The 72089-nt window shown below is 45.2% G+C and overlaps 1 long non-coding RNA gene across 1 annotated transcript; it reads left to right on the top strand.

The window, feature by feature from the left end:
- The first annotated feature begins 20766 nt into the window (after positions 1-20766).
- LOC119395990 (uncharacterized) lies at positions 20767-64784 on the top strand. The gene is made up of 3 exons (XR_005184369.1): positions 20767-20950; positions 48881-49002; positions 64671-64784. It is a non-coding gene; the product is annotated as an uncharacterized LOC119395990 (long non-coding RNA).
- The last annotated feature ends 7305 nt before the right edge of the window (positions 64785-72089 follow it).

Genomic DNA, 72089 nt, shown 5'->3' with positions numbered 1-72089 from the left:
ATCTTGGAGCACAATTATATAGTGTATATTCGCTTCTGTGTCACAATGTTCTTAAAAGTAGAGTTTACAATTTATGCTCCTTTATTTATCTGTCTGAAACTCATTAAAGTATGCTGGCTTGCATATTTAGGCGCGAAGCTTTTAATTAGAATAATGAAAGCATTTAAGTGCAAAAGGCTTGCCTCTTCGGTGATAATGGCCAAGGGAAGCCACTGTTCTCCGTGGTAAACGCGGTGCCTAGAAGAACTTTCTCGCAGAAAAGCCGGGTTATAAAGTTTTGGTAGCAGTAACCATTTATCGTTTTCTTTTATTTTGCCGTTTAGGTGATCTTACAGAAATGTGCACAGCGAAATATGACGACAAGGAGAGAAAGAGCTTGCCCTTAGGTGCATTACTAAAGCCTGTTTTAGCATAACTGAGTAAGAGAAAATGATGTAAACGACACATGAGGGACAGGACAGGCTGAAGAACATAAAACGAAGCGCTCCTGAAGAATGTGAAGTAAGGCCCGGTTCTTTTGAAAAGTGAGGTTAGTTTACACCACCGTAACCACACACAATGAATATTTTAGCATAAATCCGTAATTTATGAGCGTTTATTTTAACTCCTCGATCATGTTACCACGCACTTCGTACTAACCGATAAAAAAAAGAAAAGTTTTTCTTCGCGCCTTGGTGTAATGGAATGGGAGAATGGTGAGAAAAATATATCGTACCTAGTGCCAAGAATGTCTGAAGAAATACAAAACTGGCGTTCACAAAGACAACAACAGAAGCTATTGTCATAAATACAGGAATACAAAAGGTAAAACAACATCGTGCGAATGGATCAAGGCCTCGCGACGTGCGCACGCCTCGGCGAAGCAGACTCTCTGAACAATCCATCAGTCTCTATTCTCTAAGTACTGGTATCAGCAGCACCCCAGGATCTCGTGTTTCGTCACTCTCTCTGAGTGCAGTCGCCAGAACAGGCCAGAGTGCAGTACCATCACGAAGCTTGCGGCAAGGAAATCGCCATCTTGCTCAAAGCTGTCTATGGAAACCTTCAAGTACGTTTTGTTTTGGTGCGTTTAATTCGTGCTTTCCTTGGGTTTGCATAATAATAATATCTGGGGTTTAACGTCCCAAAACCACGATATGATTATGAGAGACGCCGTAGTGGAGGGCTCCGGAAATTTCGACCACCTGGGGTTCTTTATCGTGCACCTAAATCTAAGCACACGGGCCTCAAACATTTTCGCCTCCACCGAAAATGCAGCCGCCGCGGCCGGGATTCGATCCCGCGACCTTCGGGTCAGCAGTCGAGCGCCATAACCACTAGACCACCGTGGCGGGGCTTTCCTTGGGTTTGCAATTCTCGGTGGCGTGACCATGGTTGCTTTCACACCATGCTTTCATTAATAACAACCACCAGAGACAGGATTTTCATGTTATTCATGCCATGACCCGACAGTCATAATCGTCAAATCCCCTTAACCCCCAATGCCAATTTTGGTCTACACCAAGTTGAGAAGGTGATTATGAGAGCACCCAGACGTAGGCGGCTAGATAGATAGATAGATAGATAGATAGATAGATAGATAGATAGATAGATAGATAGATAGATAGATAGATAGATAGATAGATAGATAGATAGATAGATAGATAGATAGATAGATAGATAGATAGATAGATAGATAGATAGATAGATAGAAACGCTAAAAGTGCCAAAGGTTCGCTAAGAAATGCTTCGCATTTAAAACCTTTCAACACTTCTCGGAAGACGCTAACGTAGGTGATGAGTACTGAGTCGAGTCGATTACATCGTCTATGTGTGTCCCATGTATGTGCCGTCGGTTTATTTTGCGGCGAAAGCATTATATATCTCCCGAGTCAAGAGACTGCGATATTTGGCGGTACCTCAGGATACTACGCGAGTCTTCACGAATGGTTGAAAAAGAACTAAAAAATGAAAGACGGTCAATAGTCGCGTGATACTACAATGAATGTACGTGTGCCTTCACATGAACTCAATAGCACATGACGTCATCAGTAATGTAATGCTGGGATTTCGTGACGACGTTCCTTGGCTGCGCTAACATACAGCCCTTTGTACACCAACATATTAGTGTCATTTCGGTATGCAACGCGTGTGAAGCCATATCTAAACGTTCGGAAGTTGGTGTTTCTTTTTCAAGATTTGCGCAACCAACATTGCTCGCTAGACCAGATATTCTGATCGAGAAGCTCATCAATTTCAACATGATGTAAAGAAAATGAAAGCATAATCAATTTATTACATCTTAGCACACAGCCATCTTACGTTTTTAAAAATTGGATACCACATGACATGGTGAAATACTACTGCGCAGCACAAATACGCATTAAAAAGAAAATTCAGTTAATATAAGCGGGCACACTTACGTTGATCCCATAAACCTGCATGAAAGCAGCACCTACACAACGTTTTTTCAGCCAAAATAATTTTGCTGCAATAAGGTACTCCCAGTTTCTCCAGCCTTCACAGGGAACTTTCTAGACGTCACCTTATTGCTACGAAATAGTATCATTGCGGCATATCACCCGTAAGGTAATAAATTCAAGACAAGTGAATTGTTTCTACATTGCCCAAGTGTTATGTCGGCGATATTACGCCAAAAATATTTCATTACATTGTCGGAGCTTGATATAGAAAAGTGTCTTCCCACAAGAAAGGCATAAAAATTAGACATTATAATGTCAAAGCTGGAGTGGGAGCTCTATCGTCTGGATATGAGCAGCGAGCTCAGCGATGGAACGTAATATCCGCACGTGACATAGCTGTTAACACGCTGCTTAAATGCAGCTCGTCAGAAGATTCTAGGGTCACTCCACACCACTTGGCACGAGTACGGCTATACTGCTGTTGCATGCTACAAGTCCTGAACTTTCCGTGGAGACCCGGAAACTGTTCGTGGTCTTCTGGGCATTGCTTTCACTACCCCTGACAACAGATTTGTCTTCCTTACGACGGTGGTGGTAAGAGAAGCACCACCGTCTGTTCTGCAAGAAGTTATAGGGCGGTGTTCCGCAGTGCGGAAAAAATTGCATTTGTTCTTTCCATTCTTTTCTCACTCACTGGTGTGCTTGTTTCTGTTCTGTTGTCAGATTTAGTTAGGCCGTCTATCATAGGTGACCTTTACTGGCACGACTGATCTGGGGAGGTTAGCTTGTGTTTCTTTCGCTGTCTTGAACAGTAACCAAATGATTGAAAGCCGTTAACGACCTTAGAGGGCCACGTGTGGGAAGGAAGGAGGGAAAAGTAGAGAGACAAAGACAGGGCTTTTAATCTGTATAAAACATCTGGTATGCTACCGTAAGCTGGGGAAGGATTAGGGAAGTTTGAAAGTGTTACATAGGAGAGAGAAAGAAATGAGAGAGGGAGGCATACACACGAAGTCACAGTTATGCTAATGCGAGGGTTGCTCGCGGCGAGCCCTAACCGTCTGCACAGTCAAGACATCACTGTTCGCCTAGAACCACCTGTGCAGATATGTTGCCTTCACAGGTTTTAAGAGTGCCTTCGTCGCCTTCATCCGCGATGACATCTCAGTTGTGGAAAATTGTAAGACTGCCGATAACGTGAGGTGGGCCATGTAGTTTTGCTCTCCAATACGTCTAGAGAAAAAAACCTTATCAAAAATTGAAGACAAACAGTTGACACTTTCCATTCTCTTACATGCTCACCGATAAGATGCATCACCACATGCAAGTAGTCTTTCTTACAAAACTTAAGCAAGTAGGTGAAAAATATAAACACATTCGCGTATGAAGCTTACAGACTTTTTGAAAAACACATCCGCTGGAAAGCAATTTAGGCATTGAACTTGTGAACTCTAGTCACAATAATTATTGGAGATTGTGTGCTATTTACAGGCAACGAAACTAGCATTTGGCAACTGCCATTTCAGAAAGGGTTGTATTGCCCTTCCTCTGTGTACAGCGTTGCTCTTACATTTCTTTATTTTCATGTGACGCTCTTTGTCCACACCTGGTCCTTGCACGACTAAACACCACGCAGAATTATCATCCATATTTTTCCGTGTGCGTACGTGCCGTGAAATTACCTGCATTACATCTCACACTTCGCGTTAGATTTCGCTCTATAGCCTAGATAAAGAACAGGAGTTCATTATTAGCAACCAGCCTTGAGAATTTGTACAAGTTTATTCACATTCAGTTACTTTCGTGGGTGCACTCATAAAAAGAATATTCAACGAAGGATTCTAAGGTGGCCGAGTTGGTTCATGCACACTGTGGCAGAATAGCGCAGAAGCGCACAGTATTCTTTAACCTATGAGAGAAGTCGTGGATCTAGGAAACGACAGCCAAGGAGACGCTAAATAGGGAATGTGAATGTAGGGAACGACTGTAGGCAGAGTAGGCCTACGAGTTATGTGTTCCGCCCAAAACGATCTGGCCTCCCTGTGCAGGCAGGTGAAAAGCGATGAAACAGTCACCACTTGCTGTGACAACAAGCATAGAAGTCGTTTCACTGAACGCTCGAAAAACGTGGCGTACGACATTTCCTTATCAAGCGGTGAATCATATGGAGGACAAACCGCACGGTCCGAAAATGACATAATGCGTGAGTGTGCTAATTCCCCCAAAACCACAACATGATATAACATGGCTATTCATTGCGCGTCATGCGACTGCTCCCCTTTGCTCCGCAATGTGCAAGTTGTAAAAAAATATCGGGATGAAAAATATCGGGATGAACTTTGGTTCTTAGTTTGTGTTGATAATTGAATGTCCGATTTCAGCTGTTTGAATCACTTTTGACCAATCGCCAAGTCCTGGACTTTTTCGCCGTTCTTTTGCTAGTATTTACCATTTCATGAAATCTGATTTTGCCTGCATCATGTAAAGGTTTATCGAAATTAATTGTCAGTCACTCGATAGCGTTGCGCCATTTTTTTTTTGGTCTTCGTTTGTCATTGTCCGCCTGCCGATGTATTCTCGGCGCTTCCATTATAGAAACCACTTGATCTCGGCGCTGTGTCCTGGGCGCTCTTCGTCCGGTTTTCTGCGCTGTTCTGCCTCAGTGTTCAACGAAGAATGGGCTGAGGCCCATACGGCAGTGACTTCCAAACCATTAGAGGCCATTCAGTGCTGTTTCTCAAACAAAAACTGGATAATTAACGATCATTGAAAGTACAAACATAGGGATCTGGGACCTTGAGGAGAACATAAAAATGCTATTTAAATAATGACGACGCAGCGTGCAGTCGAACGGAAAATAGATATAACATCAATACATTTGAAGATGGCAGAATTGGCCAGAGTACAAACAGCACAAACATACCTTCGACTTAGCATTAAGCGAAAATCGAACCTCATCTGCCCACGTCATGTGTAAAACACACAACGGGCGGTCAATGAAAGCCACGGAATGGACCCCAACTTATAGGAAGCGCAGCTGACGAAGGCAGAGAGTTTGGTTTGGCGATAAAATTAAGAAGTTGGCAGGCATGACATGGAATCGGGTCACACAAGGTAGAGTAAATTAATCATCCCTAGGAGAAGGCTTCGCCCATCCGTAGACCTAGTATGCGCTCAGGACGACGGTGATAATTCATCCATCCTTTTCTCATGTGCAGGGTAGAGAACCGATTATGCTAAACTGGTTAACATCCCTGTCTTTCCACTCCCTCTCATGTTTCCCTTCTGCTGTGACACGTATTGTTCTTGATATTTCTTTCTAGTTTTTTTTCTGAGTGTTCTGTTTTCTGTGAAGTTCACTCCACGAAGAATCGGCGTATGTCTTGTTTGCCTTGCCCCTCTACAATGCTGTATGAGCCTTAATGTAACAATACCAATAAAAAATAAATAAATTACAGCCTCATACTACTTCTGCTTACGCCGGTGCCTGACTTTGTAGCTGAACATATATCTAGACATTGCCATGCATGCTCCTTTTTCTTTTTTTTATGTAACCGGCCCGTTAGACGTGTAACCACTACCTTGAGCAAAGCACCCCCGAATGTCTGGGAACGTTCCACATTATTTTAGAATTTTCCAATAAGAATGCGCGACCAACGCGGGCCAAAAATTTTTTTCTAGAACTAGCCCGGCCACCAACGATAATGCGGAATATTCGATGCGACTTCTATAAATGCCGACGCGCTTTGGTGCTGATCAGATTATTCCACAACCAACGACCGTGTGCGCCGATATCGTTGAACTTTAAGTGTCATTCTCTTCTGGGTACAAGTTCACCCAGTAAAGAGTTTGATCCTTACCGACTGCGATCGCTTTCTTCACCGTCATAACCACGTGACAATATATACAAAAGCCATGTTTTGAGATTATGCAAAGCAAGATAAAGGAAATCTATGCAGCAATAAAGTTACGTTTCGCGTTATACTATATTCAATTATGTATCATGCTGCCTGCAGAAGACAGTCAAGTGAATAGATTTTTCATTGAGTAAGGGAAGGTTGTAGCGTGGAAACACATGCATTCATGATCCTGGAATTCATGCTCAATCGATAAAATTCCCGCCTGCCTGACGTATCCGCCAGGCTCTCTCTCGAACTCTGCGATCTAGGAAGGCTCCTTCGAGAGACCTGCATCCGTACGTCTTTGCAAAGTATTTTGGCCCCATGCGATCAGCCAAACGTTAATGGAATATTCTCGTCCTTAGTGCTCCTCGGCGGAAGCTAGGAGTCGGATATTTCGTGTTTTGTATACAGCCATATGACGTTGATAGATAGACTTCGTTCACGTCCCGTAGCAAACTTCAGACTTTCTTTTTTTTTCGCTACTTTGAGAGATTAAGCAGGTGCTCATAAGTCGGAATTCTCTAGACGAACGCTAGCACACCTGAGAGTGTGCGAGAAATTGCTGCCTGATAGGATAGTTAGACAAACACAACTAAAATCTTTTTCCCAGGCGGATGTATTGGCAATTAAAGTTTTCATCAACAACCGATGACCAGTGAAAGGATTAGGTCTAAGTCTGAACAGCAGCTTCTGAACAGCAGCGTCTGGAGACTAGCCATGGCTCGTTGAATCCTGATATTAGGTGGCCCGCTCTTAGAGCTTCAAGGGCATCAGTGGATACACGTGAAGCTACAGTGTCTCAGATGAGTGATATTTAATATTTCGTGCCGTCGTCTTAGTGACGTTGAGAAGCCGCAGCTCAAACAGGCTAACTGATCGAGGCAAAAACCTGATGTGATTCCTACGTGTATATTGGCGTTTGCTGGCGCCGGCACTGGCTACATTCGAGCGCCCTCTTTCTTGCTGCAGCGTATCCTCGCCCGTCGCATTTTAATGGCACCTCGTAGATTACCATTAGGCCTCGTCAGAAGCAGGAACTGTTTTCGCACGCCGACGCAGCACCCGGGGCGCGCGCGCTCATATGGAAACTCACGCCAACTGTAATAGAGATGAATGGGACGCGTATAGCGCAAGTTATGGCGCGTAAAGCTCGCCGGAGCAGTATAGTTCCCGGAAGCGTTTACATGAGCGTGCAAATGCCCGCGCAACGTGCAGTGCAGCGAGCCAGCGAGCCTTACACTCGCTGTTATCTTTTTTTTTCTTGGTCCCGTTTTGCACCTTTCGCCGTCACGTTTCGGATTCTCGGCAAGAATAAAAATATTCAGGAACGAACGCAAGAACGCAGCATCTTTCTCAGCGATAGCATTTCACCGCCGCCTGCGAGCTGGTAGCTCTACGGAAAACACGCTGACGTTATTTCTACTGCGTTGCAGTGCAGTAAAATAGAACTAACTATAAAAAGTACCTTGGGCATAAATCTACCGCAGTTTTCGTTCGTTTTGGAAGCGGTGTCGTTCCATTGTCGAGGTGTTTGTTTACATACACAGAATTTTCTAGTGTGGCAGCTTTATCGCGAAAGCGCTACTTGCCTAGGTTGGCAAAAGTGCGAACGCGCCGGGCGTCCGCAGTCTGTATCCGCAAATCGCGCGACCTCTCCCTCCGGAAATGATCGACGCTGGGTCCAACTGCCGCAAGAACTTGCAGCCTCAGAATTGTAGAAAGGGATCCCCGCAGCAGAAGGTGAAGTACGGACTCTACGAGAGTCCGCTCTATCAATGTGCCTCGAACTTCTCTGCAGTCAGTGTCGCAGCATCATGCATAGCTACAGTGATTCTGATAAGGATGTCACAGGGGACGACCCTGAACTGAAACGGCTCTGCTCTATAACCAAGCCACGAAATATGAGAAGTCCTGGGAAAGGCATGCACGGCAAACCAACCTGTTCGCAAATGCCACAGAGCGAGGACAAGTGTTCAAAAGGGTCATGGATTAAATCTCAAAAATTTTCGTGACTTCTCCTAGAAACCGGGCCTTCTGTTTGGTCTTGAGGTTGAGCCTTCGCTAATGACCCTGGGCTGGGCGACTAATCGTGTTTCACGCTGCTGAGGACCTTCTAAGCTATACGCTTTCTTGTGTAATACACTCGCCTTCTGGCGAGCAGTCAGGCAAGTTACTCGAGAGCTCCTCTTTTCTTTTTCATTTCCTGAAGTACCCCCGAGCGTTTATTGCATAAGAGGTGGGTTAATGCCAAATTAATAATGTTGTCACCATGATCAATGCCAAGCTACATCTGATATGCTCTGCATGAAGCTTGATGGGTAGCTGATTGTGGCGACATCGAGGGAAAGGCTGCTCCATTTGTTTGGTGATATGGGCAAAAAAGAAGCAGGAAATGTATGTTTTTGTACGGGGACGTGAGCGAAAAGCTTGCAGTGAATAACCAGTGCGGTGTGATATCGGAGCTGCAAGGAAAATGTAAGGAGAGGAATTAAGGGGTGAGTGAAAAAACATGTGAAATGATGAAACGGTGGCAATGCGTCGGCGACAAGACAAAGGCGATAAGTTACACTCAGCGTTGAGGGATGGAACGCTGATGTCATATGAATAGGAAGCACCAATGAATCTAGCAGCCGGTTTTGTACTTCAAGCGAGTTCCAGATGGGATATGCATACTCTAACGTTGAACTGTGTAAAGATTTGTATGCAAGGCGTTTTAAGTGACTCGGAGGGTTGCGTAAATGCCCTTCTTGGGAGGAAGCCCAGCCTTACGATAGGTAATGGCGTGATTTTAGCATTCTGCGTGCTAGAGCCCAACTTTTACATAAGGTAACGCCAAAGTATTTATGATTAGTAATTCGACAAGGACGCTAGCTATGTGGAAAGTAGGGCACCGTGTTTTCGAATAAGTCAGAAAAAAAATCTGATCAACACACGCCGGTAAAATTTTCGACAATTCGGATTTATCCGATAAACTCCGATTTTAGCGGCCACTATAAACATCTTCCTTTCTTTATCGAAAGCACATATTTTAAGCGGTTATTGATACATCGGCCGATTTGGCCGATATAAAATTTGCCTCGCGCACCAGTTTTCCGTGCAATTTCTCATGCTGGGATTCTACTGCACCAAGCTGATGGACTTCTTGGCAGCCTCCTTCGAAGCTAATGTCCGGCGCGGTGCCAGGTGGAGATCAACTATTTCGGAAATACCTACACGAGGTCAGTGCCATAGACATTACGACGATAAGATATTCGATAAAAGACTGCCCCAATTCCACAACCATCGAAGATTCGCCAGAATTCCGTGGACGCGCCCGCAACCCTCTACGACAACGATCTTCTTGGGCGTAAGACCCACATGATAGACTTGCAAGTAGTTAGGGCTGTGTAACGCAGTGTCAGCTGGCATGTTGATACAAACCACTCTCGAAAAGGCCGTAAAGGTCTTAGCCGAGATAGCTGTGTTCTGCTCCGTTTCAAAGCTGAGAATTATTAATCGAAAGGAGCCTGCTTCCATCAGTGACGGCAACCTCGTGAAACATCTTAGCAGAACTTGTTGCTGAACCAGTTGGTACATAAGTTTGAAAAAAACCAGGACGCCTCAGCACCCCCACTCTTCTCTTCTGCTTCTTTTTTTCTGCTGATGGTGGTGCTTAGGCGTCTAGTGTTTTCTCACACCTAGTAAAGTAGGCTTCCCTCTGTTACCACAAGCTTTAACGTAAGAATACGCACAAAAGGAGGCGTTTTGTATTCAAGTATTTTTGCTCGTGTGTTTATGTGTTTGCGTGTACAAAGCTTTCAGACAACTCCGAATATCGAAGAATTGGGGATTCACGAGAAATCAGTTTCGATAAATGCCGAATTTCTCGAAAAAATAAACTCCGAAAAACGTCCTCTGAATATCAAGAAAAATATCTCCGAAAACACGAAGCCTTACTTATAAGGGAAGCGAAGATGATTTAGACGCCGAGTGAAGGAGATGAGTGTGCATTTAGTCGAGTTTAAGGACATATGCCAGTTACCACAGCATTGTAGGATGTGGTCGAGGTCTCGTAGTATAATATGGTCGGAGGTGATAGTAACGGTTCGGTAAATAGCACAGTCATAGCAAATAGCAAACGTGCGGACCTTGGCAGATACATGCAAAGGTAGGTCGTTAATTCAGATTAAAAATGGAAAAGGGCCAAGGACAGAGCCCTGAGGCACAGCGGATGACACCGGAAAAGGGGGATACAGATTATCATTGGTAAACACTAATTGTGGGCTGTCTGTAAAGAACTTATTTACCCAATGTAGTACATACGGTTGTAATCTTGAGGAGGATAATCTTAATATTAAGCATGTGTGGTGTACCCTACAAAAGGCTTTCGCCTAGTCAAGAAATATGGACACATGTTTGTTAGTGTCAAGGCTAGCATGAAGGTCATGATCAAATATGGAGAGCTGCGTTTCACGAGAAAGGCCCCTACGAAGCCCATGTTGAAAGAGGTGAAAAAAGTTCTGGGATTCGAGAAAATGCCTGGGCATGGGAAACCCGCCTTCCCTAGCCCGGAGCTCGGGGTCCGCTTGCCGATGTTTGCGTTGAGCTTCGGCGCGTCGAGCCTTCCGCTGCTTCACCCGCTGCTCCGCGATCTCGACAGGCGTTAAGGTATTACTGCAACTGGCGCCGACGCTGACGTTGGAACTCATGACACTGGCGGAACCGGTACAGTGACTGAACGTGTACACGACCTAATGCGAGCCTTTTATCTTTTAATGCCAGCCTTTTTAGAGCTTGTCGTGTTGTCTCTTCCTCGTCCGTATGTGTTAGCGCTATGCCCCATTCTGAACCTTTTATCTAAACAAGGAGGGGGAGTGAGAGTGGAGAGGGGGAGGAAGAGAGGAGGATTGGATAGGGGGAGTGGGGGAGAGGAGCGGAAAGGTGCTGAGGATAGGGAAGAGGGGGAGTGGGAAAGGGTGAGGGGGAGTGGAGAGGAGATGTGTGGAGAGGGTTTGCGCATGTGCATTAAGGGTGGTCACGCCGCACTCCACCGGACTGAACTCCGCCATAAGATGCCTTGCATCTAAAATAGTGGATCCACTGTTCCATGATCCCAGCATCGGAAAATGAAATGTTTGGTGTTATCTCCAAAGTCTGCCACACTGAGCTCGCCGCATTAACTCACATGCTCTGGGACTGTTACAAAAACCCGAAAGGTGCAAGTCCGGAACCCTACCGCCGCGGTGCGCCGCTGCCTTGCGCAGCGCCAGCCTCTTCGACCAACTTTGGGCTGCCCAGCAGGCCCGCGAGGCGGCGTTGAGGCAAGGCCTCGACGTCCCCACGTGGGACACTTAAGGCCCGGTCAGCGAAAGCTCTGCAGGACTATCAATAAAGTTGTTACAAACCAAATCGAGTGATATGTGTTCGTGTTTGCTTGTGTGATCAGACAAAGTGGTTGTTAATGCAATTAGTGAAAGAATATTCTCTTTTGCCAACCCGTGCAGTTGTTCTTCGCTGACGAGGGCCCCCTCCGCGACGCTTCGTCTTTTTCCTTCTCTGGTTTAATAATGTTACCGGGTGTTTTACGTCCCAAAACCACGGTATGGTTATGAGGGACGCCGTAGTGGAGGGCTCCGGAAATTTAGATCATCTGGAGTCCTTTAATGTGCACTGACATCGCACAGTACACGAGCTTCTACCATTTCGCCTCCACCGAACTGCCACCGCCGCGGTCGCGATTAAACCCGCGACCTTTCGGTCAGCAGCCGAAGACCGTAGCCAGTGATCTACCGTGGCGGACTCCTCTGTTTCCCATCGAAGTGGCGCTGCTTGAGCGGAGACAATCCACAAAGCGAATTTGACAAATGTGATATGCAAGCTTGCGCGCAATACAGTAGCAGTACGATAGACTACGCTAATGTTTTGCATCGTTAGGCAATGACAAAACCAGCTTATCGGGCTCCACTAGCAGCGTGCAGAACATCACAAGAGTGTTACTTCCATCTAATAGCTAAATGAGCAAAATCCAATCACACGGCATTGTTATGGGAACAGTTCTATACCGAAGTCGCAGAGATCGAAATTCGAGGAGTGCCCTCCGGACCGGAAAGCTAAAACCTCAGTGTCAATGCTTTCGGCAGTAACACTCCTAGGTAATCGCTTTTCGTTATAACCTCGCATACTTCCCTATTGTCGTTGCTTCTTTATAACAGAAACCCGGAGGCCAACGCCAACGTCGGAGATTTCGTTAACCAACCGTAATTTTTCGAATTCCTTCCGTTTTAACTTTCACTAATTTTATTTCTTTCTGCAAGGTCGTTTTAGGTGCGTAGACTGCGTAGAACTAAGTTGCAGTAGAACTGATAGCTGGGTGAGTTGGTATGAATTCGTGTTTAAAAATTTTGTAGCGCGCAGAAAAGACGGGGACAGAGAAAGAAGGTGCAAACGAGCGCTTACTCACAACTGATATATTTTTCAAATGGACAAAACATATAAGCCCATAAGTCTTTTTTGCGCGTTACAAAAACTTTAAACATGAAGAACTAAGTTGTTCGGGGGGAGGACGAATGCATAACAAGGAAAAAGTTACAATAGAAAACTTGGGAAGAAAAAAGACGCAAACAAACAACAAATAACGAAAAAGATACGCAAAGATAGTGTCAGCGATAGGTCTTCGCGGTGGCCCATAACGAACTATTTTGCAGTCCACTCTGGCGGAATGACAGCCTCCGGTCTACTGCAAGGGCATTCGCAAATTGGATTCCTGTCATAGCTGTAGGCGAACGGAGCAACATAACTGGATTACGGGCTTCCAGGATGGTGAGGACAGCACGACCTTCCGATATAGAAGCGCTATTTGTACAGACATTCAATGGCGTAAATAGATGTAGGAGGACGTTTCATTCGAAATAGGTGTATTCAGCGCGAAATCAGGTTTTATATACGACGATAAATGGTAACGAGCAATCTGATTCCACCCTCCTTGGGTCTTACAACACGGTTCATGTCCTCATGAGAGCTTCGAAGGCGAAGTGTATTTCATTAAGGGCGTTTCTTTGAGAAGAAATATTTTGTTTGAGTGAAAGTAATATTATACAAGTATTTTCAGTGTTCGATTTTTCGCGCTTGCACGGTTTATAAAATACGCAGAGAAACAGGCACATTAGCGCAAACAAAACTTATTTAGTTTCTAAATGGTTGACACCACTCGGGTTCATATCACTTTCGCGTTAGTATTTACTTTTCACTTTATATCACGTGTCGTACTTAAGACGCGTACCCAGCTATTGACACACATCAATTGTGGGATTTTACCAGTAGCTAAATCTCGGCTACAAAAGCATAACAGCTTTAAAAAAGCAGCAAAGACCGACAGCAAGCGCCGTTTTATGTTTCGCCTTGTGTTGTCGCGCTCGCTGAAGGTCGCCAGCAAATACAGAATGCCAATAGCACTTTCGGTCTTAAAGAAGTTGTCCGTGCCGTGCTGCCGCATTGGCACAAAAGAGAGCTTCTCCTTGCGACAACAAGCATGACAGGCGCTTAGTTAAGTGAGTCGTCGGCGTGGTATACCGAGTACCACTTACCTGCTGAAACCTCAACATATGCCAAACTTAGCGTACCATTAACGTTGGAACGAGGGAACAACTGCAGAACATAAACAAGAACGAAAAGGTCACTTTAGCAGCTGGTTGTGATGCGTGCACGTGTGAACCCATACTTAACGAAATTAAGATTATGAGTAGAAGTTCCAGTACGATCGCACATTCGGTACTATAATAGCTTGAATAATGTCAAAACAATGCAAGTTAACGCTTTAGCGACAGTTTAACGAGCCTATGAAATCAGAGAATGTTTTCGAATGACACACAAATGCAGCTACAGCGTTTTGTGTTGTCTTCCCACATGGGCTGTTTATGCCCTGTTTTAAATGCGAAGCATTTCTCAGCGAACCTCAGGCACTTTGGCCGTTTCTATCTATCTATCTGTCTATCTATCTATCTATCTAGCCGCCTACGTCTGGGCGCTCTCCAGGTCGACTCCGAATTTGGCATAGCAGGGGATCAATGTACGACGAACACGATCCACCGGTCATGACATGAATGGTGCAAAATACATGTCGCGTAAGTCATGAAACCCTTTCTCTCAGTCACGTGTGACACATACCCGCATAAAAGAGTTCATGTTTTGCGGGTATGTGCCACAGGTGATACAGTCTCAGCCAACACAGTAATCGCGAACACACACACACACATTAACATACAAGGAAACTGATAATAATAATTGTTGGGTTTTTATGTCCCTAAACCATGATATGTTTATGAGAGATGCCGTAGCGATGGGCTCCGGAAATTTTGACCATCTGGTATTTTATCATGTACAGAGATCGCACAATACACGGGCATCTAGCATTGTACCTCCATCGAAATTCGACCGCCGCAGCCGGGATCGAACCCGTGACCTTTGGGTCGGCAGCCTAGCACCGTAACCGCTACACCACCGCGGCTGTCGCAAGGAAAGTGAGGAAGCCGAAGACAGAACAGCCCTGGAAGACGGTCAACTACCATCCACTCGTCCAGGTGGTCCGCAATGTGGACCGCGTGGTTTACGAAAAAACCGGGAGAACCACACCTCTCATCATTACCGGTGACTTCAACATTGCTTTATCAAGACCCAACAACATCTGGTCATTATACTGTGTGAAAGATGCCTTGGACGTGAACAGGGCATCAGAAGACCTCGCTGCCACGTCCAGGACAGGAGGCATCGTAGATCATTTCATCGTAAGAGGCATCCGCGATTTCCACCAGCTGCACTATACCTCGCACTTCACTGCATTTAGACTCCTCATAGCCAACATCATGAAGCGATCCCAAACAAGTCCGGTCCAGCTGCTGGGGCTCACTGATCGCGGTCATGATGAACTTGTTCAAGAACTGTCACGAACCCCTTCCACACATGCACATGGCTTCGTGCGTGCATGCGTTCTCCGTCACAACGGACAAGTATAAGCATAACAACTGTAACAACTTGAACTGTGATTTTAACGTACGTGCAGTGCACCTGCGCGTGTCACTCGGCTGTGTATATAACTAGGAAAACTTTCCTGAATGAAGCTTAGTTGCGCGTAACGCCTGTCCTGCGCATCTGTGTTATTTCTTTGTGTTGTTCGGATTCGCGCTATCCAGCAGTGAATAATATAAGCACTACATATCAGCTTAGCGCGTCTAGTGTTGGGAACACCCATGTTGCTGTTGGCATCCTTACGTAACTGTAAACAACTGGTTTTATAATTGTTACAGGCGGCAATCTAGCGTCGCCAGCGCGAAGTCGGCCACGGGAATGGCAGCAAGTTAGGTTAGTCTGTACGTAAGCAGAGGCAGTGAAGAGATCAGAGACGTGTGAAAACAAAGCAAACAACCTTACTCTAGTGACATTGCAGCACAAGGAACGGTAATATAACACTTAATACAACTAACAAAATACATATAAAATCAATAAACCAGCTTACGGGAGAGAAGTATTACAAACCACACAAAACTAACAAACAACAGAACTACTGATGAGAAAGTTCGAAGATATAAACAGATGAAGGCATGCGTGTGATGACCGGCAGCGTTGAGTCCACGACGATCGGATGCGAGAAGTCGTCAGAGTTCTGGCACAACTACAATGTCGGTGGTGTTGCAACACTGGTGTTTCCGGGAGGCTAGTGCTTGAAGGCTATCTCGGGCAGGTTGAGCTAACCTGAGAGGAAATCCCGATGTCTACGATGCAGACGTTAATTTCTCGTGACAACTAGACGGACGGCAAAGTTTAGGTGGCCAGCCGATACAGAGCCACACTAAAAACCTCCAGAAGGGATACTTGTTGATCTGCATCTACACCATGTTGGTCAGCGACTAGACTGCTTAGCAGGGCAAAATCCTGCGCTTAAATCATCCTCCGTGTCCCCTCATTCTCTTCCCGGGGGAAAAGGGGACCTTTACATGGGTCCAATCATGCGCGTTTCATTGTTAGAAACTCCACCATGAAAATATATTAACCACACCCCTTTTTAATAAGGAGAGGGTCCTCAACGGAGCGAGAGTGACAACCTGTTGAGGTGCTTTCATACGGCTTGTCCACCAAAAGTTTTTCCCGTGGGAATGGTCAGTTTGTTTGGCTCTCAGCGGTGCGTCTTGTAGTCAAAAGTTTGTTCTGAGTACATCGCGGCCTTCCAAGATCCTGCCGACGCCGCCGTAGGTACAAAGGATCAAACGACCGCGGCGACGTTCGAAGAAGGACACCCCATTTAGCACTTCCTGGCTCCTTTCGTGGCCAAGCGGTAGCTCCCGCCGGTCAGCGGGGAGTACGGCGCCCGTTAATTAGCCGTGACGCCGGGTCGCAAAAATGGCAGCCCGTGACAATAATACATATGCAACTATTCAACACATGAGTGTCCGTATACCACTGCCACATTTCTCTAGCGTCATTCCGTAAGGTTTCGCTCAATGTGAAAAAATACGCCACAGTCACCCTCCCGCGCATGCTTCGCATAACATCGATTCCAACGGTGCGTGGGATCTGCCGAATTTTTTTCTATGCATTCAGGGGCTATGGGGAGGAATAAACATTGCAAAATTGCGATTGTCCTACACGTGCCCTGTCTTGTGAACGGGTCTATTTCTTCGCGCAACCTTTAGTACCAAGAAATGTGATTGCCGTGAACGAAAAACAAATCCTCGGCCTCGCGCTAATATTGAAACGCTTTAAGGGGTGGTGCCATCAAATTTCGAGGCTATAACAAGCCTGTTGTGGGTTTTCTCTGTATGCAAGGACACTCCACACATAGGGTCGGACACTGCAAACGTTTAGAATATATTTTAATTCACTTCCAAAGTGTGCCTAAATGCCCATTCTCCCGATTGAGACCCATCGCTAGCGCGCCAACACTGACGTAGCTCTGTAGGATGGGCAACGAAAGTTGTAGTGACGTCTTACCAAATCTGCTGTAGTAACGTGAGTGACCTCCGGACCTCCGCCACTTCCACAACGTACGTACCGACTGTAGTGAACTAGAATATATTCTAGTTCACTATAGTACCGGCAAAGCATCGGTTGCTACATCACTCGGCAAGTTTCAATCGCTTCCTGGCTAAGTGCGTCACAGCCTTGTGTGGTCATGTGACCACGCCTCCTATACTTCTACGTCACTGCCCAACCTCGGCGCCCAGAAACCGGAACCGAAAGTTGTCCACATCGAAAGGCGCTAATAAATTATTTAGCCAGAATACATAAATCTTGGTGCGTGCATCATGCTTCCTGGAGCTATAGAAAACGTTTACAGCAAAGAACGCGCAAGCCACAAATTTGGTGGCACCACCCCTTTAGCGACTGGTGCACCACATGACGTCGTAATTCCTCAAAGTCACGCTCTCAAATTATCGAAATCACGGAATCAGGAAGGTACTGTAGGTCATGTCTCGACCGCGACAGCGCGCCTCGAGATTGTGCCAAATCAGAGAGGTAGGGAAGCCACCGGACTGCGCTACGCTGGTGTAGATAGACATATATAAACAAGTGGCTGCAAATGATTCATGCTAGCGAGAGAAATGGCAATGTAAAAAAAGAAACCACACAAATGAAGTTAAGACTACGAGACCTTGACTCTGCGACAATATCGGCCTGGTTATCGATCCAATCTCTGCCGAGGCAAGCACAGGCGATTCTTCAATGTTTTTGATGCAATCTGTCCAGAATTCTGCTCACGCTCGTCGAGCGGTCATTTTGGGTGTTGTCTGTGTCACCAGTGGAGATCACCAGATGAGAACGAAAAAGAAGCATCTGAAAGAAAGTAGGGAGCGTGCGAAGAAAACGAAAGAGGCGAGCTTCATCACTGGTGAGTTTAAGGAATTCAAGGAAGATTTTATATAACAGAGAATGGAAAAAAAAATCCATCGGATTGTGTTGGGCGATTAAGGGGATGCCAGTATTTCCTAAAATAATCCGTACTATTTCACTAGATAAAGCTTTACGAAGTTTGCGAGAGCAGAACTGAAGAGGTCGCTGTTTAGCGTGAAAGGCGAAACAGTAAGAGCGACTGCGAATGATATACTAAAAACTATATGAACCGACTATGCAGCTTTATCGATTTTGTAAAGGGCATTCACCTCACTCTTACAAATTAAAGAAGCACCATGCAACAAGCGCACAGGCAAACATTGCAACAGTGACACGAGTGCGCTTCTGTGCATGCGTGCGCGCACGTGTGTGTGTGCGCGCGCGCGCGCGCGCGTTTTTGTGTGTGTGTGTGTGTGTGTGTGTGTGTGTGTGTGTGTGTGTGTGTGTGTGTGTGTGTGTGTGCGCGCGCGTGTGTGTACGCGCTCGCGAGATAGATTCGTACCATACTTGGACATGATACAGAACTGCATGGCGATGCCCAAAGCCACCGCGCAGGCTCAATTCACCCGTAGTGTCCATATTAGTGTTATCTCAATGAAACTTTCTCACTGCATATTCTTGTTTTTTTTTATTGGGACATACACTTGTCCTTCAGGCATAATATTTTTGTGTATATATGTATTAAATGTGCGCCGTTAGGCCGGCGTTGTGTATGACGTGAAGCAGTGTGTTGTGGTATCTGTTATCACGTATCCAGCGGTCGTAACTGGTTGTGTCACTGTAGCGAAGGCCGGCTTGCAGGAAATGTCGGGAGCGTTCCGACAGTAACCCTTGGCATGTACATATAAAACGATATGCATCTGCTTGCATCACTGGAGTAGAACAGTACAGACACGTAGCACCCGCTGGTACATGCGATCAGTTCCACGTTGAGATAACAGCCGGTGTAAGGGCCACACCTGCCCGATGCCTCCTACGCACGACTTAAAGTGAAGTAAGGTGAAGGGGGAGGGAGCACACACACGGTGGGATAAGAGCGCGTGTATCCTGCCGGAGGACATTTTAACGGTCGCGGAGTGAGTTCAGGGGTTGATATTCCGACAATTCTTGGGCTATCTATGTTGCTAGATGGTCTGTGGATGCACAGCAGTGGCTTGCACGCATTGCACTCTAGAGGTCAGGAACTGAGCTTCTTCATAGCAAAAGTGAGCTTGAGAACTTTATCCTATCTTTGCTTCAGACAAGTTCAAACATACACGTTGCACTTGCGCAGTTTAAGCTTGACAATCTTTGCGACAAGCAACCTGACCATGATTAACAACCCCAATATTTCTTAAACTCTAAGTGCGTTTTAAAATATCAGTCAAGCAATCAAGTAATAAACAAACGCATAGCATGTATGTGAACCTCTTTGTTAGCGCTCGATACGATCGAAATAGTAATTATAATATCGGGGCTTTTACGTGCCAAAACCCCGATATCATTACGAGGCACGCCGTAGTGCAAGACTCCGGACTAATTTCGGCCACCTCGGCTTCTTTAACGCCCACCTGAATTGAAGAACATCGATGTTCTTTGCATTTCGCCCCCAGCAAAATGTGGTCGACGTGGCCGTAAATCGAACCCTCGCCCTACAACGCATGAACTGTATGTTCTATTCTGCGTTTTCAAGCATAATCTCAACAGTGGCCAAGATAAAACTCGAGGAGTGCGAACACCAAGGCAATGCTGTCCGCGACAATGACGCGTGTCTGCCGTCCAGTCCAATGCGCGTTTAACGCAATACCAGCTTCCTGCTTCGAGAATTCTGGCTTGCAGACTTTCTCCAGTGCAGTGCAGCAGTGCAGCATTTGTCAATGCTGCCTCGAGAACTGCAGTATGGAATGAAAGGCGCACTGCTGAAATATCTCGGACTTCGGGGTCGCTGGACAAGTCTGACAGCGAGATCGAGATAGAGAGCGAGTGAATGGAAGAGAATGCCTTGCTTAGAAGACAAACTGTCTGTCTGGTCGCATGGCGCACGCCTGTCGTCTACTGTGACTGGAGGTCCCGAGGATGAGAGGTTGTGCTGCCACGACCATTCGCGCACCGATGTCGTCGTTCTAACAAATAATAATAATAATAATAAGAGCAGCGAACAATGTACTTGGCATCTAGTTTTCCGTTGAATCTCTCCCCTTTGTATCACGTCTTCGGACAAACTAATGACGGAAGAACAGGATAACGCGACTGGAGTCTGTATCGCACTAATTAAAGACGACGTTCCTTAGTTAGAACGATATAACAGAGCGATAAGAATGTCAACTGTGATGACAGCTTCATTAACAGTATGAAAACAATTTGACAGGCAGAGTGTTCGAATGACGGCCTCATGAATGCTTCGCACTGAAGATTTGAATCTAGTGTAACCTTTTCAAAAAAGCATGTGCTTTTGATAAATGTGCTTTCATAGTTGAAGGTTAATTCACAGTGCCGCTGACTTTTCAAACTAATAATACAGTTAACTTCGAAGGTTTCGGAGATTATGACTGGACGAGAAAATACAGCCGCAGTACTGAAGACACCTGACAGCACGGTTTAAGGCACCTGTCTACTTTCCACATACTTTGTAGTAGTTCTGTATAGTTTACGTGTGGTTCTTACAGGAATTATACGGAAATATATACAACTTTACACCGAATTCACTTACTTCCTCACAGAATTATACTGAAGCCTGATGAACTTATTGAGCTGGGCATAGGAAGCGCTTTAGCGAGGGTTTCTGAAATGTTTGAATTATGGAAACAGGTAAGCTCTTATTGTTTCCCTGAGAAAACTCGTGTTCAGTTTCGTAAATGCGCAGCTAAATATTCTGTGAACGTCTGTGAAATTGGGGCGCATACGCTGCCTTGGTAAAATAGTGGAGCGTTTTAAAATTATTTGTTAGTCTTATGCTGCAAGCATATTCTTTTCTACTCCTACACTCAAGATCGTTCAACATCACTGCGTATAGACGCCTTCGCATATAAAAAGTGTGTACTTGCAGTATATGTGCTATAATTCAGTCGTAAGTAACTACAGTTGTGGTACATTAAAAGCCAGAATGTCATCTTCTAACCACACAGTACATATTTTTTACTTGCTTCGCATGCTTGATCAGCAGTTCTCGTGAACATTTTATAGCGCGTGTTGCTGAGCCAGTCGTTGGACACAGTAACACGCGAAACCGACCCTACGTACGCGTGGCGCTAATAAAAATTAAAATACTCGAAGGAATTCTTAGCAAGCTGTGAACACCCTGCCTGTTAGAAACGTGCCACCGCTCCCCGTATGACTGCAGGGGATATTTTTTCAGCTATACAGAGGATTACATGCTGGAGAAGTTCATGTTTTATCGATAAAAATAAGGCCATCATTTAAAAAGTATGAACTTGTCAATTGTTAATTGAAAACAACATAAATACATATCTTATTCTCCTGGACATTTGCTGTTAAAAACGAGAAAAGAGAAACATGCACTCATTAACATGATTGGCGGTGCCAGAATAAAAAAAAAATAATACTTTCATATTTTGGCATTGTAATGTATATAAATGCGTTTCTTACGTATTAGAACAAGCACTAATAGCATTGGTGCGCAAGATATTTCCTTGGCTGTTAAGCGGCCGCCGCAGGCTAGATTTAGTACGCATCGCTTGGCTTTCGATAAAGCGTCGGGCATTTGCCTCTACTGGACTCCTAATTACTCGCGTACTACTCAGCATGCATGCGATTATTCTACTTGCGAACACTGGGCTCATCAAACCATGAGCTTGGTTCGTTGTATAGAACCGTTCGACCATTAATTTCAGGATACACGTGCGCTCGCTGTAATCGGGCGTTTTTTTCTCCGCTTCGGGTAAGGGGTCGCTTTATTCATTTTCCCACAGAAAAATGGTTCAAACTAAGCGTGTTCTAACATACAAAACATTTCGTTCACTTGCCTCTTTGATTCAATTCACTTTACGCTTCTTTGTGTCATTGTTCATGGTTCACCATGAAAATCATGGGGTATTCATAGAGTCTTCTATCCAGTATAGTTGGCGAACAAGACAGGAAGTGTTTTTTTTTTAAATTTACTTGCAAAGCCAAGAAAGCCTGGCAACAGAAATCTGTTCTTTACTGTAAGGGGAACAATATACGGATCGAATATTTGCAATTCATAGATCAATAATTACATAAAACCAACAACAATGAGTGCATGGTGAAACGTCAGCAGACAAATTCTTTTTACCACGCCCATCCTCGTATTTTCCGCGTCGCTCGGTCTTCCTTTGTGCTGCACCTCTCCCTCATTATCAAAAAGAACTAGCCCAAGTCACTAGCCTTATTTTTACTGTCACGTAATTCTAAGCGATTATGACGTTGCGTCCTTGAACTGAGGCTTTACATCGGGGTAATCTTGATATTATTCTTCTTCCATGAACAGTTTTCTTCTGCATTGCGTAGGGGCAGTTTGCTAATTGCCCTCTGGAAATTTCGACCATGTGGGGTTCACTCTAGCGAAATGGGGGAATGAGGATCTCTTTCATCTAACGTCTATGTCACAGATTTTAAACATTCTAAACCTTCCTTTACCATGCCCTGTGTTCTTACTCACCGATACAGACGTTACTAGCAGGCGCTAAAAAGTGTATGAGTGCGGTTTATGTAATACGACGAATCTTTTCATATACGCAGCCAATGTGTGTATACATCGCGCTTTGAAGGTGTAAAGCCCCAAACTGTAGGCATCCGTTAAGGTTTAGGTGCATGTGTGCGTTTATCGTTTGCTTCGAGGACGCTGTATTCGCTTTAACCCAATCACATGTCTGGGCAGCTGAATTAACATTTGCCAAATACATCTTTTGTTCTAACAGCTCGCCTATAAACTGTCTTTTAACGCTTGCGTAATACATCACATTTTCGAGGTCACTGCTTTAAAGTATCAACGTGAAATAAGGATGTGCCGACGATCACAATCATTAAATTTGGCCGGCGAGAAATTAAATAGAAAAGCAAGCCATCCCGATGCATATTAACTGGTGCTGTAATGTGTAGGTCATTTTTCAACTGTAGCTCGAACTGGAGAGCTCGGTGCATTGCGGCAGGGCCAGTGGAGCAGAATCACTTAGAGACGAAGCGCTGCAAGCGGGATGCTGATTCAGAGAGCCATTCGCTTTGTGAATAAATATGCTTCAGGCACAAATGCGCGTTTTAAAGTGGCGCAATGATTTGTACTTTCTCGTTTGGGACATTTTCAGTAATGCTGCCCGTAATCCGAGCCTTCAAATGCCGACGGAGACCTTCCAATCTAGTGACCTGTGCTTGCAGAATTTCTATATATATGCGTTTAAGCCATTCGAAGAGACGTCACAACTGCGAGCTGCTTCAGCGTTGATTGCATATAAAGGATATTGATCTGTAGGCCCCAATTTTAGTCCGCCATTTAAATATTTATCCTTATTGCTACGTGATTTCGAAGACGATGCACGTAGCTATGTATTGAGATATAAGCAGTAGAGTATCGGGGGGAACTGAAGGCAACTTTGCACCTTGTTTTATTCCGCCTTGGCTTTCATCATGGTCAGTGCTAAGTATAGGCCTTGTAAATAGTTTACAGTTTATATTTTTTGAAGTAACACTACTGACGCCCTCCTCACCTGGACATCTGCACATCTTGCGTTAGCTTTCACAATTATGATTCCGAAATAGTGCATACTTCTGATGCAATGTCAAAGCGATACTTGCACCTGTCGTAAGGAAAAGCAGCCATGCATCTACGATGCCTTGTAGAGTGCCGATACACTCCATTTGTGGTTGGGTGATTAGTGCCACATGGTTCGTGTATGTACATGACATACAGAAGCATGAACTTAGCTTGCATTAGCTTGGTACATGCGAGAAGTAGACAGGACACACAAAAAAGAGGCAGGTAAGCGCTAAACTTCCAACAAGGAGTTGAAAGTTTAGCGCCTGCCTGCCTCTTTTTTTTGTGTGTCGTGTCTACGTCTCGTATGTACCGCGCTAATACAAGCTAAGTTCATGGATGACCAACTCGCCCGAGCCAAAACACTTCCAATACAGAAGTACTTCGCGAGATCAAACGCCCGTGAGAGCGTTATCACGTGTAGGAATGAAGGGTGAGGAGTCAGTGTTTCTGTCAGCGCCAAGTATGTACCCAGATCACCAAGCTGCCAATGAAAGAAACAAGAAGGTCGAAGTGGAAGCAAACCAAGCTGGTAGGTGTTTTATTATTATTATTATTATTGTGGTGAGCACTAGCCTGAAAGCTTGTTGTGTACCGTCACGTAAATGGCTGCCTCAACTTTCGAGGATCCTAAAAGCGAGTGAATGCGAGCCATTTGGTAAGAATCCATGGTTAAAAAATTCGGCAGATCCCAAGTACCGTGGGAGTCGATGTTATGCGAAGCATGCGGCGGGTAGGTGACTGTGGCGTAACTTTTTTTACTGAACGACAAGTTACAAAATGACGCTAAAGATTTGTATAAATTTTATACGCACACATATATATGTTGAAGAGCCGCATATGTGTTACATAAGCAGTTGTTTACGGTTGGGTAACGCTGCGAATAGCAACGTGGGTATTACCTACACCAGAAGCAGTAAGCTGATACGTAGTGCTTATAAGTGTCCCGAGAACGCACACACGTTTAACGAACCCGTGTACATGTGTGCAGGAAGTTCTTGACAGTTCTTGAACAAGGGCATCATCACCGTGATCAGTGAGCACCAGCAGCTGGTAATTAGTTGTTATAGGATCCGGTCGTAATCGTGATGACGAGGAGTCCATGTGTAGTGAAGTATGTGGTATAGTAAAGCTGTTGGAATTCGTGGATGCCTCGGTCATTTTGTCGACAAATTGTCTGTCGACAGAGCCGGCGACATGTCGGAATCTGAAGCCACCCTTCGCGTTCGTGAGGTATAGGCCGTCGAGGCTGGTAGGCCTGGATAGTGCTACGTAGACCAACATCAGTGGATGGTGTTTGTCGTATTCGTAGACTACCTGGGCGCATATGGCCTAAGTAGCCTAGTGTACAAAGCGGTTGTCAATCAATCTGGCATCATACTCGGTCAGCATGAGGCCATCGCCTAGCCTCGTAAGAAATGAAGAGGACACAGCGTCGTTCTGGTGGACGAAGTGCACTTTACGGTGCGGTGATGTGGATATCATATGTAACCTTCGTTAATGTATTCCTCCGGGGTCGAGCAATGCTTCAATATAGCTTGCTGAATCATAGGAATACAAACGTAATGTTTATTAGACTGCTATAGAAGCGGAGCCAACACTGGAACTACAGACACTAATCTGATATGACACCTGCATCGTAGGAGTACACATCGTAGGAGTATCATGTAGCGTTTATTGCTTTCTTACAAAATTACATAGCCAGCACCACAACCACAATTGGCGTTGCACTGATATTACGCCTGCGTAGGCTGCTTTTTCAAACCAGTTTACAGACCTGGCGTGGCTCAGTGGTAGAATACCTGATTGCCACGCAGAATGCTTGGGTTCGATTCCTGCTGGGATCCTAATTTTCATTCTTTCCATTCGTTGAGTCAGTGCTGCCGATGTTGGTTTTCCTTAACGCTCTAACATTTAAGTTAACACTGTCTGTTCTCGCCGTTGCTGGGTAGATATAAACTGTCAATCACCTGTGGCGCATACCCGTACACCGCAGCCCGTGGTAAACGGGTATGTGCCACACGTGTCTAGTGGAAAGGGTTTGACGACGTACGCGACAATTTTTAACGTTATTCATATCATGACCCGGCAATCATATTCGTCAAATACTCTTACCTTCCTATGCAAATTTTGGTCTACACCAAGTTAAGGAGGCGATCATGAGAGCACCCAGACGTAGGCGGCTAGATAGATAGATAGACAGATAGATAGATACGTAGATAGAAACGCTCAAAGTGCCAGAGGTTCGCTAAGAAATGCTTCGCATTTAAAACAGCGCGAAGAAGACGCGGACAAGCAATAACACAGGAATAGCGCTGGTCCTAGCGCTGGACCAGCGCTAGTCCTGCGTTCTTGCTTGCCCGCGTCTACTTCGCGCTGTTTTTAACAATGGATTCGAGGATCACGTAGTGTATAATATGCCACCATATAATACGATGCTGTGGTACATTGCGTTTTTAGTACTGAAACCCGCATAGTAAGACTTACCTCAGCCCGCTTCTTTTGCTCAAAAATAACAAACCCACGCGCCTACCAACATGGCCTTCCGATTCGCACTGCCACGTTTGATGCTTTCGCTTTGTGTAGATATAACTGACTTTCTTTAGCTCATTGTAAGGTCCGCAGGTCCATTGAAGTTTTCGTGCCATCCTTGAAGTGTTTAGCTCATCAGATCGACTAACTGCCACTTCTCATCTTACAATGTACCAGAAAGTCTGCTTGAAGCCTTGAGAATTCGCGCTGTAAAATATTTATACCAGGAGGAACTTTCATTCCTTGCGCTATCTTTTTCCATTATTTGGAACATGTATTATATTACACCAAAGAACTGATGAGCGCATTATTTAACAGCTGCATTATTGAAAACGCAAGGTTCTATGCGGATTCCTTTATAAAACATGAGCCACATTTGTGTTGCAATCAGGCGAATAAATGCACACAAAGTATATATCGATTTCACTAGCGTAAGGGCTGAATAAATGAACAGATCCGGCGTATGTAGCACGCACAAGTTGTTGCCACAGTTCCGTATGAAGATTCGGGAAACATTTTTTTTAATTGCAGGAACATGCCGCTTTCGAACGTTTGTTTCCCGCTCCATATTTTTTCACGGACAGTTATGTGACGGAAGACTCGAGTTCCGTATAAAATGCACATACTTTCAGAGCATGAACCCTTACTCATACTTACACGTATGAATTAAGCTTAGATGTAAACGCGGCTTCCTTACTTCCTAATTAAGACCCTACATACCATAGCATGCAATGCTCTCAATCGAATCGATTAAAGTCGAGTTTGCTTGGGGATGCCATGAATGTCTGCCAAAAAGCAATTGCGTCCGTAATTTGGGTGACTGAGCTCCGACGCATTTATTCTTTATCTCCTTATGTATTCAATCCGACCATTTCAAGCTGATTGCCCCCTCAGCAGTATGGAATTTGAAGCTCTGATTTAGAGAAATTGCACTGCGAGCTTCTTCAATGCTCGCTGACCCTTCGTTCTCTGCCTAATAGAGACAGCATATTTTTCCACACTTTTGTAGGAGACCCCACAAAAGTGCTGGAGTCTAACCAACGTTACGCCGGGAAAAGCTACCCGTGGTGCCGTAGAAAAGCTCCCTCCGTAGAAAATCTCCTTAGAAAAGCTCCCTCCAGGGCCGCTAACGCCAGGCGCGCATCTCATCCTTCCATCATTTTATTTCTGTTCCTTACATTCGTCGGCTAAATCAGGGCACCGCTTACTATGGGCGGAATAGTCCCCTGTTGTATAGAAAGCTCTAAAGCGATAAACGAAATGCTCAAGAAAAGCAACGCATGACGTCACCTTTCAATGAGAGATTTGCCTTTTCACTATTGCCTTTTCTCGCAAATAATATTTCGGAGGTATGGTGAAGCGCGATAACTCACGTACGCAATGATACTATTTTAAGTGCGGCCTTTCGAAAGATAGCGGACTGGTCTTCCTATGCTCAAGAATGGGACATCATCAGTGTCGTTAGGCTCACTATGGGGGAAATGAAGTACGCAGAGCCATGCGCCACCACACTTCTTAACGTGGCGTTGACGAAAAATAATGCGATAAAAACTCCGAGGGTTTTAAGCGCTAAAAGCACGACGCGATTACGAGGCGCGCCGTAATAGGTGACAGGGGAATAATTTTTGATCACCTGCGTTTTTTAACGTGCACGTTAGTGTAAGTGCACGGCTGTTCTTGCATTTGGAGCACATCTAAATGCTTTCGCTATGACCAGGAATCGAACCCACGTGCTCAAGCTCAGCAGCTTGTTAGCTGTTTCTGCGACGCTATATCTATATGCCGCTTTATATTTATGACATGCTCACTTTTGCGTTATTAGCACTTGCTAGAATTTTATATTAACATGTATTGCTGCATATAAAAGGCATTAGCAGCATGAATGAATGAATGAATGAATGAATGAATGAATGAATGAATGAATGAATGAATGGAATCTTGAGCGCTGGTTTCCTTATTTGAACCAACCTCAATTAAACCCAGCAGATAATAAATCCAGGGAAGGTATAGGAGATGTTATTTGTGCTGTTTAAAGTGTATCGCAGTAATTGCGATGTAGATGTGAAAAAAGAAGTGGAAAAAAAGACAACTTGCCACTGGCAGAGACCGCACCTGCAACTTTCTTATTTCGCGCCCGATGCTTTTACAATTGTGCTACAGCAGTGGCCATCCCCTGGTCCACTTATCAAGTATTTATGCGCATGCATTAGCAGAGAACAGTGGACCCGGGCGATTCGGGCAATGCGTAGGACACATCAGCGACTAGGACACACGACCCTATGCAAATACCTTCGTCTTGCTTGTATACAACACTACTGTGGTCTATGAGCAACGCCCTTAAGTACACTTCCAGAAGTTTCATGAAATTTGCTAAGCTTATCCCACATTGGTTTTGAAATCTGACATTTCCGAATTTTCCGACTCTTCAACTGCTCTGAGGGCTTCCTTTTGCGGAATGTTGCAATAGAGGTCCTTAACGTCAATCGAGAAAATTGAGGTGCAGGAAGTTGTTTCAAGGAATTCAACAACACTGTCCGAATTCCTGATGAGGAAAGGATCATTGAAGTCGAGCGTTTTCAGGTGCTCCTGTAAAAAGCATGCCAAGCTGTTCTGCCAAGTCGAGCGGCCTTCTACGATGAGCCTGAAGGGGTTTCCTTCTTTATGCGTCTTGACTGCAAAGAACGGCCGCAAGCTGTCTCTGTCGCTCTCTTTAATGATCTTAGCAAGTTTTTCAAGCCCCAATTTCATTAAACTTCTGGAAGTGTACTCAGGGGCGTTGCTCATAGAACACAGTAGTGTTGTATACATGCAAGTCGAAGGTATTTGTCTGGCCCCTACATTCTCGGACATGTTATTGGCGGTAGGAGATAGAGCACTTCATCAGCAGTTTCAAGGGACCAACGTCGTGAGATGCTTCAAGTATGTCGACGACTGCCTCGTCTGTGTAAACCAGCCAATAGACGCAACCGCCGTGGAAAGAGTGGTCAAGATGTTTACGGAAGCGCACGAAGGTCTGCAGTTCACCCATGAAGTTCCCATCGAAAGTACCCTACAATACTTAGACCTGAACATAAGGCAAGAAGAGAGCCATATGTGCTACATGTACAAAACGAGAGGCGAAAAAGGCATTCTTCGGTTTGACTCTGCACACAAGAAACTAGTGATGAGAGCGATCGCTAACGCGTGCATGCAATCAAAATCTACTGCGAACACAGATGCAGTGAAAGTTTCAACTTGCAAGTGCAACGCCTACAAGGAAGTGGTTACCCGGACAGCGTGCTGGTCTCCGTAGGAGAGAGCATGTTGCAAGAATTGAAGCGAAAGAAAAGCGCAGACCGCAGGACAAAAAACCGGCGGTTGTCTCTTACGTGCACAAGGCATCCCACAAATTGAAAACGACAGGAGCCAGGCATGAGCTGGACGTTGTTTTTTCTGCCCCGGTCAAGCTGAAAAGTATGTGCAAAAGAGTAAACGGCCAGGACTTGATAAAAGTAGAATGCCGAACTCGTCATGGCAAAAAATACGTAGAATGCGAAGTTGGCATTATATATTCCATCCCACTGACTTGTGGCAGGGCATACGTGGGACAATCGGGTCGTTGTGTGAACGAACGGCTGAAAGAGCACCGCTACGCATGTCAACAAACGGCAATAACAGGCAACCTGTCAATGCACTGCAGAGAATGCGGATGCAGCCCAAAGTTCGAAGAAACTGCAATATTAGCCAAATCAAAGAACAAAAATACCAGAGAAATATGGGAGGCCTACCATATAACTAACCAGCAAAGCGCATGCGTCAGTTCATGCTCCATTCTACCAACCCCACAAGAAATCGACTTCATCAGAAGAAACAAGCACCACTGACGTCACCCACGCCAGGCACGTGTGGCGTAAGATACCTGTTCAGAAGAATGTAACGCCGTCTCGCTTCGTAGATTGACTGTTGTCCCCCTTTCATAGAATATTTTCGCCCTTCAATGTTCTTTTCAATAAATTTCAATTGATATTTGCGCTTGTCGTGTCCATTCCGTTCGTCTGTCCTCTAGCTTTGTTAACTCCCAGTTACCTGTAGCGCAATTCCCTCCCAACATGGCCCCGCCACGGTGGTCTAGTGGTTATGGCGCTCGACTGCTGACCCGAAGGTCGCGGGATCGATTCCCGGCCGGGGCGGCTGCATTTTCGGTGGAGGCGGAAATGTCTGAGGCCCGTGTACTTAGATTTAGGTGAACGTTAAAGAACCCCAGGTGGTCGAAATTTCCGGAGCCCTCCACTACGGCGTCTCTCATAAACATATCGTGGTTTTGGGACGTTAAACCCCAGATATTATATATTCCCTCCCAACATGCACAACCAACTAGCCCAATTGCTAACTTTGCTAATGACAGACGCTATAGTGGAGGGCTCCGGAAATTTCGACCACGTGGTGTCGTAAAACCTAAAGATAAGCATACATGCATCAAACTGCGGTCGCCGCGACCTACGGGTTAGCAGTGAAGCACCATAACCACTAGACCACCGCGGCGGGTAACCCCTAATAGCCATGACAAGTAGGCATTTAAGATAAGACCCCAGAAAATGCAGTGCCTATATAAATCGCGTAAACCGACTCGTTGAGACACTCATTAGAAAAACCGAGCATTATGTATAACAATGTTTCTCCAATCCCTTGCTAACATCTTTGAGATGGCTCCTAATAATTTACATTATTATCATGAAAACTCAATTTCAATATTTTACTAAGCCGTAAGCAGAACTCTTGTTACTGTATACTCCGAGCACGCGCAGAATATTATATATTTCTCTCAACGTCACCTTGACATAACAGTAAACTTAAGTTGAATACAAGTCTGTAAACAGTAGCAGAAATAATGCAGACAGCTAAAAGAATAAAGCAGAGAGCTTTCGTTGCCAGCACGTTAAAGACATATTGCCGTAAGCAGAATAAAAAAAAGCAATACAGAGACATAGGTAATGTATGGGATGGAAAAGGACAGCTTAGAAAGAACTTGTGCAAATATCCAATTATAATTTTGAAAACTCAATGAATAAAAGAAAAGGAGACGTACGCCAAGAGAGCTTCTGTTAAGTGAATGCTTGTTCTGTTAAATCCAGCATCGGCACCGGTGGTGCTATAGCTCTTGGAATCTTATTTGCATATAAGTCAATATCATTGCATGTAAGTCAAACATGCATCGACGAAGTCCTTCAAATCGCCGATGTGTGAAAGCCACGAGACGCAAAGCAACCCCTTTTCTTGCATTCTTCAGACTTCGTAAAGACGCAAAGCAAGAGACACTTCGATAACGACGGTACAGCGGCATCAAAATTTATGCAAAAAGACACGCACGCATTGTAGTACGAGGCACAGGATACTAGCTAAGAGTCAAGTGCCATAGCACTGCCACAACTAGAAAGTCACAGTTTCGCCGCAAGGGCGAAACAATGAATGCGATAGCAAGAAAAGCGGCCCGGGATGGACCCGCTGCTACGCTGCAAAGACATCTGCCCCCCGGCAGCAATTACCGCGCGAGCAGAAAGCGGAAGGGCAAGGTTCTCCCTGCGCAAATATTAGAAGTGAGCGAGCTGGCCGACTACTTTTAAATGCGCCCATCGTGCTACTCTAGCCACCTCGCTGGTAATGAAGAAACGCTTATAAGCGCCTGCCGTCTCCGAGTCCTGCCAGCGGTAAAGGGTGTGTATATAACGCTCGCCGTTAGCTACCTGAAGTATCTGCGCTTTGTGGCGTAGTGGTTAGCGCCACGCGCTGCAGAGAGGGAGGTCGCTGGTTCGATTCCTCGCTTCGGAAGCACTTTTCGAAGCGCGGCATACATATACGGTGCACTTATACACTTTTACACTTATACATATACGGTGCATGACGGCGGCAAGAACCAGCTGAGGCTGTCCATATAATTGCTATCGCTATAAAAGGAAAACAAAGAAACCGTGAAAACAAAATGTCGTCTGGGCGTAGACGTTCGTGCGTTTGTCGAGATGACGCGAGCGCCACCACGTGACTCTGCTCCCTCGATAGGAGCGCTCAGAGCTCATCACCTGCCCTCGCTGGAAAACTCTGGCGAAAAGGTAAAATCATGTCATTGTCTTTAGTTTTGACCTGGTGGCTTAGCAGTATCAGCAGGAGAAGCGGAGATGGAACAACGTTTATTGTTTCGCACCGCGGTGTTGCGATCGAAGTATCTTGTACATAAGATACACGATACATTCTTCAATGTATCGGAAATACAGATACTGATACACGTCTTGCGAGACGTATCGCGATACAGATACAAGATACCCAAAGAGTATCTGAGATAGTATCGAAGATACATGTATCTTCGATACTGCCCAGCACTGAAATTTGTGTAGTATATAAGATAAATTGAAAGCATGTGTTATCGCATCGGTGGAAGAACGAAGCTCAGGATGAACATCCTCATCAGCATATTCCATTGGAGGCAGCATATTGCGCTTGCACATTCAAGGCAGAACTTTATTGTTACCTCATCAAAACGAAATGGGTAAAGCGAAAAGCTAAGTGAAACGTTTTATTCTTGGTCGGGAGATACGTTCGATAACAAAAATCATGGGGTAACCAAATTACCTAGTTAGAAGGTAAACAAAGTACTGCACAGTTCCTTTGTTGAGCGGCGTATACATAAACCCGGTCTCTTTCATCGTGCCCACCGGCAACTCTCTCAAAGCACTTCTAAAACCTACAAAAAAATACAGAAGAGCACTGGTACCCAACGTAACAATTTACATGTTACGGGCGCATTTAGTTTTACACACGCTTGTGTGTCATTATTTAGGGTCAGCTCGAGAAGATCCAATCCCAGTTCAATCAATAGCGTAATAAGCTCTACCAGTACTGTGTCTTTCTGCACTCGGCTACTTTTGCAACTCCTGCACAAGTGTACTTTCCGAAGTGCAGTGAACCTGTCTTCGGAAATGCACCTCTGTCCCAAGACTTCAAGCTGACTCGAGTGTTTTCGTTTTTTTAAACTACATTTGATTTCCTCTTCTGCGTAGAGCCATCGCAAAGATAGGATATTTATTATCCTTTTTTTTACTGATTCATTCCCTTTGATTCTAGAAACTCTGCGCTTCTAAGGCTTCATATCGGCTAGAACTTCGCAATACCTTTTCGACGTTGTATTGATTCTCTTGCTCGGACTCGCCCGTCCAAAGATTAGCCATTGCGCCAGACTCTACAAGCATGCGATTACTAGACTCGCTCATTAAAAAGCAAACCGGAATATGGCGTGTTCCTTATTTTTTCGCGTACGAAGCAGAGCTTGCGTAAGCAAAGCGCATGCCTTATTCTCCCGTTTGCATTCGGGATTAACCGAAGAGATTATAGAACGAACTTTGCATCTAGCAGTTTAGGTTATCTTTGCATGTTTTGCAGCAGCACGTCTCTCCGATGGCGGTCTATAATCCATTTCGGCTTTAATCTATGCAGAGCCGCTGTTTGTGGCATTGATTACGCTTCCATACGTTAGTTGCAGGGGATAATGTGTCGTATGTGATAATTGTCATTGCATGTGTATCATTATCAGAACAAATAAATATGACATTAATTGCTCCAGTTATTACCAGCTACGGTCAATATAATCTTCAATAACAACTCTCTCCAAAACGGGCATCCTACACGCTAGAGGTGCATGTGTATCATGCACCTCTGTGTCAGAAAGCCACGACAACAGTGTTTGTCCCGCATTGTCCGTGAATAAGTTTAGCGCTTGTGGATATGTGCAGAGGTTCATAACTCGGCAAATCTGCACTTCTTGGGGCGTATGCGTGCAGCACGGCAGAGAGTAGGGACATACGTATAGTGAACGAAACGAACGCTGATCCTTGTCCCTCGCCTGGGTCCCGCTGCAAGTAAACGCCTAAAAATATTAACCTATCTACTCGCCCAATTTGCTTTGTTGATTTGGTATATCTGATAGGAGTATTCAAGAGAGAGAAGCTTGCACCTGTTTGCAAGCAGTCAAGGTATATACAGCTAAAATTGAAGAAATAAATCACTCAGGCTCCGCAACGCATCACTTCGTATACGACGGATTTCTCTCTTTCTAAACCGTGTATTACAGATATTGTACGCTCACAGAAAACAAAAAGGCATTAAAAGGGTCATTGGTTCGATACCCCCGTCGCGCCGCAGGCAATACATTGTAAAACGAAAGCTGTTATGAGATCACAAAAACGGCCATTTTTCGCGCCGTAGTTGTCCGCCACCGCCGCCGCCGATGCCCCCGGTGTCCGGTAACAAAAAAAAAACCATATAAGAATGTCCAGGATGGAACGGGGTTCGAACCAGGGCTCTCTGAGTGGGAGCCCAGTATTCTACCTCAGAGCCATGCCGTTGCTCGAAACTGCTTCGCAAAAAGACCCTATACAGGCTTCACGTCGGGAAGGAACCACACTAACATACGTAATATAGCGTGGTAGAAGAGTAAAATAACAACCAGGCGTCACACAACACTAATTCTGTAAACAGGCGTCACACAATGATAATTGCGTAACGAGCGGGTTGTTGAGTGCTTCTCACCCATTACAAAGGGCTGTGCGGTTTTCCGCAGGAATAAGAAAAATGGCATAGTGACTGCTTCCCTACTTTAAAAAAATTAGGATGATTGATAGCGTAGTGGCTTCCTCGCAAGTTCACGTCTATTGCTTGCCAAGGAAGCCCGTAAGCCTCCCATGATCTATTTCATCAGGGTTTCTGTAAAGCCCCACTACGGTGGTCTAGTGGTTATGGCGCTCGACTGCTGACCCGAAGGTCGCGGGATCGAATCCCGGCCGCAGCGGCTGCATTTTCGATGGAGGCGAAAATGTTTGAGGCCCGTGTACTTAGATTTAGGTGCACGTTAAAGAACCCCAGGTGGTCGAAATTTCCGCAGCCCTCCACTACGGCGTCTCTCATAATCATATCGTGTTTTTTTTTTTTTTAGCTTTGCAAGTCGTATTTCTTTATTTGTTTCTTTCTGTGCAAGTACAGAAAATGAAGCGAAGGCAAAAGGCTTAAAAGCCTGACAAAGGGCCTTTGCTCCAGGTGCAGTGAGGCACGCAGGCCGTCATAAGCACTTTGCAGGATACAAATAATAGGAATGAAATAAAAAATAAAAAGGTACATGTGCAAAATAATGTAACAAATACAGCAATAATAAAGCATTATTTCTAGTATGGAAATGTATACACTACAATCGTAATGTTCAACATACCAATTTGACATTAGTTGCGAGTGCTCATCGCAGTTACATAAAGCATACAGAAACGACAAATAATAAAAAAATACACAGGGATGCTCGGGGAAAAAGTACACAAATATACGATTAGGAATTGTCGTACGGTGTAGTATTTGTACCAGAAAAAAAAACATAAAAACATGAGATACAATATGGGCAAACAGAAAACAAAAACAGTAGTCAAGAAAATTCAATGTTGTTTTCAATCAGTACTATCCTGATCATTTGCTTAGAAACTGTGCAATTTATATCTAGAAGGCTGTCGATTTTGTTTAAAAAGGTGGGTACCTGGAAAGATGTGTGGTGCCGTCCGTAGATCGTTCGAGTCTTTGGAGTCCTTCTAGCATAAGTACGAAAATCATACAGAGAACCACGAGGATCCTGCGAATGATAGAGTCTGATGGGACGTTAAATGATGGGACGTTAAACCCCAGATATTATTATTAGGGTTTCTGTAAAATGCTTTCCCTCTCTCACTCTCTTTCTCAAGTTACCACATGTTATATAGCGTGGTAGGCGAGTGAAATAATGACCAGGCATCGAACAATGCGAATTACGTAATTAGTGGGCCGTTTGAAGCTTCCAACCCATTACAAAAGACCCAGCCATAATTCTTCATCGTCGTCAGCTATCGCGTAAACAAAGTGCACATAATGCCTTACAGACGTGTAGCTGGTACCTCGCTTCTCCGCAGAATGACGAATAATGGCGTAGTAGGTGCTTCCCAACTTCACAAAAATTATGATATATGGCCTAGTGGGTACCTTGCTAATATTAGTAGCCCAAGCGAGTTCATAACGGGCTGTAGAAATGCCGCTGTTCCAACTGTCGCTGTGACGGTGCAGCGCTTTCCGCGCAGGCCTGGCGTTTTTTTATACAGAGAACCACATGGAGACGGCGGAAACGCGCCTGGAGTGTCTGCATAATTTCTGTCGCAACAAAAACCGCTAAGATTATATGTTCCAGATAATAAGAGTTCAAGTTATAATACGCGGAGAGAAATATTTCAAGGAGTTCACTCGGCATTCCCGAGCTCAGTGTTCGGATTTCAAACTTTTCCCTCTCCAAATACTTCTCGGTCGAGCACGCAGGATTATACAGCATATTCCTTAACGCCGACGGCTTGAAACTTCGTCTCTCAAAAAAAAAAATAGAAAAGAAACAAGCATTGCGGGCATGCGCACTAACGTAATTAGATCGTTTGCATGCGTGCGGGGGACGGTTGGAAATGCGCACGCAGACGCGCCTAGTGATGCTGTGGATGCTGCGACGAAGGGCAACTGCTGCTTCGACAGAGACCAGCCGTTCCTCTAAATGGCCCTAAGAGGGGCATGCGGAAGTTCTGCACCGCGCGTTGCGCTTTCTTGGGTTAAGTGTTTTGGGAGTTCAACGAATTATTTCGTATAATTACACCTATTTTACTTGACACGTTCGCACTTTGTGCTGTATACAATTTACGTAAACCTTTGCACCGACTTGGATTGACAGGCCTACTAATTTCTCAACGTTGTAGAGCAAGGCATATAGGAACCTAGAGAAGTTATTTGGGTGATTAACGGTAATGACAAAAATTCAGGCCGATCGCACGCATTGTGCTAATCGGTTTCATACGAAGAAGCTGCCTGCAATTTTTTAGCTTTGAGCCAATCTGACGATATGGGTGGACATCTTAGAGCTAATTGTCATTTGTATGCATATCGTGCCATGTACCATGGCATCTGTACCATGTGGTAGCTGGCTGAGTGTCATTGCAGCACGTTTGTCAGCGTTTGTATTTACGTTAAGATCGTTAGCTAGAACAAACAATATGTCTCACATCCTTAACGCATCGAAAGTGTGTTATAAGCCTGTGGCGACACACTGCGCACAAACCGGCGCAGCCTCCGCCTCGTCACTATCTAGCCCAGCGTGACAAGGCTACATGCTACACCACGCCTCCGATAAGGAACAGCGCCACCGCAGCGTCACCGGAGGCTTATGTCACCGACGGTGGCTATAAAACCGAGCTGTCAAGTTTGGAAGTGCTCCTTCCTTCCTTCGCTACCCGACTGAGCGCAGCGTCGGTATGCTCGCCCCGCTGCTGCTACTACGCTAATAAACAGTTGTTACGTTTATGTTGGGATGCGTCCTTCCATCGACACGGCACCCCATATCTGGTTACCCGGAAACTGAACAAACCACACCGCCATGGCCGACCCAGAAGCCCTCACCGCTATGCGCCAGCAACTTCCACAGGAGCGGCAGACCCAGGAACAGCAGCATTCCCGCAACGCCTCCACAACTGAGGCAGTGCCTGCCGGCTCCGCTGAGGGCGTCAGAGCTCCCACAGAAGGCATCCCGCACGCTGCCTCATACGATACCTGGCGTGTCGCTGTCAAGCTCCCGCCGTTTTGGGTGGAATCGCCTGAGGTCTGGTTCGCCCAGGTCGAGGCCCAGTTCTCCCTGGCGCGCATAACGCAAGACCGGACCCGCTACGGTTACGTCATCGCCCACCTGGACGCACGTTATGCCAGCGAGGTCCGGGATATCCTTGTCAACCCACCAACGGCCAACCTCTATCAACACCTCAAGACTGAATTTATCCGCCGCCTGTGGCTCTCATAAGAACAGAAGATACGACAACTTCAGTCCACAGAGCTTGCTGGACGCAAACATTCGCAGCTCCTGCGCCATATACGTGCGCTCGCGGGCAACATGCAAGTCCAGGATTCCTTCCTGCGAGCGCTTTGGCTCCAACGACTCCCGCCGCACGTCCAGGCAATTCTGCAGGCTCAAGTTCGGCTACCTCTCGACGAACTTGCAGAGATCGCTGATCGAGTCATCGAGGTCTACTTACCGCAGTTGTCGCCCACCATCGAGGCCGTCGCCGCACCGCTAAACACCGCAGAACTTGCAGGTCGTATCGACGACATCAATCGACAGCTCGCCTCCATTCAACAACGCCTTGGTGAACGTCTTCCGATGCACCAGCGCCGCCACTCGCAAAGCCGTGACCGTAACACCACTGCGTCGCGGCAACCCGACAACAACGGCCTGTGTTACTACCACCGACGCTTCGGGGACAGAGCCCGGCAATGTCGACCACCCTGCTCCGCTGGGCATTCGGAAAACGCCAACGGCAGCTCGTAGAGACGGCCGCAAGCTGCCAACCCGGAGGGCGTCGCATCTTCGTCACAGACCAAATCATGAAGCAGCGGTTCCTTGTTGATAGCGGTTCCGACATTTGCTGCTACCCGCGATCCCATCTTCAAGGTCCTCGTCCGCCTACCTCTTTCGAACTCAGTACGGCAAACCGCTCCACAATCAAGACGTACGGCTCCCTCCGCCTGCACATCCAGCTCAGAAAAACCGTGGTAGCTCAGTAGGTAAGGTGTCCCTCTGCTAAACTTGTGGAACCTGGAAATGTTGCTTGAGAGCGCGGGTTCAATTTGCGCCTACGGGGGTTGCATTTCCATGAGGGCGAAACCAAAGAAAACCTGTGGACGCTTATGCATTCGCCAGTACTTGACCTTGAAAGCTGAAGTTCACAGTCACACATGTATATTGAGGATGCTTAATGATGGGATGCCTAATTTTTTATTTTAATTAGAGTCACTGTCCAAGTGGCTCAACTAAACGTTTCTAATCAGTGTGCGAATAAGTGTGCGGATGAACGCCCTCACAATAGAAGGAAGTGACGTAGTGACAGTGCTCGATTTTTAGCCAGTCTTAACTACTTACCGGCCTTTGATAATTGATATCGCAGCGTATTCTATGCAGTCCAATAAACAGGTGTTTCTTTCAGTTTGGATTTCTTTTGCATCAGTTAAATTGTGAAATTTTGGTTGGTGTGCCAGACTTTATATTGTTATCCAGCATAGTGAAAAGTTGTCTATAGTGACCGTTTTCAAATTATGTAGTTGCCTTTTGTGCCTTCCATTTATTATTTGTACCGTTCCCTGAACCCCGAATAAACATATATCAAGCGTCCATTTCATATGCGACGACCTCTTCCAGGCGCACTGAAGTGCGAATGATTATGCATGCCTTCACATTCATAACTCCCTGGACTTCTTAAGGAGCTTTGCGTTAAGCAGTTGCAAGTGGAAATGATCCGTTCAGCTCGCAGCTTCCTTAAACTATCCTTAACCAGCGGTTCAACAAACGTGTTTTTGGTTTAGCTACGAACCCATAAGAGCAGTGCCTCTTAAGCTTAGGCGAATGGTTTTCTTCTGTCGCCAAAATTAGAGCTTTCTAATAGGTTACAGCGCATGAGTATAGTTATAAGTGAATCGGGCATTCTTTCATTTTGCGCGGGTGTATATGGTGGAACAGTGACCTGGTTTTCATTCTGTGCTGCTTCCTTCAACATAACGCACTCTGCCTTTTCATTATTCCAGCTTGCTTTATTTACTTGTTCAGTAAAGCGAATGTGTTTTCATCTGTTTACATGCATCTGTATCCTGTTCATGACAGCAATCTACTTTCGAGCTCGTAAATTACTTCAAAAGCTATCCTCTATTTTACTGACCCCATGCAGAAATATACGTTGAGTGTGTTCAGAAAACTGGAGTTGCTTCGTATTACTGTTTCGAACCTGCGTGTCGCACACTCGTGGACCTTGCGCTTCCGCTCACAATCAATTTTACAAGCATTTTGACTGCGCACAACAACACGAAACAAAAGTAAAGCACGTTAAGCTCTCTGTTCCGCATTCATCAGAAGTTCCCAGAAGCCGGCTATACACTCCCCACACAGCACAATCTTCGCGATGCACTTAAACACATGCAATAAAGACCCCACCACTTTTCTGATTTTAATGGAGGTATTTGAGGTTATCGTCGTCATGTCTGTCATAACAATCACTGAATCTGCCTTTTTCTTGTACTTATGTACCATGCCTTCAAACCTGCGTGCGAGATTAGCAGATACTGCAGCCAACTGACATTTTATTTAGACATCGTCCATGCAATCTCAATATCGTGTCATTTAGAAACTCTTTACGCGTCTAGGGACTAACATAAATCCTGCGCTCATTCCGCTCATTCAGAGAAATAGTTGCCTATATTTACAACACTCCCTGAGGCTTGGCTGGTTCCGGTCCTATGGGCAACGGCCGACTACATGATCACGCTCAAAAAATCCTATGCACGCATCTCACCGAGCTGAACAACTCATTGCACCCACTTCATCGTGACAGTACGGGGCAACTACAGAAGCGCACACAAATTTCCGGCGAATATTTCAGACATGTCTAGTAATGTTCCTACTTAAAAGAACGGAGCAGCATTAAAGCTTCAGTATGGAACTGGCGTCCATCTTAATCTGTTCTTGTTCTTGTTCACCTGCAACTTTGGCTCACACCCACTGTGGGGGATTGGCCAAGACTTGAGTGGTTTATCTGCTTTATTTCAAAATTCATCCTCCTTTTCTTTCCTGCCCCGGCTCTCGTGCTTCTTCATCTTCTGTCCAAAGGCTCATACCGCTTCACGCTTCCCGCTTTCTTTTAATTACCCCTCCTGGGGTGATACTTGAAGACATTCCCAATTGAAGCACATTCAACTGATCCACGTTCACCAGTGTACCAGACAGTCTTCAAAATTCCGTTCTGGGTGGCTGTCTTGGTCACAGAGTAAGGACCGTAAAATTTGGCACTGGAATCTCTTATTCATTTCCTCACTAGTACGAGGTCGGTGACTTGAATGTCTGGCATGTCTGCTCGATGCCTCTTGTCGAAATTCTTTTTCATTCGTTTTTGGTACCTCTCCTCCTGTGATTTTTGTTGCCTCTCCTCGACAATCTTGAGGTTTTCCAAGAGTCCCAACTCACGGTCTGCCTGCAGAATAGGGGTTTCTCCTGTAGAAGCGTACTGTGGACTGCACCCAAAGCCACTTGTGTAGGATCTGTTATGATGTTTTACGGCTGCTTCTAAAGAACATTTCCATCCACCAGGAAAACTATCGTACATCTTGATGTACTGTTTCACGTCCCGTATGGCACGTTCTGCAAGCCCATTCGCCGCAGGATGGTATGGCGCACAGAACTTGATCGACACATTGTGATCTCGAGCCAATCTTGCTAGCTTTTCACTCTTGAACGCGGGGCCGTTATCACATACGATTGTCCGCGTAGTTCTAAACATGTCTCTTTCGAGAAGGGTTATGACTCTATTTGCATCTTCTTTTCCTGCTCGTACCGCGACCATCCCGGTGCATTCATCTATGGCCAGAAGAAAAGCTTGCGTGTTTCTGACTCCTTCCCGTTTCTTATTAAGTTCGGCGAAATCTAGGTGAACTACTTTAAAAGGCACGTTCGAGTGGCAAGGTAGTATCATGGTGTCCGTAGGCTGTTTATACTTGACTTTGTGTACTTGACACACATGGCATGAACGAACGTACTGACTGACGCCTTTGTTCATGTGAGGCCACGTAAACCTCTTGACCAACTTGTTGTAGGTACGCCAAAATCCGTCGTGTCCTCCAGATTCTGGACTATCGTGGTACAAGTACAGCACTCGGGAAACAAGAGTTGGTGGGACTTGATACCGACCTTCAGTAAAAACCAGTTGTTCTGAGCCTTCGCACAGCTTCACTTCATTGATTTCTTCGGATTGTTCTGTGTTGTTTTGTACCATCAATCTTGATAGAGCATCTGCATCGGTTAAAAGCGGTCCTGGTCGGTGCGAGATGGTGAAGTCAAATTGCTGCAAGTAATTCACCCATCTGGCAATACGTCCTTTAGTTTGGGTCATATTCAAGAGATGAGTGAGTGCCTGGTGATCGGTGAACAAAGTGAACTTCGTACCTTCCAGGTACGTGCGGAAGTAGTCAACGGCCTTCAAAACAGCCAGTGCTTCCTTTTCCGTAGTAGTGTAGTTTATTTCAGACGGCTTGAAGGTGTAACTGTAGTAACCTACTACGTGTCGCTTTTCTCGGCCGGGTGCTTCAATACATTTTTGATAGAACACTGCACCAGTCCCATAATGTGAGGCGTCAGTGTTCAATTCAAAGGGTAAAGTGAAGTCTGGTATGCGCAGAACTGGGTCAGAAGAAATTCTGTGCACCAAGTCACGGTAGACTCTCTCACATTCGTAACTCCATTCAAAGGGAACCTCTTTCTGCGTTAAGCGCGTGAGGCATCTAGTTTTGACAGCAAAGTCCTTTATGAAAGATCGGAAATGTCCTGCCAATCCCAAAAACACACGCAGTGAATGGACGTCATATGGTTTCTTCAACTGGGAGATCTTCTCGACGGACTCTTGTTTTGTGCTTTTGGTGTTCCCATCGAAGACTCTTCCAAGAAACACAACTTTTTGTTGAAAGAATGCACTCTTATTAAAATTAACCTTGAGATGAGCCAAGCTCAAGGCGTTTAACACCTGAGACAGATGGTCCTGATGCTCAGCCTCTGTTTTGGAGAAGATTACAATGTCGTTTATGTACACATTACAAAAAACACCAAGGAATGGCTTTGGGACGTCGTTCATGATCTTCTGGAACCACGCTGGCGAGTTTTTCCAACCGAAAGGAAGCCGGTTATACTCGTAGAGATCGAATGGCGTGATAAAAGCGGTGTACATTTTTGTTTCTTCGGTTAGTGGAATCTGCCAGAAACCTTTGCATTAAATCGATGCGGGAAAAATGTCGGCAACCACCGGTCTCATCTATAATTGTGTCGATCTTGGGCATAGGAAATGGTATGAGTTCTGTCTGACGATTGAGAACCCTGTAGTCGGTGCATAATCTGAAGGTTCCGTCTTCTTTCGGTGCGATCGTTATGGGAGAAGCGAAGGGTGATACCGAAGGTCGTATGATATCAGCATCTAGCATCTCCTGGAAGTCTTTCTTGAGCCACATCTTTCGCTCCCTTGACATATTGTAAGCTGCTTTTCGGATGACGGTCTTGTCAGCGAGTTCGAAAGGAACCTTGTGTGACTTCATCGCCTGAGGATAGCTTCCTATGCATACAAGTTCAGGGTAGGTCGTTGGGATATCCTCCGCTCACTTGACAACTCGCAGATTATCTTGTCTACCCTGATTTGTCTCGTTCCTTGCTACTCCATCGACTAGAACCACATCGTCCCAGTACACGTTGATCTTTAGTTTCTTTATATCTGGTCTTGATAGCAAAAAGTCGTACGTCACCCTCTCTATCACCAACACTTCGCTCTCTATTTTCTGACCCTGGAACTCGATGGTTACAAAGGCCCACTGATCATGCAACGTTACTTTTCCATCATAGCCTTGTACCCGTAGGATACTTCCACTATGCAAGCGACTTGCATCCACCAGCTTGGCATTTTTAATGGACACAGAAGCACCGCTGTCTACCAGAGCCATCATATGTTTGTTTCCTACTTTGACGGGAATGTGAAGTAGGCTAGAGCAACCTAAATAAACAGTATCATTTGGGGTCATCGGGTGGGACTGATCACCCTCGTTTGTTAGTTTTTTTCTGTCGAATACTCCTGAGCTTCAGTGTCGTTATTATTCACTCGACGTCTTGGAACGCGCCAGGGCAAGTTATCCGTGCTACTTGCGAGGTGGCTCGGTTCTCGCTGAGCGCGGCTTGACCAATCCGCTTTACTCCGACTGAAACAGCTGCTTGACTTGGCGGTTATCCTTGTTTCCGAAGCTGATGGTATGTTCTGAAGACACGCGAGGAGGTCATCTAGAGTTTTTTGGTGACAGTATTTGCACTTGCTTCAACACTTCAGTATGCAATCCATGCATTATTAAGGCAACTACGGCCATAGATGGAAGCAAAGGCTCATCCAGGATTAAATCACGGCGTTTCTCAAAGAAGTACTCGACAAGGGAGCTTTGCTCAGACTTGAAATTAAGCGCCGTGTTCCATCTTTGTACTGGATTGCTTCGGAATGCAGTCAAAAACTTTTTCCTCCACTGGCTCCAAGAGTCGTCACTGTCTTCCAGAATGCATATTTCATACCACTTTCGCGCAGCACCTCTCAAGTAAACGCGCATGTTGGTGATTTTAGCCTCATCAGAGAGCCACTTGTTTTTTCCAGCGGCATATTCATAGAAATCAAGCCAACTTTCTGGACTTGAAGACACACCGTCGAAGGCATCAGGTTCTACGAATTTAGGCATCGGTTTCTCAGCGTTCAGAGAGCTTATAAGAGATGTCATTATTTAGTTTTGTTGAACAATCTGTTCCTGTTGCAGCTGAAGAGCTTTCAAAACGAGGCTCACCTCTTCCGTCGAAGACCGTGATACTGAGTCTTTTCGACGCGCTGGTTCAAGAACTAGGTCGTTGAAGGTCGCCACATGCAAGTTCACTTTCACAGCACCTGTCCGTCGTAGTTCAGTGGTGTCCACGGCTGCCTTTTCCACAACCAGGTTCACGAGTTCTTCCGAGCTGAGCTCCCGAGGTAGGTCTACCGCTGCTTCGTCTTGAACTTGGTACTTCGAAAAGATGATCTTCTCTTCGGAGGTCTCGTCAATGAAGAACGTCACCCACATGATGGCTTCGATGGCCGGCTGCGCCAAAATAATGTAGTGTTACTACTTAAAATAACGGAACAGCATTAAAGCTTCAGTATGGAACTGGCGTCCATCTTAATCTGCTTTATTTCCAACTTCATCCTCCTTTTCTTTCCTGCCCCGGCTCTCGTGCTTCTTCATCTTCTGTCCAAAGGCTCATACCGCTTCCTGTTTCAGTGCAAGTTTGACAGCACGAGTAGTGCATTTATTTGTTGCACTGTTTCGAATTGGGCTAACCATGTGCTCTTTCGTGTAATGATGAAAGGCGGATTGATAAATTGTACATGAAATTTAGGTGGACCTAATTCACCCCATCGTGTTTACTACTGCAGCGCTGCATATGATGAAATTTTGCCATCTAAGTTGTTCTGGTATAGGTCTCCCATAGACTTGCGGTCCGAGGAAAGATAGCCTTCGAATGACAACACACGGACAGCACAATCGCAGTACCTTCTTATGAAGAACCCTAACAAGACTGCTCGTACTATCAGTGTGCTGTTAGTAATAGGCTCGCTTGTGAAGCTCTTGTAGTCACTGTCATAATTGTAATGACAGGGACTAGATGATTCCGTAACATGGCTTTCGCATCTGAGAAAACGTGTCAAGTACACACGGTGTTGTTGAGACTGAGGCGTCAGCTGAATACGTTGCCATGGGGAGGCGATCTATCACGGCGGATGCGAGCAGGAAAAGGAGAAATGTTCGTGTCGGCAAAGGCAAAAAAAAATTAGAACTAAGCTTCCTGAAAGCTATCAGGACTATGAAGAACAATAAATCGAGGCGAATTAAAAGAACTTTTTGAAAATGCACGATGAATAAAGATCGAAATTTAAGTACCACCTTAAGTCTACCGTAGGGAACTCTGTAAGAAGATGGTAACTCCGTTTAACAAGGTGCTGGCGATCAAGCTCAAAATGTTCACGGCCTGTACTGTGATGGATAGCGCCTTTAGATGATAGTGGCTGAGCAGTGTTCACTTATTGCTTTTATTGAGTTTGTGAAAAAAGACTGTGAATATTTGGAGGAAATTTTGAGCTGATGTTAGGAATTCGAGTATTTATGTTATGAAACGTAGTGAAGCCCAACTATTACGCAACCTGATATTAAGTGGAAAGCTTTTAAATGTTCTTGCCGTTCACAAGTTTCTGGGGCAGCAATACGTTATATAGTGGCGGCGCCTTATTATCATGTACTAGCACGATCCATTGCGCAGTATACTCCTACGTTTTTCAGTGCCATTCGGTTATTTTGAAGCACATCACTATACACAATACGTTCGATTGTAATGAGTAAAAGTGAGTTAGAAAGTGGAATGTGCAATACAAAACAGTGAAAGTAAAATTGGAGGGAAACAGCGCTAAAGAAAAAGGACCAGGCAGAGAAGGACACAAAAAACAGCGCTGACTTACAACAAAATTTTATTCGCCAAACCACGCATTATATACCTGCGCAGTTAAAAACGAAAAGAAGAAACAAAACATGACAAGTTGAAATACAAAACATTAAGAGAAGCATCGCCAAAAGGAAGCTCATTGCGCATGCAGTCATTCTGACAGAAAAACCAACCTCCTTTCCTGACAATGCAACTGAAGTTCTGCTCACGCATGCGTCACACAGCTTAGCCATTTCCAAGGCCTTCAGTATTTCACGTGCAAGCTGGTCCCTAAGACGCTTCACAACCGCACATAGATGAAACTCAGGAACGGACCCACAATCTGGCCGGTGTCTTGATGAGCGTCTCAAAGAACACGCTTACAGCGTTTCCTCGGCAGTGTCTGGCCACCTGGGCATTCATTGCCGAGATTGTGGGTGCGTTCCTGGGTTTCATCTATGAGCGGTTGTGAAGCGTCATTGAAAAGGGCAGAGAGACTGTGGTGATGCGCAAGCGTTGTCACGTGGTTGTGACTGTGAATAACGAAAAACTGAAGCTGGCAAAGAGGAAAACTTTTATTCGGCTAATTTGCGCCCAGAGAAATACTTGAAGTGCAAGCAGCACTCATTGTACAACAATAACGGCGAGCACGCATGTCGATCGCTGGTATTCTGCTCGTCTGTGCAATGCGTCGTCTTTTATAGATGCATTATCGAATCTTCCAGCATTATCGCTGGTGCTCGCGTTATCTCTATAATGAACTCGGTTACTCGTAGTCTGCACGTAATCTTAATTAACAGAACATCCTGAAACAATCGCGAAGTTTCCAAACATTGCGGCGCTGCCTGTAACGCGGCGTGGTAACATGTTTTTGTGGGTGAAGGCCGATCACATTAAAATAAAAGAAATAAGTGCGCGTGGCAGTACGCGATGCATAACTAAGGAGGCTATAAAAGAAGACGGATTTTCCATTTACTTCATCGATATACTTGCTGCCAGGCTGAGCTGTGGATGGTACGCTGTGTTAAATGGACAAAATTTAGACATCCTAGATGATCTTGTTGAATTGGTTCTGATAGCAACATGGCTTAATGTGCCTTTTTTTAGCAGACAGGTCGCAGTATGCCTGAAGTTGATGAAAGTACGTTCGAATATGGACGATCACTAAATGGTACTCGGCCGTTGAAACCGCCATCTAAGCTAGTTAATGTGCTTCCTCGGCATTGCAAGTGCGTAATTGTTTTAGCACATATTGGGATAGGCAAACGCATGCATATGGCCTTGTGCTCATAATGACATGGGTGACGCCTTGGAGGCCGCCGTCCCATTGCTGCTTACAGATGAAGCAGAGCTCAGATTTCTCAATATGTGCCGTTGGTCACTATCCCAGCCAGTTACTTGTATGCACGATGAACTACGGTGTTTTGCGAAGCAACATTTGATGCTGAGGCCGCATCGAATGTTGTTCTCGCTTCACCTTTTTGTTGTTCAGGCCTATGAATTCTGGAAATCCTTTCCGCGATGAAGGAACACATCATTCACTTCCGTAAATTGTGCATGAGTTGGAGTTTAGCTGGGAAAATATGCCGAGTGACAGCAGCAAGGTGTAATTTCACTGACCTGTGACAGTGGCATTGTATTAGCAGGAAACTGCTTCCTCTAGACAAGAACTGTAGTGTATTGTGGGCAACTGCAATTAAATTCCTCAACTATTTGCTGCACTGTCTTGTTTTGTTTGTGCGTTCAAAAAAGCATCTGTCAGTGATTTAGAAACATCTTGTTAATGGCGACCGAAGTAGCACTTAATGCACTGCTGCAAACAGAAACTATAGCATGTTCACGTTAGCATCGCGAAAGAAATGCGGCGAGGTCTCGTAGCACGAGTAACTCTGACGTTATGGTTACTACCACGTTTTTTGTTTTCACAATGGCTACCGGACCTAGCTCACGTGGATGATGCATCTGTCGCGCACTCTAACAGACAAAAGAGCTATTGTCTGGAAGAGCTTTCTGATTGCAGACAGCAGCGCCACCTGGAAGTGTGCAGAGTACCTATACGCCTCAGTAAGGTACAAATCACTTCGGGACGACATAATGCACGTGAGGGATCCCTTCATCCTGCACTGGACATAAAATAGGCTGAGAATGATGTTGATGCCGATGATGTTGCTGACAGCTCACTATCAAGCGAGAGCGTAATGACTGCTAACAACCGCTAACATAAAATGAGGATGTTCACAATATGTTTAATGTTATTGAAACATAAACGAGAGTCGTGTCATTACTATTACTCGTACTGGAAGAGTAAAACCGCAACGTTTTTGAGACAGAATATTCAAATGAAAATGACCTGGCTTTTTTTTTCTTCTTTCAGCAGGATGGAGAGGTTTGTGTTCGGTACGCCGACGAAAACATTACCTAAATTACAAGCATGCGAAAACGTTTCTACAAAAGCGAGAGACACTTTACAAACGGATTACTGTTGCGGTTTCTACAGTACGTATCTACACTGAATTTTACCGCTGCCAGTTCTCCTACACTCACTCATGGCGCAACCCCTCGGTAGAGCCACGTTGTTATCTCGGTAGACTTGCACTCTGGCTCGCTTCTCTTTATTTGTATTACTCCTATACTTTCTCCTTGTTCTATACCTATTTGGACATAACTTACTTCGGGAGCTTCTCGTTACAGTAGATGGCGACAAAGTAGATGTCAGGGGAGAGGCGGCAGATATAACAAGTATTCTGAGTGCTTGCTCTGAAGAGTCTCTAGCAGGGAGTGATGACCGGCCTGGGTCCGGCAGCAGGAATGATGAAATGCTGAGTGGGGAAGGAATCGCACCACTTGCCGTTCTTTGTTCTTGCATTTGTCACAAGAAGGCGCCATATTCGCAGTCGTCTCTCCTCGGACGCTGTTCGCCCGAATACGCTCAGTGCTGGCTTCGCAAACTGCTGCGGCTGCTGGTTTCTCGATTCTGCAGGGCGAGCATTCCCACGTTCGTGCTCACGTGCTTTTCTTATTTCAAATCATATGCTTTACATTACGGTATCCTATTACTATCCTATTACTCGGCACTCCTATATGTTTTCTCTCTAAAATAAATAACGTACAGCACGTTTCAAATCTGACGAGTTTGTTTCTCTAGACGATATTGAGGTTCACTTGACTATTAAATATCATCACATGATAAGATAAACATCACTAAAGCTGTACAAACAATTAGGAAAAGACAGAGCGAGCGTCTCGTTAGATCTATAACCAGTTTTTCCCATCTTTGGGCTAAAGCCGCAATTATAGTGAGGTGGTGGTTGACCCCCTGCCACAAAGGAGCGCCTGTAAAAACGCTTTCTTGTATTCCAGGAAACTATTTATGTTCGGCTGAGACATATAAACACAATACGTCTGCTGAAACAAATTACTTACGCTTTAATACATAGGTCTATGTTTTACGCTTTAAGTAATTTATAATCCCTTAACGGAAAGGTGCTTGCCGAAAACGTCCGCTGACTACATGTGTACATTACTTAAGGATTCAAGGCCCAAGTGGATACGAAAGGGACAGCTGTGATTAGGCATTTTATGTTCGATCAGCAGAACGGCCAGCCCACCACTTGTACTTCGGAATATGCTATCTGAAATGGAATAAAGGGCTTCGCCGTTTCTATCCAATTATCTAAGAACGTTCAAATCGTTTTTCCCAGCAACTGAAGCGCGTGTTTTCGTAAGATATTCTGCATTTAAACGAAAGTAAACATCTGCTGACTGTAGCAATTAAATTTCGTTTAGCCGGTCAGAGGTATCTGATGGTTGTCTGTAGTAATATTAAAACAAGAAATCAGAATAATTGTGATGTATATCGTTTTTACCGCTGTACCTGGCTCAGTAATCGGAATCGCAAGCATCTATATTTAGCCCGCTGGCATACCTTTTAGCCTTCCAGCATTCAAAAATACACACCGACGCTAAGATATAGCCGAAATGCCCGTCCATGTAGTTTTATTTCCCATGAACCTTTTTTGGGTGGAAAACTTACATGCAAGACTGATAGGACGATTTTCGTAAACGCTGCCTAATACCACAGCTATGAAAAACTACGCTGATTCGCTATGCACTCCGCGCTGACTAATACGTAAATATGACTTTCTTTGCATCTTTGTAAACACCAAAATTGTTTTAGCTAGCTGTATATCTAAAAATCCGTGCTGTTTGCCTGAGGACAGCATTATGTGCATGAATTGCAATATTTGTAACTGCTGCGTAGTCAGAAACGTGCTGGTCATTGAGCAATCCTTGAAAGTTCGCACTTACTTTGTAATTTGCGTAAAAACACTTACGTTTCATGCGGCAATCTTGCTTACAACGTACACTATTTGAATGTTCTCTCACAAATGGAAAAAAAACTATTTTTACTAATCGGTCCAACGCCGCTGTACAGTAAAAAGCTCCCAGCGCTGATATGCATTTGATTAGGAAATTCGATATGGCCGCCTTTGTGTATGTTCCTATGTAGCGTATCCGCCGGCCACGTTTCTTTAGTTCATGTGACATCGCGGGAACATACAGCATAATGGCAAAACTCTTTGTTAATTTTTTTTTCAGAATGTACTGTGGTATATTCCCTGCCCTTCTCCTATACTATTGCTCGAGTGAACTTTTCGTATGCTGTAGAGGTCACATCCGCTGGAAAGTTTCCGCTTTCTATTCTGGTAATCTGTGTTCGCTTACGTTTTTCAATCGATGAAGGCATGTCTGACTTATTGCCAAACGCAAACGCGATCAGTGCCAAGCTACGTGGACATCGTACTGTGCAACGCTAGCTTGATTCACACGAAGGAAAAGTATATTTGTGTACGATGTGCGCATAATTGCAATTTTGATTCCTTGTGTTGGCCATTTGATCAGTATTTTATTCGAAATATTATTATTCTGAACGTTTAGACAATCGTTCTTCTGGATAGTGTAACGAATGAGAAGTGATGTTCATGTCTACCTGAAGCTTACATTTTATAGAAATGGGCATATGTACGACTATTTATCACGCGCGACCACTGCGAATGCTGCCTAGACACAACACTTTTTAAGCTAATGCACGAGCGTTTTCACATCCGCGTAATGGTTTGGACCCACACATTATTTCAGCGCTGCCTCGGCATTCCGTCAACTTCTTGTATCAGTATATGCAAATTAATGAATACTAGGGGTAATCATCATCATCATCATCGTCTGTCTACGCCCACTGCAGGGCAAAGGCCTCTCCCATGTTCCGCCAATCAACCCGGTCCTGTGCTTTCTGCTGCCACGTTATACCTATAAACTTCTAAATCTCATCTGCCCACCTAATTTTCTGCCTCCCCCTTCTGCCTCCCTCTTGGAATCCAGTCAGTTACCCTTAATGACCACTGGTTATCCCGCCGACGTGCTACGTCGGCGGGATAACCGGTGGTCCGGCGGGATAACCGGTGGGATAACCGGTGATAACCGGCGGGATAACCGGTGGATAACCGGATAACCGGTTTCTTCTTCTTGATTTCAACTATGATATCCTTAACCCCCGTTTGTTCCCTGGCCCACTCTGCTCTCTTCCTGTCTCTTAAGGTTACACCTATCATTTTCCTTTCCATCGCTCGCTGCGTCGTCCTCAATTTAAGTTGAACCCTCTTTGTAAGTCTCCAGGTTTCTGCTCCGTAGGTAAGCACCGGTAAGATGCAGCTGTTATATACCTTCCACTTGAGCGATAGTGGTAGACTATCATTCATGATTTGATAATGCTTGCCGAATGAGCCCCATCCCATCCTTATTCTTCTAGTTATTTCACTCTCATGGTTCGGCTCCGCGGTTACTACCTGTCCTAAGTAGACGTACTCCTTTACAACTTCCAGTGTCTCGCCACCTATTGCAAAGCGCTGTTCTCTGCCAAGATGGTTCCACATTACATTAGTTTTATGCATATTAATTTCCAGACCTGCTCTTCTACTTTCCGTATCCAGTTCAGGAAACATGAGCTCGAATTCGTCTCCCGCGTTACTCATCAATGCAATGTCATCAGCGAATCGCAAGTTACTGAGATACTCTCAATTAACTCTTATCCCTAATTCTTCCCAATCTAGGGCCCTCAAACTTCCTGTAAACACGCGGTGAATAGCATTGGAGAGATCGTGTCTCTCTGCCGTACGCCCTTCTTTATTGGGATTGTGTCGCTTTCTTTATGCAGGACTATAGTGGCTGTGGATCCGCTGCAGATTTCTTACATTATGTCTATATAGGCTTCGTCGATGCCCTGATTCCGCAGTGACTGCATGACTGCTGATGTCTCCGCCGAATCAAATGCCTTCTCGTAATCTATGAAGGTTATGCATTGGGGTTGGTTGTATTCCGGGCATTTCTCTAGGGGTAATATCTCGGCACAATTTAATTCCTTCAAGACAACGTGGGACGCTTTCGTATATCTATTTTATACCGCAAATAAGTCAACGATGCGGGATCGACTGCTATGGCCACATGTGCATCGTCATACACGTGCACTCATTGTCATTTGATGTATCCATTTTCTTTCCTTGTATTATTCCTATGAATCCCGTTCCTCCTGTAGAGAGGTAAGAACTTGATTATTAGGGATGAGAGGCATGTTGCGGATTACTAAATTGAGAAATATCTAATCGACGCGAGAAAGTACGACTGACAAGACGAGAACGAGAAGGAGCCCCGAGATAAACATTAGCTCCACTTGAGTTGTTCTCGACCTAATTAGATACGTCTGAAATCAGTGTGTGTGTGTGTGTGTGTGTGTGTGTGTGTGTGTGTGTGTGTGTGTGTGTGTGTGTGTGTGTGTGTGTGTGTGTGTGTGTGTGTGTGTGTGTGTGTGTGTGTGTGTGTGTGTGTGTGTGTGTGTGTGTGTGTGTGTGTGTGTGTGTGTGTGTGTGTGTGTGTGTGTGTGTGTGTGTGTGTGTGTGTGTGTGTGAATGACCTCAAGGCTGTTTCGCTAGATTGATGGCGTTGAACTGCACAATAACCGATACAGGTAGCACAATTAATACAGTTAGGTACTTAAGCCTAACGTTTGATCCGGAATAGCTTTTGCATTCGCACAACCTTTTACATTCGCAGAACATCAATCCTAGCTCCATATTTAACGGCTGCACAATTTCGTTTGTGTTAACGTGCATTCTAGCAAAGTAGCCTTCACTCCTTTTACGCTGTGCCCCCCCGGTGGTGTAATAGTTACGGGACTCGGCTTACGACCCGAAAGTGGAGGTCTCGATTCCGGTCACGGTGGTCGCATTCCGATGGAGGCGAAACGCTAAAAGCCCCTTTACTGTGCCATTTCACTGCCCTATATGCAGAGCACCACATGGTGAAAATTTTTGAAGCCCTCGACTGCAGCGTGCCTCATAATCATCTCATGGCCCTGGTACGTTAAATTCCACAAATTATTCACACATTATTGCTTATATGTACGCAATTTGGGGAGTTTCTGTCCTAGAACGATAACCGCCGCTTGGATTGCCGGCGTGTCCATTCTTGAAAACACAGCGCTCGTCACTCTTCTGTCAGAAATGTATACCAAGCTGATAACACGCTCTCCGTTGATGAAGAGGAATTACCGGGTGCGCTGTGTTAAAGAAAGTAAGGGTGCCCGCGAAAAATGAGGGCTTTTTCTTGTAGTACTAAAAGACGACCCAAATACGACTAATTTTATCACGTCAGTGTGAAACGTGCTTTTCCAGGGCGTCTATATGAAATAGCGGTGCATTGTGCTAGCTGGTATGTCATGACTGCAATTGAGAGCGCCAAGTCAGTCACTTTGTCATTGTTTGTTTTGTGTTAAATATGTTACCAGCGACCGTTGTTCACTGTAATCAGTAATAAGGGCGTCTTTGGGGAAGTCACGTGGGTTTCTAGGTGCCGACACTGATAATGATCTGTTAATGATATACGAGTATTACCGCAGATGCGGCTGGGAACTGTGCCGCGCTCTAACTCGGATTGACATAATGCGGAGCCCTCTCTTTACACGAGACGGAGAAAGCGTGCCTGAGCCGAACATGCAGCCGCACACAAGACAACCGAAGACGGCCAGAAGATATACGTCATTGCGTCTTCTGTTGGGAATAAACAATATGCCCCGGTGCACCGTCATGCACCCACGGCTGACGTCACGCCAGAATGAAAGCAGGATGAGTCACGGAAGCAAATATCGAATAAGAGGCTGGGTCCGAGCTAGTTGGTACACTGACATTATGAAACCGTTAAGCGCACAAAGACGGGAACAAGAAGACGACACACAGAGCGCTACTTCCAACTGATGTTTATTGCAACACAAAAACGCCATATATGTCGTCTCTTCACTCAGAAATGGCTACTGCGCATGTTTGAGAGCTGAGCTATCAGCTTCTCTCTTATTCCTACACTCTCCTCTCTCCCTTTTTTTCTTTTTTCTTTTTTTTTTCGCTAACGATAACAGGCTTTGTTAGCGCGCGCATGGTAACTGGGCGGCACAGAAAGAGCACTTGAATCACACCAAGCATTTCTTTAACAAGAATCATAAAGGCAAAACCAACAGGGTGAAAAGGTGATGTACCAAAAATGAACAAGGGTATTACAAATGCTGGCCAGCATAAATGAACAGGAATGAAAAACAGATGCGGCTAAACAATGGAAGTCGTCAAAAGGTAAAAACGGTATGAAAATAGAGGTCGTGAGAAGGTAAAACAGTATAAAAGATGTAAAAAGAACCTTAAAAAGGTTCTTTTTACAGAAGCTGATAGCTCAGCTCTCAAACATGCGCAGTAGCCAATTCTGAGTGAAGAGACTACATATATGGCGTTTTTGTGTTGCAATAAACATCAGTTGGAAGTAGCGCTCTGTGTGTCGTCTTCTTGTTCCCGTCTTTGTGCGCTTAACGGTTTCATAATGTCAGCAAATATCGGTCACGCTCCGAAGTTGGAGGTGGAGCTTGGCGCACCGAACCAGTCGAATGCATTTAGAGCGTTTAATTGCGACGAGCTGCATGTGATGCACTTCGCAATAGAGAGCGCTTTTTAGCGCTCGCTAACGACCAGCCGAATGTAGAATTAGTGTAGAATAAGAGTTGGGCCTATTTGGCTAATACTCCATACTTCGCTCGCAGAACACACGTTGAATAGGAGACGGTGTCGCGTGAAAGTAAGGCACAACTTATAGAACTACGACAGAGGGTTTGTGACGTAAGAGCGGACGATTATTCAGAAGAAACAATCGCCGGAATATGCCGAGTGCGATATTCAACTATATATTTATCTGAGATACGAAGAATAAATTAATGAATGACAAATATCGCATTTTTAATTTCTAGGGGCATACATCCGCCCTTTCAATTCTGCCTTAACCATGACACCAGCCGTGTCTAAATATTTGGTGATTTGTGTGATGTACGTGGCGAAGTATTTAGCCAACCAGTTGGCACGTTTAGTGCTCGTGATGTGGATGAGAATCGCAATCACAATTTTTTTTAATACAAATACAGGAAAATTACATTTGTTCAGTGTATGTAAGGAGGCCCCAAAGCCGAAGACTGTATCGGGACCTCTTGTTAAAGGCAGATCATAGTATTTGACAGTGTTTGAAGGAACAGTAGCACTTTTCAAAGGTATCACGACTGCTACTGTTGGTTCTACATAAAATTGAGTAGATTATGTGAAAAACCCCAAATGATGAAAGTGATTCTATTAAGGAATTTATTTAGACCAAACCACTAACACGTACTCGCCGTTCTGTTAAACTGCCTCCTCGATTAACGAATAAGAAAGAAGGCGAATATATAAACAAGTTGTGTGAAATAAAACAAACTGTAATAAAGAAAGAACATGACACAAGACAAATACGAAAGTGTTTAGCGATGCAAGAATAACCGACACGATAACAAAACAGATTTCTGAAGGTTTCAAAGATATACGAATTGGACACTGGAGACATAAGTTAACAATAACAAGGCGCCTGTGAGCTGAGCTCAATAGACATGATGATACCGCCGCGATGACAAGCAATAAAAGCTCCTTTGCGCGCAGTTTGGATAGTACATGAGAACAACTAAAGTCACCGAATAAGGATAAACAGCATCGTCTGGCGTTGTATTACAAAGCATAGCACGTTCTGGGTGTTTCATAGACACAAAGAGTAAGCTGTGCACCAAATACGGAGCGCCGTTGTGAAGAGAAGGAAGGTTCTCGCACGCATTCCCTTTGACAGCGCTGGATAGGAATACTCTAGGCAGTGAACAGGTAGCGCCCATGAGAGTACGCACACGTAGCGCACCGTAGTTCAGGCAATATGGCTTGTGGAGACTTTGACTGGGTCTGGCTGCTTTCCCGCATTACTGTGTGCTTCATTTGTAGCATTGTGCCTTGGTTGGTGACCAAGCAGAGCGCCGTCACGAACTGCGCTGGGTAAACAGGTTTACCCTTTGTGCGTGCAGCGAGGACGTCACCCAATGGCAGCGCGACAGAATAATAATGCGACAATGGTATTGCAGAAAAAGACTGATGTAACTAAGAGCAATGGTTAGTCCAAATGCTCATGGATACCCCGTCTTCGTGTCTGCTAAGGTACTGTACTAACTTAGGGGAGAAATATGGTAGATTGAACTGAAGTTGGAACAAAACCACGAAATCGTAATGGAGTTCGTTCGGAACAAGAACGGAACTTCATTGTTCGATAGAGTTCGGAACAGTGATGAAAGTATAGAGGGCAGCACAGTTGATGACAATGTAGTTGTGCACACATAGAAAAGACTGGAGCCAGACGGACTTGAATGCATTTCACAGCTTTCGCAACAGCACAAGTGTCTCACCCGGATTATTCATAGGATAAATCTGCAAAGGTAATGTTGTATGGCAGGGTATCCTAACATAATCAGAATAATTTAAGGATTCAACGATGCTACATACACAGGTAGCTATCGTGTTTAGAAGGGGAAGTAACACGTTACCTGCTCTTGTAATAAACTCTTTCGAGGTAATTTCGGCTTCATCATTTACTATGGTGAGTACTTCAGTAGCAAAGTGGGGCTATTGTCTGCTACTCTGAACGCAAAAGTGCTTATATGTTGAATGTCGTTTGAAGACAGGCAGGAAAGTTCGAAGTGTCTGTAACAAATAGCTGTTCAGGAGTACACATGCTGTTAGCATACCGTGATTCATGGGGTGGGATTGGCACTCGGCCCAAACTAAGTATTTTTAGTGTCGCTTGGGCACTGATGAACGTTGCCTCGACAAGGCTTTCGAAGCAATGGCTGTAGCCTCACTTGAAAATCCGGCCTGATTTATGTGGAGCTCGTAAATTTCGCAAGAGATAATAGAAATGTTGACTGATCAGCGACTCATACTTATCAACAGAGCACTGTATACCATGACTCTACTGGTAAGTACCGGGCGACACGTGCGCAGTGCAGTGGCACATTACCAGTAGCCATTAACCATTCAGAACATTCTACGTGACATAGCTTCGCCTGAGAAGAGAGTGATTAGGTCGCAAATACTAACCTAAGAATGCTCATCAAAACACATCAAGAATGCTTGTCGCATAAAAATTGTAGTGACTGCACCAGTGAACGCAAGTATTCCACTCGCCGATGGCAGTAAATATTGGACAGCTCGTTCTAAATCTTCTCAGTGTCATGACCATGTGTAATTTATTCTATTTTAGTTGGCGAAGTGTTCCTCAGCGCTGTAGTGTGGTCGGTGTTAAGAAAAAGTACGGGAAAGCCCTTTGAGTACCGCTGGTTTGCTTCGGCGAAATGTCCACACTGATACGATTGACACAGAGACACACAAACCAGGCAACGACGGCGCAATGGTAGTCGGTATAGTCCGAGACCCTCGAAACGCAAGATAATTTAGATAGGCAAGGTGAACCTTTTCAGAAACAAATATGGCGTATTACTGCGAAATGTCTCTGGGTTTGGCCGCTGATATACGGGCTTACATCTGTTCCCCCCACTTCCTATGTGCAGCACATGTTCAATCAACAAGCACAAAAAGAGCAAAGAAGTATAGAGTCTGGTGCCACGAGTGACTAGGGTGCTCTGTCGTCGCTTTCTTCTGGCTGCTCAATGTTCGTACTGCACTCTACAAATATATGTTGGCTCTTCGTTTCTTACTGCGGCCAGCAGTGCGTCAGGACCCGTGAGGGTTTTATAAACAGAAGCTGGTGACATGCAATAGGATACGCGGAAATCGCCCAACGGAACAATGGCACCGATACCTCTGCCACGCAGGACCATTCCGAACGCGAGCCCCGAAACTAAAGAAATACAGAAAATGTGTACGCATGCTTTTCTCAATGACAATTTGTTATATTCTTTTCAATTCGGTTTCTCTGATTCTCTACGCTATCGTTTTTTCGTTCAAACACAGAGGCTACTTGAAAGGGTCCCATTGTTACGCCGCGGCTCAGACAGCACGTCGCGCGGGCAAATAACGGGGAATAGCGGCTACTCGAACGGCGACGGCAAGAGTACAGCCAGAAAGCTTTTGTTTACGTGAAGAAAAAGAAATAGAACTTCACAATTTTGCTACAAGGACGAAGCGATATTTGTGATAGGAACAAATTGAAATGGTATGCGACGTATCAATAACAGCTAGTTCCTGTAGGATTCATGCGATACTTTAGACCCCTTCCGATCCTGAAGTTGCACGTACATTCAACGAAGGTGCATTTCCTTTAGTAAATAGAACCTATATAGCCAAGCTTCATTAATATTGTCGACTCTATAAGGCATAGCTCAAAGAAATATGAGCGTCTAATAAATAGCATTATAGAGCAATATGAAAAATAGTTCAGGTCATAGCATTTCCAACTCTAGGCCAAAAGCGCTTAAATTCAGGCGTGTTTGTCTTAGCACAGCAGCGTCGGTTTCAATGTGTTCTCTTCAGTGGAGCGTTGGAAATCCCTCTTCCTTCGAAAATATACCCCTCGCCTTACAGCCACATATCCAAATTTCAACTGATAATGTGTGAATAAACACAGAATACCCGGAAATGAAAAATGTCAAAGTGTTCGTAAGACTAGACCTATAATTATTTAAAACAACGCAGCAGGGAGGGTACCTTTATTTAGTCGCCTGGGTAAATAACGTTTAATTAATACCAAGAACAAAAGCGAGTTGAAATAGGTCGTACCGATTCAACATAAAAAAGTCACACGGTCCCTTATGTATTTACGAAAGACGAATTGAACGTGAAGGCGTTCCTTTGTGTGCGTAGCACTTTACGGGCCCGGCTTGTCATCAATCCAGTGTCTCATGTCGCATGGTCACGCTCAAAATCAAGTGGTCGATACGGGCCTAAAACAAGGCTAGTAATGCTCAAAACCGTGTTAAAGGAAACGAACAGGATCTAAAATAACATAATTAACAGAAATAACCAAGAAGTAATCGTAATAATTAACTTAAACTTGCAAAAGTGCTTCGGGTACATATGGCTGACGGCAGACTCGCGTAAGAGAGGGCGCCACTGCCTCACCGAGCGAGCACTTGCTCCTTCCCCGGCGCCTCGCTGCACTTCGTCGCTACATCTGAAGGGGGAAGCAACCTGATGGAACTCGCTGCAGACGACACGTATCTACACTGCCGTAACAAGCGGCAACTCGATAAAGCGCAGCCAAAAGGAGCGCGCATGTCGTACACCGAGTTGGCGAAGTCGGGGAAACCTTACATGCCTACCTAAAACACTGACGCCATCGGCGGTTAATTAAACGGGGTAATGGGCACTCTACGAACGGGAATCACTGGGAGACCGGGCTACGCACTTCCTCAGCATTCACAGTAGTGTAGCGACATTTGCGCAGTACTTAGAACTACACCAATCGCTACACAAGAACGACATTTCTTTGTTTCCTCAGTCGACCATATTGTGTCCCCCCTCTACCTGAAAGTTTTATGTACCCAACGTGATCTTGCACCGCCTTCGGGATCGGAGGCATTAGAAGCTTTATTCACCTCATGTGGCTTTGTAGTGCCTCCGGCATCAGCCCACCTTTGACCAGACGACTCTCATGTGATGACGTCATAATAGGAGGTCACTTACGTGAGGTCATAGTCAGGTCATGATGACGTCGTGGTGGCATCATTGGTTGACGTGATCCCGTGAGGATGACTTTTTTTGCATCACTGGTGTTGACGCCACGCCGGATGTTGCTTTTTTTCGTTTAATGAGGCATCTAAAGCTTTCGCCTAAATAAGGTGGGTGGGTGTGCAAACATGGACACCAGAGAAGAGAGCAACTTAAAAGTCGGCGTTAGAGTTGTCTTGTCCTTTTCCTTCGGGTCCGTGTTTGCGCGTGTTACACTATTTTATGATGAATATTGGAAAGTGATCGCCATGGAAAAAAGGCATCACCAATTGACTGCGCACTGACCAAGATAACTGAGAAAATGTGCTTTAAAAACACCACGAAAATTTTTCACGCGTAGTCTCTGTGCAGAACGTCTTTAAAGGTCCCCACTTGGAAACACCAACAGCCAAACTTTGAAAGAAGTTCGTCGCTTCGGTTGGAAGCTAAGCTTGATAAAATGTCATGGTTCATGGTTCAACGCCCAATGCGCAACGAAGACCATCACTGCATTGTGTAGCTGTAGTCGTACCTAAATTTGTTTTGGAGAAAGAGTTGCCGTTGCATTGGTTTTGAGAGTAGGCAGATTTCGAAATACTAAATAAAGTGGCTAGAGCCTACCTATCAAGTGACCGTAGACACTGTCATCCACTTTCATGCTCGTTAGTTATGCTGCTGAATGATAATTTATGAAAGACACCAGGAAAGAAATTGCGCGAGTGGCCGTGAACACTGTCACCCTCTTTCATGCTCGTTAGTTATGCTTTTGATTGATAAATTATGGAAAGCACCAGGAGCGAAATTGCGCGAGTGACCGTAGACACTGTCACCCTCTTTCATGCTCGTTAGTTATGCTTTTGAATGATAATTTATGGAAAGCACCAGGAGAGAAATTGCGCGAGTGACCGTAGACACTGTCACCCTCTTTCATGCTCGTTAGTTATGCTGTGGAATGATAATTTATGAACGGCACCAGGAGAGAAATTGCGCGAGTGACCGTAGACACTTTCATCCTCTTTCATGCTCGTTAGTTATGCTGTTGAATGATAAGTTATGAAGGGCACCAGGAGAGAAACTGCGTGAGTGACCGTAGACACTGTCATCCTCTTTCATGCTCGTTAGTTATGCTGTGGAATGATAATTTATGAACGGCACCAGGAGAGAAATTGCGCGAGTGACCGTAGACACTTTCATCCTCTTTCATGCTCGTTAGTTATGCTGTTGAATGATAAGTTATGAAAGGCACCAGGAGAGAAACTGCGCGAGTGACCGTAGACGCTGTCACCCTCTTTTATGTTCGTTAGTTATGCTTTTGAATGATAATTTATGGAAAGCACCAGGAGAGAAATTGCGCGAGTGACCGTAGACACTGTCGCCGTCTTTCATGCTCGTTAGTTATGCTGTGGAATGATAATTTATGAACGGCACCAGGAGAGAAATTGCGCGAGTGACCGTAGACACTGTCACCCTCTTTCATGCTCGTTAGTTATGCTGTGGAATGATAATTTATGAACGGCACCAGGAGAGAAATTGCGCGAGTGACCGTAGACACTTTCATCCTCTTTCATGCTCGTTAGTTATGCTTTTGAATGATAATTTATGGAAAGCACCAGGAGAGAAATTGCGCGAGTGACCGTAGACACTGTCATCCTCTTTCATGCTCGTTAGTTGTGCTTTTGAATGATAAGTTATGAAGGACACCAGGAGAGAAACTGTGCGAGTGACCGTAGACACTGTCATCCTCTTTCATGCTTGTGAGTTATGCTGTTGAATGATAATTTATGAAAGGCATCAGGAGAGAAATTGCGCAAGTGACCGTAGACACTGTCATTTTCTTTCATGCTCGTTAGTTATGCTGTTGAATGATAATTTATGAAAGGCACCAGGAGAGAAATTGCGCGAGCGACCTTAGACACTGCCATCCTCTTTCATGCTCGTTCGTTATGCTGTTGAATGATAAGTTATGAAGGGCACCAGGAGAGAAACTGTGCGAGTGACCGTAGACACTGTCATCCTCTTTCATGCTCGTTAGTTATGCTGCGGAATGATATTTTATGAAAGGCAGCAATAGAGAAATTGCGCAAGTGACCGTAGACACTGTCACCCTATTTCATGCTCGTAAGTTATGCTGGTGAATTGTAATTTGTGAAAGGCACCAGGTGAGAAATTGCGCGAGTGACCGTAGACACTGTCATCCTCTTTCATGCTCGTTAGTTATGCTTTTGACTGATAAGTTATGAAGGACACCAGGAGAGAAACTGTGCGAGTGACCGTAGACACTGTCATCCTCTTTCATGCTTGTGAGTTATGCTGTTGAATGATAATTTATGAAAGGCATCAGGAGAGAAATTGCGCAAGTGACCGTAGACACTGTCATTTTCTTTCATGCTCGTTAGTTATGCTGTTGAATGATAATTTATGAAAGGCACCAGGAGAGAAATTGCGCGAGCGACCGTAGACACTGCCATCCTCTTTCATGCTCGTTCGTTATGCTGTTGAATGATAAGTTATGAAGGGCACCAGGAGAGAAACTGTGCGAGTGACCGTAGACACTGTCATTTTCTTTCATGCTCGTTAGTTATGCTGTTGAATGATAATTTATGAAAGGCACCAGGAGAGAAATTGCGCGAGCGACCGTAGACACTGCCATCCTCTTTCATGCTCGTTAGTTATGCTTTTGAATGATAAGATATGAAGCGCACCAGGAGAGAAACTGTGCGAGTGACCGTAGACATTGTCATCCTCTTTCATGCTCGTTAGTTATGCTTTTGAATGATAAGATATGAAGCGCACCAGGAGAGAAACTGTGCGAGTGACCGTAGACACTGTCATCCTCTTTCATGCTCGTTAGTTATGCTGTTCAATGATAATTTATGAAAGGCACCAAGAGAGAAATTGCGCGAGTCGCCTGCAACTGAATTTTATTGTATGTAATATTTTTGAATATCAGCTACGTAAGCTGCGCGAAGACGTCTCGTCGAGTTCGTCATATAGGGCGAACTTGAGAAGAGTTAGTGTTAGAATGTTGATTAGTAACAAACTGTAGAAAGGCTGAAATAGAGAAAGCCGAGCGAGTTTATAGAAGCCGTGCCGACAAATTTTTGGTTTTGTTTCTTTCCTCCGGCTCTGCAATGGAACAAATGAAAGCCTTTCGCCAGAAACAAAACGGGAACGGCACTAGCTCCAATCTTTATACTGACGGCATTCAGAAAGTATACGGCGTTGGGTGAAGATTGTGAACCTTGTTCACGTTGAACTCCTGCCGCAAAGCTCTAAGCGCCTGCGCTATATAACAAATGTTAAGAGGATAATAAAAACAGGCGCGTCTAACAAATGGCGAGGTTTTGAGTTTGAAAGCAATCCGAATAGAAACTTCAACAAAGAGGTCCAAGACGGCAAGAAATTGAGATAAAAACGGTGAGGTCATTCAATTTGGTCCGCGTTCGAGTTCCCCGGGTCTTCTAACCTTCTAGCCGTTACGAGAACGTTTGCCGATAATGAGGTTTAGTGCTAGCATGGGGACGCATTTCGCTCAACTGAAGAGTGTCTCATGGCAAAAAGGAACTGCGCAACCGTTCTGAGAGGTTGCACTTCCGAGCTTTCTCGGAAATGTCCGCCACTTCCTGCAAGGTTGTCGTTATCATTCGTTAAACCTTCCCGTCCATGTGATTTTTTTTTTAATTATTAAGCCTGCGCAGTCGTAATTTTCTCGATGCTTTCTTTTTTACCAGTGTGCACAGTAATCGGATCCTACTTTTCATTTATCTTTATTTATAATGTGTGTCAGTCTAGGCATGGGGCCTTTTTGTTCGTGTGTTCGCGTCTTTGTGCTTGGTTGCCTTTGTTCTTGCGTGACATTCGCTTCTTTGCACTATATGAGCAAACCCTAGTTTCTAATCACAGAGTTCGCTTCTTTAAATGCCTGAAAGGAGCTCAAGGATACTTCGCTTGTTTGCTGAGTATTTTCGGAAAACAAACTATGCGCTTTGTAGGCCTGAAAGTATGTGCACGCCACTTTATTTGTTCGCTCGCACTTGCGTTAACACGAATAAACATTTCTTTTCACTGTTATATTTTCAGTTAGCACAAACGACAGCACAGAAAGCAAACAAATTAAGCGTGACAGAGCGTTACCATGCCTTCCGTACTCAAGTCTTTCAATGCGAGCAATCAAAGGTAAATAAACTGGGGCCGAACTAACAAAACTTCTTCTTCGTAGGTGTTATTTTCCATTCGCCGAAAGGCTTTGCTATTGATATGTCCACCATCCACATTAGCTGAAGTATTGTGTTACGAGCAAGATTTATCGTAAGAAATTTTGTGAATGTGGGCCATGAGGTCGAAGAAGTTGGTTTAAGTCAGCGACCCACAAAACGTTTTCCGAGATGAAAGAGGCAAATAACGCTTATTTGTGCAAACTAGGAGATTCACATGCTGTTATCAATGTATATATATATTACCAAGACAAACTATTGCCAACAACAATTCTCGCTTACATTCAACACCGGCTAATATTTGATGTCTGCCCTTATTACAATGTAATAATAATACTTGTTGGTGTTATTCCTAATAATAATAGTTGTGTGTGTTGAACGCCCCAAAACCCCGACATGAATTTGAGAGACACCGTAGCCGAGGGCTCTGAAAATTTCAGCCACCTGGGGTTCTTTAACGTGCACCTAAATTTAGGGACACGGGCCTCAATCATTTTCGCATCCATCGAAAATGCCGCCACCACGGCTGTTGTGTCATTCCTCACTTGCAAAAACGTATGTACACAGTGTATAGACTGTCTAAAATTAGGCTTAGGCGGTATATAAGCTCTCTTAATCCAAATACACTTCAGGGCAAGGAATAGGCATAGTCATTAGTTATCGTTTAACATTCGTATGCTTTATTCTTCGCTCGAATACTCCTGCAATTGTACAAACATGCTACCTACCTCATATGAGAAGGACGTTCCAAAATAGACCTTCTTCCAGTCGTGCTGCGCCATAGAGATCGTGCCGAGGAAAAGATAAAGAAGCCCATCATGGCAAAAGATTGCGGTTCAAATGTTCTGCGCGACCGTACTTGCTCGATCTCTTGTGCGATGAATTAGGGCATATGTGTTTTTGTTTGCCTAGGTCACGTGCTCCAACATGACCTGCGTGTCGTGATGATTCCGAAGTGGCAAAAGTGCTAAAAAACGGGATTTCGCGACAACGAGTGCGAAATAAGCTGCATCACGAAAGTAGAGTTTCCTAGATTTCCCTGAAGAACGTGTTCATGTTTGGCATGAAGCGTTATACGAAAAGCATGTTTTGTCAGAGTTGGACTTGGTTCAGCGCGACGAAAATTGCGATTCTCACTTCGCTATGCTGCACATTTATTAACCTAAGACTGCCATTTACTATTTCTGGCACGCAATGGCAATTTCAAGAATAGTTGACTTGTCTCTGTGAGAATCGCTACCTGCGTGGTGTGCCCGTGCAGTCTGCTACTGCAAGCGTTAATTGGAGTTTTTCCTGACAGAATCATCAACGATCAGTTTGTAGGTGCGCGAAAGTTTGGCAAGAGAGCGCTCATGTTTTGCACAGTGATTGGTGCGTCCCCTACGATAAACACAATAGGATACCAAGGCACTCATTTAAAGAGTCTTGCTTTAAAGGTGCCTTTACTTCTGGAGCTAAAGCTTCCTGTCGCATTGTCGTACCTTAACATCTATTATCGAAACTACTTCGAAAGAATTTCGTCCTATATCCAAACCTCCAAAACACTATTTTAGAGGAGCAAGACGCCACTCGTTATTTCTTGGCTGGATCTAGGAAAAATATTGACTGAATATGAACCTTAACCTTTTCGAAGATACAGCAAAGTTAGGTGACCAAGTTAGACACAATGTAATTTCAGATACTACTGTGCATTTAAGCAAATTTCATCGTAGCGACAATACGCAAAAATTAAAGAATGAAATTCACGAAACTTATTGTTCTTCATTAGTTCTAGCATTGCTGCAGTAGTAACGTGGTAGAGGGTAGGACGAAGTCTGCGGCCTTTTAATATTGCCACGTGCGTTTCTTATTATCACTTTTGCTGTATTCGGTTTTTCGCCCTCAAAGGCTCTCAGCAACGCTCAGTGCAAACCGCGCCTAATTGTTCGAGAAGCTTCCCGATTATTGTAGATCGTTTTGTTAAGATTGCGCGCAAGACGCGAATGCTCGAGCTTATCCTAGAGTTTGCGCGTCAACCAGCGATAGCGCTTGGAATATTCGACGGCACATGTATAAATGCTGATGCGCTTCACCGCTTGCCAGTTGATCGACAGGTAGAACTCTGTTCGTCGCTATCAGTGTGTTGCTATAGTTTGACTTTCATTTTCCCGGCCACAAGTTCGGCCAAATAAGCAGTTTCATCTCTGACGTTTCACCTCTGACCATGCATTGAATGTGATAGAAGAGCAGGTGACCGTTCCGCCGCGCTCCAGCGTCATTATGTCCGTCGAACCTTGAAAAACCTGCGAACTTTGAAGGCGTAATCGCGGGCGATCAGCACCTACTCCTGAACCGTCAAATTTGCGTCGCAGGAGGTATAGCCGAGCTGCGTGACGGTAAGGCAAAGGTAGTGCTGACAAATTTCAGCCACGAATATAGGCACCTCAACATTGGTACGACGGTCGCCTACATCGACGAATGTGTGGCCGCCGGCAATGCTTTCGCCTACTTCGATGTTGCCGAACCTGCTTCGACGAATCGAGGTCCCGAACCAGATTTCGACGTCAACCCGAGCCTTCCGAAGGTCAAGCAAGACCAGCTCAAAGGCCTGCTCCTGCAATACAAGGACTGCTTCTCGTCATCGTCAAGAATTCGACAGACCCCAGTCACGAAACATCACATCATAACAGAAGAAAGCGCCCGACCAATACGTCAGAGCCCGTGCCGAGTTTCGACCCGAGAATGCGAGGCCGTCAAGAAACAGGTCGACGAAATGCTACGCGACGACATCATCCAGCCGTCCAAGAGTTCATGGGCGTCACCTGTGGTGTTAGTGAGGAAGAAGGATGGTACGCCTGAACAAAATCACGAAAAAGGACGTGTACCCTCTCCCACGTATAGACGACGCCCTAGATCGACTCCACAACGTGAAGTTCTTTTCTTCGATAGACCTCAAGACCAGCTACTGGCAAATCGAAGTCGACGAGAGAGACCGAGAAAAGACCGCCTTTTATAACGCCGGACGGCCTGTTCGAGTTCAAGGTCATGCCCTTCGGTCTTTGCTCGGCACCTGCGACTTTCCAATGAGTCATGGATACTGTATTAGCTGGCTTGAAGTGGCAGACTTGCCTTGTATACTTGGACGACGTCGTTGTGTATTCCTCGAACTTCGACGAACACCTCCAGCGACTTCAATCCGTGCTTCAAGCAATCAAGAACTCCGGGCTCCCCCTGAAGCCAGAAAAGTGCCGCTTCGCGTACGAGGAGCTCTTGTTTCTGGGTCACGTGATCAGTAAGACTGCAGTGCGCTCAGACCAGCAGAAAACAGCTGCCATCGCCGCTTTCCCGCCACCCACCGACAAAAAAGGCCGTGCGCCGATTTCTCGACTTGTGCGCCTATTACAGACGCTTTGTCAAATACTTTTCACGGATCGCCGAGCCACTAACGCAGCTCACGAAGACCGACGTCGAATTCATATGGCAAACAGCGCAAGTCGACGCATTTCATCAACTGAAACGACGCCTGCAGACAACTCCGATATTCGCGCATTTCGACGAATACGCCGATATGGAGATTCACACCGATGCAAGCAGCGTAGGACTCGGCGCCGTCCTTGTGCGACGGACGGACGGACTGGAAAGGGTTATCAGTTCTGCTAGCCGGTCGCTGTCTACGGCAGAGGCCAACTATTACGCAACAGAAAAGGAGTGCCTCGCCATGATCTTGGCTACGTCAAAGTTTCATCCCTACCTCTATGGCAGGCCCTTCAAAGTTGTGAGCGACCACGCCTTGTGTTGGCTAGCTATCTTGAAAGACCCTTCAAGTCGCCTCGCACGATGGAGCCTAAGACTTCAAGAATTCGACATTATCGTTGTGTACAAGTCCGGAAGGAAACACTCCGACGCCGACAGCTTGTTTCGTGCCCCCGTCGACCCACCATCGCCGACGACCAGGATGATGACAGCTTCTTGGGAGCCATAAGGGCCGACGACTTCGCCGAACGACAGCGGACCGACCCGCAACTGAAAGATCTAGTGGAATACCTTGAGGGCAGGGCCATTGTTGTCCCAAATGTTTTCAGGCGAGGATTGGCGTCATTTTCCTTGGAAAACAACGTCCTCGTAAAGAAGAACTGCTCTCCGGCCCGAGCTAGCTACCTTATCGTCGTACCTTCGGGACTGCGACCAGAAATTCTGCATGCCCTGCACGACGACTGGCAGCCGCCACTACACCTTCGACGACGCCACATGGAATACCAACCCGGTGACCGTGTATGGGTATGGACGCCAATACGCCGACGGGGACTTAGTGAGAAGCTTCTTCGACGATACTTCGTTCTGTACAGGGTACTTCAACCCCTCGGCGCACTCGACTACGAGGTTGTCCCTGACGGAATCACGAACTCTCAGCACCGCCGTGCGCTACCTGAAGTGCTACCTGTCGGGCGCCTCAAGCCATATTACGCGCGTTAGTCAAGCTAAGGACTGTACTTTTGCTTTATTATTGTACTTTCTTGCTTGTGCTTATTGTTTGTTGTACTATCTTGCTTGTGCTTATTGTTTATTGTGCTTTATTGCTTTATTGTTGTTATGTATTGTTGCATGCATTGGCTCCCCCCCCTCCCATGTTCTGTTTTAAGCATCGGGACGATGCTTTTTCAGAGGGGGCATTGCCACGTGCGTTTCTTATTATCGCTTTTGCTGTATTCGGTTTTCGCCCACAAAGACTGTCAGCAACGCTCAGCGCAAACCGCGCCTCATTGTTCGAGAAGCTTCCCAATTATTGTAGATCGCTTTGTTAAGATTGCTCGCAAGACGCGAACCCTCGAGCTTATTCTAGAGTTTGCGCGGCAACCAGCAATAACGCTGGATATTCGACGGCACATGTATAAATGCCGACGCGCTTCACCGCTTGTCGGTTGATCGACGGTCGACGCTCTGTTCGCCGCTATCAGTGTATTGCTGTAGTTTGACTTTTAGTTTCCCGGCCACAAGTTCGGCCAAATAAACAGTTTCATCTCTGACGTGCTGACTGCTGCCTTCGTCGACGTCACGACCACGTGACAATATTGCTTGTTGTTAACACCAAACAGTGGTTGCTCTCAACTATTAACGTTAAAACGTTGCTACCTTCAGAAGTGCCATTTTCGCGGTGCGACATTCACTAGGTCTCTACAGAACCAAAGGGATCCTTGTGTTGAAACATGCAATACCTTTGGCAAGTGTTTAAAAAATAGCAGCGACCTAGAGCAAGTATCATTTGATAACAGAGAAGCCTTGAAACAAAAGAAAAAAGACGTCCTAGACTGACCAAACAGCCCTTTGCTTTTACACAAAGCTGTGCGGAAACACCACCGGTAGGATATCGTTCATTGCGGCCGTCATTGTACATTGATGTGCCAAAATAAATCCACAGATGTAACCGGAAAGCCAAAGATTTACAGCAATAGCGACATCAATATTGTTGACAACAAAACTACGTAATGTTCGTACTTTTGTTGGCGTATATAGTGGGTCAACGCTACGTTCTTCACCATCGTCAGCCTGACAGCGCCCACTGCAGAGAAAGCCCTCTGTAATGTTCCTCCACTTAACGTCATGTTTCCCCTGTGCTTGCTGCGGCCGCGTTGTTCGCGCCGACTTCTAATTCGGATTTGCCCACCTAACTATCTGCCTCCCCCTTCACGCCCTTGCGTTCTCTTAGAATGTAGTGTGTTACTTTTAATGACCGGCGGTTATCTTGCTTTTGTGTTGCATGGCCTGCCCATACCATTTTTTAAAGACGATAGTCTTTCTTGGGGAACTTAAACGCAGAAATTTTGGTCTTTCTGTCTGTCTTTCTGTTTGTCGGCACGTCACTCGATTCAGCCACCCGGCCAAAGTTGAACCACTTGCTTACCGCCCACCCATCTTGAACTGGTACGGCTGTTCCTACTTATGAACGTTGTCGATCAAAAAGTAAATATTACGCATATCTGAGGCGCGACATCATTAGGTAAGTATTAGATGGTGTATTCCTTTATTAGAAAATACAGAATAAGCGACGGGCAGTAAGCTGATTGGCCTGTAATTTTTCAAGTCCTTGTCGTCCTCTTTCTGATGGATTAAGACGATGTCGACATTTTTTTCAAGATTGTGGTGCGCTGACAGTCGTGAGACACTTCGTATGCAGTTCCAATACTTTCTTCCAATACTTTCTTTTTGACTTCCCCTGACGTTACTGGGGAGATGTCTGATTCCTCTGGGCTACTTACTACTTCGTTTATTATCTTCCTAGGAATCCTGACTACTTTACAGGTCTCTGTAGAATCCCTCAGCTATTCTATCTACCTGATCAAAATTGTTCTTGCCATTGCATTCTTTTCTCTTAGAGCATGGATATCGTTTTTGCTGGTGCCCAGTTTTCTCTTCACCACTTCGGTTCTTCAGCTTACGTTCTTTAGGGCATGTTCAGTGCTCTCCATATTATACTTTCTTTTGTTGGCTACCTTACGCCTGTTGATTAACTTTGAAAAACTCTACCTTTTTACGTTGGTAAAGAAACTTATTCTCACACAGGACCAGTGAAGAAATGCTGTGCAGTGAATATAGAAATGCTTTGTATATGGAAACGATTCTGCGTTTTTTTTTCCGGCGTTGTTCCGCGCGCCTATTTGCCCCTTGAACTTCAGTGCAATGAATATTTATTGACTGTTAGTAGATCGAAAGCGGGAAATATTGCCACGTTGTACTGCAAGTAGGTCTTTCGCAGTTACATCGAAATATAGGATTTTTGTTATGTTCAAAATATATGTATTACAAATTCATCTTCCTTAGATTCCCTATGAGACGCTACTTTCAAAGTAGAAATTTATGTTCTGTTTAACCTTCCCGCCTTCCCGCCTTCCGCATATCATTTCAGGAAATATCAGCAATGCCGCAGTTTGCTCCCGACATTGATTTATTCTTGCTTTCTGCTGTTGTATGCAATTTCTTAGGACGGCACTTCAACGTAGTTGTTTTGTGAGGCGCGAAGCACCTTGGGTCTCGGCTTGTTGGCGGTGCATCGTCGTCTGCTGTCGCCGCGTGCATCGTCATGACCCATTTGCTTGCTTGCATCGTCCTGTCCTGTCCATTTGCTTGAGCGCGAGAGAGGGCGCCACCACCTCAGCGTTTGCCGTGTGGCGAGAGAGAGCGAGCGCCGCGTGTTGACTATGGAAAAGCTGTTTCTGCGATGAACGCTGAACCACCAGCTCACGAGGAACGAGAACGCGCCCTCGCCCGCGAGAGACAACGCCGACGCAGACAGCGTCTGTTAGCGAGTTTC

This window comes from Rhipicephalus sanguineus, chromosome 6 (genome assembly GCF_013339695.2).
Source record: "Rhipicephalus sanguineus isolate Rsan-2018 chromosome 6, BIME_Rsan_1.4, whole genome shotgun sequence".
NCBI lineage: Eukaryota > Metazoa > Arthropoda > Arachnida > Ixodida > Ixodidae > Rhipicephalus > Rhipicephalus sanguineus.
Note: the sequence above shows the minus strand (reverse complement) of the source record. Positions and strands in the feature narration are given on the sequence as shown.